We start from the raw sequence: 72,089 nt of genomic DNA, 5'->3' as shown, positions 1-72,089 counted from the left end.
TTTTTTTATATTTAAAGCATAAAATATTGCGTCATAATGTGTTCAGGCCTAAATGGGTTAAGAACACTAATTTATGTTTAGTTGTATACATTCTTGAACTATTGTAAGTATGTTTAGATGCCTATTCAAATGATTTCGCACTGGTTAACATAGGACCCCAATGGAAAAAAAGACCGCAAGGACTTTTCCGGTGTAATCCTTTTTGACAAAGTGTTTGACTGTAGTTGTGCTGTTTTGCATTTCTGTTTAATAAAGTGTTCAATCAATCAAAAAGAAGACACAGTCTGTCATAGCATTATGAGATGGACATTGTGTGGTAGTTGGTATACTTGTGTGAAATTCATTAGGGGTACAATATACTCTGTCAGGGACGTGCATAGAATGTTAGAGAGGCAGGGGCTGATATTTCTAAAAGGGCCTTTTGGTGAAAATATCAAAAACAGCACACTTCCAAGCTCACAACGCGTCGCAGCGCAACGCGTTGTGAAGAAGGCTATTTTCGATGCTTGATTTTACACTGAGAGGGCAATTATTTCAACATAAGATGCTGCTTTCAGGTTCAGGAGAGTTTGGACAAGGCAATTCTCTTGAATGTTGCCTTCAGGTATGGCATGGAAAGACCATTCACCATAGTAAAAACTCCATTCCTGGTCTGGACAGGGAAACTTCTTTAAATAAAAGGGCAGGGGCTCAAGCCCCCTTTGATGTCTATGTGTGCACATGCCTGTACTCCGTAGTCTCTCCAATACAATTACTTGTGTCCTTATGCATGAATGAGATGAAAAACACACACATGAACCTACTTGTACACACAATAAGTCCATCACCGTAATCACATTTACGTACATAATTTCATGATCGTTTGTTTGCTCACCCTTCCTTTTCTTGCTCATGCGTTTGATTTCAACCTGTGCATAGGTCACATCACTGGAGTCCGCTGCAGCCTCATCTGAAACAAAGACCCATAGACTTATTTACATTCAAATGACCTCCATAATTCAGTACAGTGAATTCTACTGTACTATTTACGTCAATTTAGAGCCTTTTATTGCTTCATTGATGTTGGCGCAACCTGCTGGTAGGGGAAAGCAGAGGTTTACTGTATAAGTTCAGTTCATGTCACTTTGACTGACTGACTGACTGGCTGGCTGGCTGGCTGGCTGGCTGGCTGGCTGGCTGGCTGGCTGGCTGGCTGGCTGGCTGGCTGGCTGGCTGGCTGGCTGACTGACTGACTGACTGACTGACTGACTGACTGACTGACTGACTGACTGACTGGCTGGCTGGCTGGCTGGCTGGCTGGCTGGCTGACTGACTGACTGACTGACTGACTGACTGACTGACTGACTGATTGATTGATTGAAAGGCTGACCATGCTGAATTGAGGCGTGGCCATCATCTGGACGTCCTCTCTGGTTGGTCCTCTGGTCGGCTGCTGAGTCCTGATTGGTTCCCTGGTTCTCGACAGATCTATTTCAAGATAAATATTTAGAATCATAAAGTAGTGAATGAGATCTACAGTGATCATGTTTTAATATGACACACAAAGATGAGCCCACATTGGTTAGTTGAATAATGAATCATTGGACTACAGTAGGCTATATCAGTGGTCCTCAACCTTTTCAAGCTGTGACCCCCAAAAGAATCATATTTTAACTGGGGACCCCCCACCTTGCACAAGCACTTGGAATTGTAGGAGTTTGCATTACATTTAGTTTGACTCGATCTACAAGCATGTAGATCTGCTATTTTCACAATTTCTGCCTCTAATATTTGACAAATTTGACTAATGTTTGACCAGAGGTACTAAAAAGGTTTTTGATCATGATGGTTTGTTTACTGTTGAGTGAGAAAATAATGTTAACATTTAGCTAAACATCTGGGGACCCCCCAAAATAATGTGGGGGTCCCGACCCACAGGTTGAGAACCACTGGCCTAGAGGGGCACTACAGCAGTGTTACAACACTGTTTAACACTTGAAATGGCCCTATAACCCTGTGACCATTGCTCTGCTCAACACAATAGAGCCTCTATTACAGAGGACTATAGATTTGAAGACCACGTAGCAGCCTGGAAATCTAGCTTGTCATAATTCCAGGTATAATACGAAAAGGAATAATTGATAACTGTCCATATTACTTTAATGAAAAGCAGTAGTCTATAAGGAAATAGTTCTAGAATGAGTCAGCTGTCTTTTCTGGAAGTGGTTGCGTGTGTACTAGTTGACTAAGGACATTGCTCACTGGTAACAGTCCTATAAACAAATATAAGTACCTACCTGACACAACATGGATCTGTAATAAAAAAAGTATAAAATGTGTTAAACAGTGTTTTACAATACAGCCTCTGTGTTCAGTGTGTGACAAAATACAGTAGGGAATTTAGGCCTATAGCATATTTAAATGAATAACCTTTGAGTGGTTCTCACCTTTAGATGTTGTGTATCGACACAGCAGCACCAGAAGGATGGTCAGTAGAATCACAGCAACAAGTCCTACAGTCAACCCCACTACCAGTTGGGAACTCTGTTCTTCGGGTACAGTCACTGGAGGTTGAGTAGATGCAGACACTGAAGGTTGAGACACTATGGAGGCAATGGAAGCATCATTTGAAACTAGACACATGCTCCTTGGAGCACAGGTCTCCGCCAGGCCGGGTTTGCATACCAAGAGCCTGCAAACTTTAGAAGTCAGTCATAGCAAATTTGTACGAAAATCTAGTCTGGCACAAATGTCCAGGGCCAGCCTTGGCCTGTTGGGAGTTTCACGACAAATCGGCCGATCAGGATGGCAGAGATTACATTAGCTGTTCACAGAAATTGACACACTGACACATTGACGGACAGCCAAAGGCCATAGTCTCTGGCCCTTGGCCATCCGGCCTGGCGTAGACAATCAATAGATTAGAGCAACTTATTTCTAGCATTTAGGCTTTAGGCTGTAATATAAACTTCTTTGCCTTATTTTGAAAAACATTTTTAAATTGATCAAATAGCTGATTGACAAGCTCACAATCTGTTCAAAATAGTAAAAAATGACAGAAGTTTATGGATAAGGGGTAAGGCATGGATGAAAATATAGCTGTTCGTCTCAACGTAGTGATTTAACCACTGTTTTACCTATGGTGAGTGCATCACTGTATTCAGTGTAGTAAACCGGCTCTCCTCTCCCTCCTCTGCACCTGTACGTTCCACCTTCTGACACTGTGATTGGTCCAGTAGAGAAGTGATCACCATCTATGATCAGTGATTGGGTGTCATGATGTTGGTACCAGTAGTATTTCCATCCAGATGAGCCCTCCACAGAGCAGGTCAGTGTAACATTGCCCCCTACAGATAGGTCTGTCTGGTCAGCTTCCAGTGTGGCCTTTGGTTTGTCTGTTCACAGTATAGGAAAGAAACACTTCAAACTTGAACAGACTCTTCCTGTGGACTCACTAGACGAGAGCTACAATATGAATCCACAGACTCCATAAAGAATATCATTTGAGTGGAATGAAGCTGTTTAAAGATGGGATGTAACCATACAAATTCAGACGATAACTAATTTGGCTATGTATAATACTGACAGTGATGAAAATAGTTAGTTGCTGATTAATAACAGTACTTAAAATAAGGAAGCCAAGGGGAGAATCTATTGTAAGCTATGACCAATGGTTCAAGATTCATAGGTCAAAACATGATGGCCTGCTTGTAGTGCCATGAAGGAGTGTGAATACAAAGTTGTCCCAGCGGTGTCTGCTGCTCACAGACTCACAAACTAGCCTGGGATCGGGCTTCTGATCCGGACGGGTGTGGAAACAGCCTACGTCATTTTGTCCTAGAGTAGACGGACTACACTTTGGCCGGGACTGTATACCAAACCGGATTCAGTTTTAACCCAAAACAATTCCCCGCTCTCAAGGACATCTTTTTAGGACCTACCCAATAAAACCCTTGATGTGGCGTAGTTTTGCTTATTTTAGTATATCTAGTATATCTATATTTAGTTTGGTATATTCATCTTTTAGTCCAACTCGCAGCGACTGGCAAGACTATACTTCTCCAGAATTTAAATAGGGATTGGGGAAACAAACACGGGGCCACCCTAACCCCTAACCCTACCCCTAACTGGATAAAACGCCCAGTTGTAAACCAATACCAGGCTTTCCTCCGAGGCAGAAAGACTGATGATGGAGTTACTCACAACCACACAGACAGACAGAGCAAAAACACTATATCCCCCGCCCAGGCCGATCCGGGCTGGCAGAGACAAAAAAGTAGCCTACAATAGAATCATGATTGCGTATTATCAAATCCTATTTCCCACGAATCCCACTCAAGTTCTTCATACAGGCTGTGGATCTTGAGCCATACTTAGAAGGCTAATATTCAGTTGTTATACTTGTTAATAAACATAATGTCGGTGATGAGAAAGTATGATGATGTGACTTACCTGATACAATCAAAGTTACTCCATTTGGTCTTGTTTGTTTGACAGCGTGTTGATTATCTTTAGGAACACCAATACAATTGTATTCACCACTGCGGTCTGGCTGTGCTTGAAATGTATGTTTATTCTGATCAGATTTGCTGACTAATGTATTACTATCTTTAACTATAGAGTACAACCAGTCAGTGTTATCTCCTTCTCTCATGTCACATGTGATTGTAAAGTTCTCTCCAGTAAATATGTGGGACCTGTTGGGTTCCAGGATCAGAACAGCAACTGGGTTCTCTACACAATAGAACACACGCACGCACGCACGCGCACACACACACACACACACACACACACACACACACACACACACACACACACACACACACACACACACACACACACACACACACACACACACACACACACACACACACACACACACACACACAGACAGAGAGAGAGAGAGAGAGAGTTTGGAGTTATTATTATAATGGTTTTGTGAAGGTGCTTGTCTGATAAATAAATAATAATAATATCAAAAGACTAAATACAGAATCAAGCAACTTAGAAACTGTCTGGGGTGTTCACAAAAGCCAGAGTAGACAATAAAATGAACATATTTGAAAGTGAAATATCCATTTAAACAACCCCTGAGACTGCTCTATATAGCAATGAGTACTATCAGAATATAGAACTATATAACAATTTTTAACAAAAGAAGTTATCTAAATCTTATAAAATTGCACATTAAAGCAACAGGATGGCAGCCACTGGCAAGGGCCACTCAAGATAAAAGACGCCCAAAACATTACTTAGTATAAAATGAGAGAAATATGTCATAATTGAGAGCATTAAGTATGTGACAGGTGTAATCAGTGTTGCATTGGTCATTGCATGCATTTGCACAATACAAACACAACGGGTCTTACACCTGCATTAGGTTACTGCATCACACTAACTCTAACAGTGTTGTAACAAGTTCTACATACTATAATAACAAAATTATGAATACAGATATTACAGTATTTTTTAAACTTTTGATTGGCAAGATGCACATCTGGGCGTGCTCTGCCCACCCCTGCTCCCCCTAGAACCGGCCCTGATGCACATGCATGGATGTGCACGGGAGAATGCATTCCGCTCGAATTCGTGCGCCAAGTACCCTTGGCTGCTTTGCACAACAGTAGCTCAGTCAGCTCCAAAAAAAAGCATGAATAGCATCCACAGGTAGCATCTTTGATATTCAAAAGATAAACGGGCCACCTCGAAGATTCCGGGATCCAACGACATATGTCATTGGTTCTCAACCAGTGGTCCGGGGACCACCAGTGGTCCTTGAGGGGGTTCCAGGTGGTCCCCAGCAAGTGCAAGTGATCTGATGACACAATCACTTACATTTTTTCAATGTCATTTGTTTCACAACTTGTACAATGTCAATATTGCTGATGCTCGTTTAGTTTTTTCTGCATCACGTCTCATGTATGCTCGTGCATGGCATGCATGTGACATTATTAAATTAGCGTCTGTCAAATCACCAATGCAACACTGGGTGTAAATATGATGTTGAATGAGTGAATAAAGATAATAAATTAAATTAATCTTCACCTTGACTGTGTCCATAGGAGAGGAAGATACTCAGCACTGAAACACAGTTGATGAGACAATATTGAACTAAGCATAAATATCATCAATTTGATTATTAACTTATTAACTAACACAACACCAACAAGCTACACTTGAATCCTGTTTAATAAGAAGGAACAGCAATTTGTCCATTCTTCAGTTGTGTTAATATAAACCGCTAACGCCTAATATAACCAAAATAGATTCATTTTATCGGAAAGCAGAAACCACTTTGTGTTTGGACAGTGGCTTTTAGGAAGCACAAAAGGCCTAGAAGCATGATGGCGATAACAAGCGTAGAATCTGAAGTACAATGATGTACTGTAGTGTACTGTACACTAAGAATAATGTTAATTACAGGCTTATTTTCAATAATATTGTGACGTGTGTAGGTATAAAACAATCATCATTTCTTAACTAAAAATAAATAAAGAACTACATTGTGGCATTCAGGAGCAGATGCTACAGTGTGCTGTATAGTTGCATCATCAATATTGTAGTTGCATCATCACTGTTGCACTTTGGGACAACCGACACCCTTCCTTTTAAACCATTTTAACCACGACAGATTCATGTAAAACACTTGTCCTTGGTTCTGGTGACTCATACTGCCCTCCTAATATGTGACAATATCAGTCTCCAGAACCAAGGAGGACGCATGACAAAACACCATAATAAATAACAATTTACTCACAGAGAACACAGAGAAGGGCATGAGCCGCCATCCTCCCCCGAATGGCTTTGAGAACCCGCCCCGCGTCCTCTTCACATGCAGACTGTAAGAACTTATCTTAGTGTACAAAAAAGGGGAAATAAGAGAGCAACAGAGTAAGACAGGAGGAGGAAGTATACTGTAGTGATGGAGGGAGGGAGGGTTGACCAACACTGTGGTTCACCTCTCTGTGAAACACATGAAACAGGGAACCGTCTTTCTGCTGACACATACCGACAGCCAAATGATAAGCATATAATGGTCTGTTTGTGTGAGCCTTATAGAGAATAGAGAATACTATAATAACCACTTGAACCCCAGCATCCCCATTCTGGCAGGAACATTTGCCAAGCGAAACACACCTGGGGTTGGACACACCGGCCATGTGGTTCTTGTTTTAAAAAAGATGCCTAAAACATGACTTAACCTCAGAGAATAAGTTTTAAACAAGCGCTCCTTTCCCTTGCATCTCCTACGGACACAATAATAGCATACCGTACGTACATACAGACAAAGACAGATGTTGGAGCGGTTAGCAACGCTAAAAAAAGAAAATACGTTCCTATCAGACTATATCAGATTTGTCTAAAAAACTAAAAGTGGTTTTGATGGTATACCAACCGCACAAGGACCCCTGGGGCTATAGTCCCCGGACGCCATTTTGAGAAGCACTGACATATACTGTACAATGGTCGCTGGGTCAGAAAAGCTCACAGGCTTATCAACCATGGCAATAGCAGGCGATGAGGCGATAGTCGAAAAGTGGGCGGAGGAACAAAAAAACATGGACAACATGTTATCTTTGGGCGACAAATACACTACTTCACATCCCTGGGTCATCTGACTGCGACACACACAAGTTTGAGGCCAATCGGTCCGAAGGTGCCTGAGTTAGAGCCTACCCGGGAGAGACATACATTACACTGTCAGGGACGTGGCCATTGGGAAAAGCTGGACAAAAAGCGGGACAACTCCCGAACGGCCCGTCCATTCCCGACCGGTCCAGGCCGGCCGTTTGGGGGCTGGGCGGCCCACAAGGTAAATATAACTCATGTAATTGGCCCCTGGCTTGTCTCTAATGATCTGAAATGGCCAATCTTTGAGTAGCAGCTAGCAGCAGCCCTACAGAGACATCACATTGGCCCCACTGAATGCAAAACATCGCTGCGCGGCCTGTGGCCGCATGCACTGAGGGCCTCTCCAGCTCCTTTTCCCAGGCTGAATCAGGGGCCCAGCATGTCCCTGCATACACTCTGATGTTTTGGAAATGTAGGTAACAGTCCACTAGATCTCAGATCTAAATATTGTACTTTTACTCCACTATATTTATTTGAACACTTTAGTTACTAGTTACTTTGTAGAATTGTATTACTTTACTTTGTAGATTAATATTATTACAAAACGCACATTAACCAATTCAATCATATATATTACGGCCATTTGAAAATAGCCAATCTACAACACATTGTGAGCTTGTAGATCTGCTATTTTCAAAAGATTTGTATACGTTTTGCATGTGGAAACTTGAAACTTGTGAAATGGCAAATGGGATTCTGCATAATGAGTACTTTCTACTTTTGGTACTTTAATGTTGATGCCGATATTTAGAATTCCAGACATTTAGTTTTACTAACAGAGTATTTCCACATTGCAGTATTGACACTTTTACTCAAATAAAATAATGTTTTACTTCTTTTCCACCAGGCTACACACTAATAAATAAATGACAAGATCCGCCACCAGAGAGTACTATTGTGTCAAATTTCAGTCTGCAAAAGCCACGCTGCCTTTTCAACAATATCACACTACACCTACTCACACATACATCTTCAGAATGTCTGAAGGAAAAACACCACAGCATTCTTTAAAATGATTTAAATATACATACCACCTTCACTATGTTTGAGTATTATGACACTAGTTTTCATTTAACTTTGTATGAAATGTGCTATATAGAAAAAATATTTTTCTTGTCTTGGCCATTGGTATTTTGTTTTAGTCTTGAGAACAAGTAGGCTAAATTCAGTTTACTAAATACTGTGCACACATGTATGCCTGGACACAATAATGCAATTATTCTGCTCGCTTGTGATTAAGTAGTTTTGTGTGGGAATCATTTTATGACAACACTCGGAGCATCTCGCTATGACAGTGTATGACTTCACTTACCTGGCCAAATAACACTAAACATCAGTTATAGGTTATAAAGGGACGGTTTTCCATGCATGTGGGTATGGTGTGTGTTCATTTAGACGTGGGAACAATGGGGATTCCCCCAAAGATAGCCCAACATTCATGGACATACATTTCCCCAAACTCTTCTGTTTTTTTTTTCCATGGCAAATTTGTATTAATGACTTTAATAGGCTATTATGCACATCAGCCAATCCAGCCATATTGAAGCAAAGTTGGGTGAATAACACAATAATTCCAAAGGTTATTGTTGGGGACTAGTTCCACGTTCTGTTTGAGTGCCAAGAATATTAGCATTATTTAGACAACAATACCTGCCAAAGTATTATATCATCACTGTCTGGCCGAAACCTCTTAACTCCATTTTTTATTTTTTTGACATAAATCAGGGCTATTGAACACCCTTTACGAGTGTTGGTTAAAATAAAGTGTTGGTTAAAATAATATTGAACCAATGGAAATTAGTAAAAAGTGCTTGGGACAAAACCTCCTAACTCCACACTTTCTGACAAACCAGCTAACTCCACCTGATTGGCCCTCTCCTTTTTTCATAAATATGTGCTATTGAACACCCTTTACGTCTGTGTGTTGGTTAAAATAATATTGAACCAATCAATAGTAGTAAAAAAAAGCCCTTCGGTCAAAACCTCCTAACTCCACTTGAGCTCATTTTCCCGAAAATGAACATTTTGGGGTTAGGAGGTTTCGGCCCGACAGCAGAGATATATTAAATTACTGCAATCTGAGCCAAAGGTTATTTGTAAATTGGGTGCTTTTCTGAGAAACTAAAACAAAACTAGCTCTGTCGAGGTGCCAACTTGCGTCTTATTCTATTTTTTTCTGACAGTGATGTGCTATTTTTAGATCATGTCCTGTGTGAAACCAGGTGTTTGTGGGCACCGTGTTGGCTACCACTGACGTCTACAATGCACACATATGAGTGTATTTAGACAAACATGGGCACAACACAATGACTTTCCACACTGAAGCTCTGATGGTGGCATTGAGTCAAAGGTCAGGGTGAGTGATGTCCTGTGGGGTTTCACCATGCAGTGGGGTTTGGGGAGGAGGGAAATATGATTTACAGGGAAAATTAAGCTGTTCCTATCATCAAACACTGCTGGAAGCCTCTATGAACTATACACAGATAGACACTCTCTGCTCTATTAGGAATACCTCTGTTCCATTTCATGTAGCACACTGGTTCTCAAACCTTTTATTTCAAGGACTCCCATAACTCTGAGAGTGTACAGATGGAACCAAATGGACCCGTTCCATTTGCACACTCTCAGAGTTACACACCTTTTAAGGGGTCACCCTAACCCTAACCCTAACGGGAGAGTGTTTTCTGAAGGTCTTTCAGTCCGAGTGTATCAAAGGGTGCGTTCGGAGATGCGCACCGGGTGAGTGCTCAGTGTAGTGAGTGCCTGGTCCTAAACCCAACCCTAATCCTAACCATAACCTCAGTAAAACTATGCCTAAATCCAAATCCAAGTGCCCGGGTAGCTCAGTCGGTAGAGCTCTCGCCTTTGTACCGCAAGGTCATGGGTTCGATTCCGGGCACCGCCAACTCAGCGTATGAGTAGCACGGCTTGGCAAGTCGTGCGGCAAGTACTGGGAGCTGATGGTAGGTGTGGCGCTCCACCTCAGCAGTCCATCTCCCAGGGGTCTAGCGCATTGTAACGGGGACAGACTCCCGCGTGTTACCGGCTGATACCGACAATAAGCCACTCCCGACCTACTTAAATCCAACCCTAACCTCAGTAAAACTATGCCTAAAACTAACCCTAACCCTAACCAGACCCGGTGTGCATTTCCGAACACACCCTTTGATACACTCGGACTGAAAGACCTGCAGAAAACACTCTCCCCATGTGCATCGATTTTAATGTAGCACTTTGAGATTTGCTTCAAATGTAAAGTGCGTTATAAATAAAATTTATTATTATTATTATTATTATTATCCACTAAAGCCTCTATCAGAGTCCAGGGTGAAGAGCTATTCACTCCACCGTGTTTCCTAGCGATCACCTAGGCTTTGTTATGTATTTTTAGGTGATAGTTAGAAAACTACACCGCGGTGAAGTGAATAGCTCTTCACCCTGGACTCTGATAGGGCCTTTTCCACCAAAAGAACCTTGGTTCCAGAACCAGTGCCGGTTCAACTTTCTCAGAACCTTGGTTGGTTCTTGCGAACCGGCTTGCGTTTCCACCAGATTGAACCAGAGCCATTGTCCCCCAGTTCAGATGGTGGTTCACTGGAAAAACCAAGGATTTTGTGGTTCCCGTTCCGAACCAACTTTTACAGTTCGGGAAACAACTCCGGTTCTCGGTGGAAAAGCACACCTCTGGTTCATCCCATAGCCGGGAGAAAGAACCGGAACCGGTTCTTTGCCGGTGGAAAAGGCCCCTGATAGAGGCTTAAGGAACCATGAGGGTGGTCCCTGGACCACGTACATTGTGAGACCCACTGGTGTGGGCGGCAGAGGGTTTCCCGTGAACTACTTGAGGATACAGATCCGGAGGATTTGTACTTTACTTGAGTATTATATTTCTTTGATACTTATTACTCTTACTCGAGTACATTTCCAAGACAAATATTTGTACTTTTACTCGAGTACTTTTAGGTTGTCTGTTTCTTTGGTTAGTTATTTTCCTAATATGCAATTGGCCACATGCTGTGTTCGTCAAAGAAGGAAACCTCACAGTATTGTGGTGCTGATGTACAGTACACGTACTCCACTGGGATCTACGTAAATGCGGAAATAGGTCATCCCCTACCCATATTAGTCGGGGGCCCCAGGGCAATACAAGGCACAGATGTTGTCCATAACATAGTTAATCATTTTAAGATGGGTGCCAAGATGGGCACCCCATGGTACTGCCATATTGCGCAATCCAATTGGTGTCCCATTAACTTTACATTACAGGGGAAAACTAGAAGCAGTGCTCTTCCGAGCACAGGTCTCCACCAGGCCGTGTGTCCTGGTGGTGTTACTGTATAATAGGCCAATGTAAAAAGGGTGGCATATGTTCTTCACCATAGATCTTTCATGGAAATCGGACGCTGCATGCATGATTTGAAGCATTGTGTTCCAAACATGTGTTTTGCTAAAGTCTACCTGCTGGTGGCGCTATAACAGGCCAATGTGAAAAAAGGTAGCATTTGTTACTTGACCTAGTGGGAATATGTGTGGCAAATTTCACGGTAATCACAAGCTGCGTTGATGATTTGAAGCATTTTTTTCAAAAACTGAGCAATCCTGCAAACTTTGGAAGCTAATATTAGCCAATCAGGATGGAATATGAAATATCAGACGCATCGGACTTGATCACATGACTATAGAGATACTGTGTACCGATTTGCGTGATTTTTGGATAAAATCTCAAGGAGTAATATCCAAAAATGTGTTTTACATAAGTCGGCCCAAAGGTGGCGCTATAAAAGGCTGATGTGAAAAATGCAGGGCAAAGGTTTATCCTTAGACTCTAGGGAGTGCGCTTACAAAGTTTGAAACTGATCGGTGGAGTTATAGGTAAAACCACAAATCGGCCTGTTATAGCGCCACCATGAGGCTGATTTAAAAAAAAAATAAGTGGCATTTCTTCCTCGGCCTAGTGGGAACGTGTGTGCGCGATTTCATGATAATTGCACTTTGCGTTTGGGATTTGAGGCATTTTGTTCAAAACGGCTCAATCCTACAAACTTTGGAAGCCAATCTTAGCCAATCAGGATGGAATATGCAAAATCGGACAGATCTGTGTCGATCACATGACTGTCGAGATACTGCCTGCCGATTTGTAGGATTTTTGGACAAAATCTGTAAGAGTAGTGCACAGAAATGTGTTTTGCGAACATCGGCCACTAGGTGGCGCTAGAAAAGGCCCATTTGAAAGATTTAGGGCAGAGGTTCTAGATTGGCATCCAGGGAATGTGTGTGCTCACTTTGGCAGCGACCGGGCCAACGGCGACTGAGATTAGCTGCACACAAACTGCGAGGACACACGGACGGACGGACACACGGACGGACGCACGGACGGACGCACGGACACGCGGACGGACGAAGGGGAAAAAATACTCTCCCCCAAGCCTTCGGCTGGTGGAGACAAAAAGCAAAAAAAGAATCTGCTTTAAGTAGCATATAACTGGTCAAACTAGGGGGTTTTCATGATTCTGAATCCATTGCAAGCATCCGTTTTGCATAAAAAAACATTCATTGGGCTAAAACGGCCACCACAAAAGTATGAAAAGTGATGATTCATCACTTTTCATCACTAAACCATAGTCTTGTAGGGCAGTTTTTTTAGCACAAGGAATGTTTTTTGTGCAAAACAGATGCTTGCAATGGATTCAGAATCATGACCAGTTATATGCTACTTAAAGCAGATTATTTTCTTGCTTTTTTTTCCTGTAATGTAAAGTTAATGGGACACCAATTGCATTGCGCAATATGGCAGTACCATGGGGTGCCCATCTTGGCACACATCTTAAAATGATTAAGTATGTTATGGACAACATCTGTGCCAAATTTGGTGAATTTGCGAGAATCTGAACCAAAATATCCCTGGGGCCCCCGACTAAGGATAATGCCAAGATAGCCACGCTCTCTCTTGTTTATCAACTCCAGACAAGACCGCTGCAAAGGCCTTATCTTAAGGCCATGTTTAAGTTTGCGGGAGTGAAAAAGAAAAACGCGGAAACAGACAAAACTGTGGATATTTTCAAACGCTTATTGTGTTTGCCGAAGAATAACTACATCTCTGCTTACAACTCCATGTCCAAGTAAAGGGGGTCCTATAAATGAATTGAGAAAAAGTACAGTAATTCATTAAGAAGGTACTCTTACGCTTCTCTTACTCAAGTAACATTTTGACCGAGCTATGTTTACCTGGGGTCGAGTACTCTGTCTCCTAATGAGTCAGCAGGCTGTGTTTTTTCGATCACTTTTTTCATTTATTTTTAATATTTTTTGTATTATTTATTTTCTATTTTCCCAAAGAATTATTACAAATAAATGAAAAAGGTTATCAAAAAAAGCACAGCATGACCACGTATTGGGAGGGTATTTTGAGTCACCAGAAAAAAAAAGTGTTTTTTGATGAATTTATCATAAAATGGAATTTGAAGTTACAATGGGTGTGTATGGGGAGGCACCATGCAGGAGGAGGGCCTGATAACATTTACATCAAATATCTAAATACTGAATCAAGCAAATTAAAAGCTGTTCAGGGTGTTCATAAAGGCCTGATTAAACAATAAAATTACCAAAAACAGAAATAATGATGATGATGATGATGATGGATAATTGTGACATGATCTGTATTTGCATGTATTTTTAGATCATGCCCTGTGTGAAACCAGGTGGTTGTGGCGCACCATGTTGGTTAGCACTGACGTAGACAATGCACACATATGCGTGTATTTAGACAAATATGGTCACAACACAACACTGCACTGGTGTTTGCGGAGGAGGGAAATATGATTTACGAGAAAGATGAAGCTGTTCATCAAACATTATTGGAAGCTTCTATGAACTAACCTATACACACGTGTACTCTCGGACTTATGGGCAGTCTGACTTATGTGCAGTCCCCCATTATGTGCCGCTTGCTTGTGATCGGGTAGTTTTGTGTGGGAATCATTTTATGACAACACTCGGAGCATCTCGGTATGACAGTGTGTGACTTGGATTACCTGGTCAAATAATACTTCAAACATCAGTTATAGGTTAAATAAAGGGACAGTTTTCCATGTGGGTAAGGTGTGTGCTCATTTAGATGTGGGAACAATGGGGATTCCCCCAAAGATAGCCCAACATTCATGGACATACATTTCCCCCACCCTCTTCTGTTGCCATGGCAAAATGGCATTAATGACTTTAATATATGCACAGTGTTACTGGAGAGAAGTTGGGTCTCGTTTCAATTCCTTTAAAGGTGTTACCATCCTCAAAACCTTTATTTCAAGGACCCTCATTACTCTGTTACCTGTCTTGCCGTACACAAGTGTACTCTCTTCTATTAGTATAGGAATACATTTTTGGTTGCCCCAAGGGTGTCCAATATTATCGTACAATAAATGCACAGAATCTCTGTACGCAAATACGTCTGTAGTTCACGTATCTCGATATCCGTTGGACCGGCCGACTTCAAACGCGGCACATGCGTCGCATGTGACCCGAAGGTCTTGAGAGCATCCAGTCGGTCGGATAGGCGATTGTCCAGAACTGCCAGAAAAGGCTCTGGCCGTGGTCCAAACAGCGGTTTCGAATGCTATCAACGCACTGAATGGGAATTTGTCAAGATACCAGTAGGTTTTTGTCATCATTCAGTGGGTTGACAAGAGTCGGGGAAATGGAAGATTTACAATTCTGGTCCTCTGGTTTACAACTTCTAAGGGCGCTGAGTCGGCTTATGCGACCTTCACAACGCTCGATACGGCGACTCGCACGGCAGTGCCTCACGTGGGTCAAGGTCGTCTGAGACGGCCTCCGTTATGGTCAAAAACTACCGATCATGACGGGCACAGCTAGTGAGCCCCGTCAGTAGGTCATTTATCTCCCAATCAATGCTCAGCATCTCGGCTACTGCACCATTCAAAGGTCAGAAAGGATGTGACACATTCCCATTCAGTGCGTTGATATCATACTGTATATGAATGGGGTGAGCCAAATGAGACAATTGATTGCCATGGCAACTCCAGCCTAAGCTTGATCGGATAAAATCCCCAATCAGTTCACACGCTTCAGACATAATCTGCATTTTCTCCACAGATGTTTACCAATGCACAAGGACTGCACAGATATATGGACATCCCATATACCGTATGGTCATACTCATAACATCAGGGATCTCTATATGGGCATCGAAGGGACAAGGACGGACAGATACAGTATACAGTAGATATCTCAATATGGCCATTAAAGGGACAGACAGACAGACAGACAGACAGACAGACAGACAGACAGACAGACAGACAGACAGACAGATGGTTGCAACAGGTATAATGGGTATTGCATAACAGGGTGGGGCATGAATTCCCTATTTGCATTGCTCCTGAGAAGGCCGGTACCCAACGGGCACCGGTCAGTGATTGTGAAATGGGTCATTCTCCATCATGAGCAGCTCTTTAGCATTTTGCACAGAACTGCAAGTATATTTTAATGCCAATAATGTTGTTTAATAGCCATATCTACCCTGGTTCAATAATGGCTTCATTTTGAATACAGGACTTAAATTTCTGTATTATGGCTTTTCTATTTCTCCTTAAGTAAAACATGCAGGTCCTTGTTCCACCACTAAGCAGGTGAGTTAGTGAAGCTGTAGGAGGGTGAATTTCCTCAACGACAAACCCATCCAACTGTCTGTTAGTGTAGCGTGGAAACTCACTGTTCACTCATAACTTCACCATCCAGCAAGGAAACACAGGATTCACAATTAATCACCAGCATTGCAAAGGAACTAAGTACATATTATGCTACTCAATTGCAGTGGTGGAAAAAGTGCTCTCATTTTTACTTAAGTAAAAGTATCAATACTGCAATGTAGAAATAATCTACTAGGGTACAGTCACACCAAAGTACCTGAGACTTAGTGGAGTTCAAAATTGTACTCGACTCGAGTATGGTACTTAAGTAAATGTACTTAGTTACTTTATACCACTGCTCAAATGTATATGTCTCAATAGAAGAGCAGGATACAATCATCCAAATTGTTTTGCATCCCAAGTTATATTGTATCAACATACTTACAGATTGGACCAAATTACATTTTGTGCTCACTTAAAAAAAGATGCTTAGCCTACACAGCTTCAGTCTGCTCAGCCTCACCACAGACGCTGCTTCTGCACTATGCAGAACAGACGATTGAAAGTGAAACCAACACTGGAGGAAAATGTGTGTTCAAATAATGCATCACTCCGGGCCTGAATTACGGTCGCCAAGCCCCGATCGCTTCTGCAATGTCTACGGAGAAAAGTGATTGTACTCTTATATATGCAGGATGTAACAATACACAAAACCTTAAATTTTTAGGCATCGATGCATCTTCCGTTTACGTTTAATTTAATTTGCATGTGTCTATGTTGTCAATTATGCACCTATGACAGTTTCAGCACAATACTACTACTACTACTACTACTACTACTACTACTACTACTACTACTAATACTACTAATACTACTACTACTACTACTACTAATAACACATCAGACTTATATAGCGCTTTTCATGGCACCCAAAGTCACTTTACAAAACAAATAACAATTCGGAGAGAAAAAAGTTAAAAGGCAAAAAGGTAAGCAAAGGCAAGACTAACATATAAAGAGGGAGATTTGCTTGGGTTTTTGAGGGAGGCTTTGAACACAGCAAGGGTGGTGGCGGCTTTGATAGTTTGGGAGTGAGTTCCAGAGGGTGGGGGCTGCTACTGAGAAAGCCCTGTCACCCCAGGTACGTTTGTTTGGGGAATCCCTAGAGGTTGGCATCACCACATCTGAGGGAGCGGGATGTCGAAGTATTTCCAGGTTTCAATCCTTTTACTTCTACCATCGTAGAGGCAAATACTGTACTTTTACTATTTGACTTAGTTACTAGTACTTTGCAGATTTAGATTATTAACACAAAGCATGCATTAACCACTTCAGCCCAATAGTACATTTCAGCCACTTAAAAATAGCAGATCTACAAGCTCAGAATGTGTCGCAACGCTGGACAGTAGATCTGTCGCGTTGCAAATAATATAAACAGTAGATCTGCTATTTTCAGATTTTAATACATGTTTAAAGAAATGGAACATTCTGCATAATGAGTACTTTGATACTTAAAGTACATTTTGAAACTAATACTTTGGTACTTTTAACAGAGTATTTCCACATTGCAGTATTGATGCTTTTACCCGCTGTACCGCTGCAAACAGGGAAATGTAGTTTCACAACTGACCAGTGAAAGTTGTGATGTGAGTGTTAGTTCAAAGGCCATGCAGGTGTGGGTTTTACCCATGTCACACACAGAAGAACACTGGAAAAAAGAGAAAGAAATCCCAAGAGTCACCTGAAGGAAAAACAATGACTGAATCAGATGATATCTACACGATCAATGCCCTCCTACACCTGCACATTGTGTATATAAGAAGTCCATCACAGGTTAGAAGGTACAGACTACAGACATCAACCACTGCACTCTTCAACAACACTGCTGAACATAAAGCTGACCAGGCCCTGACACCATGACAATGGAGCATCTCTTCACCATTCTGCTTGGGATTTTCACCCTCTCAGCTGGCCTTCAAGCTAGCCCTGTGCCTCCCATCGGTGACTTCACAACTGAATCAATGCCTGACATCAGTGACTTCAGACCTGAACTAATAGGGACACCCATATGTGATGTAAGTTATATAGTTTTTATTTTTAACTAAAAAAACATAACCACCCTTTTATGTTTTATTGTGTTTAGTTGTAACTAATAATCTGCTTTCTTACACACAAACAGAATGCATCAAAATTCTACACTCCCAGGACCTCCACTCCCGACAGCGACATGACGGTAAGAGTTATTATCTGCAATTAGGTTGATTTAATATAACATGACCACTGTATTGTAAATAAAGAAGAGTGTTATTATTGCCTCTTCATGATACTGGATATATACTGTAAATGTAGTTCTAGGCAGACATGAGTTAAGGAACACCGCAATTGTCTAATGTTCACGTTGCCCAAGGAATATGAAATGCTGCATAATGCTGATAAGTAATGTATCAGCAAGTTATTTGTTCATTATACTTTTACAAACCACATGCAAAAGGAAGTGTACAGGAAAAGACAGCTTAGCATGAGTCTCATACAGCAGCAACTCAGAGCAAATGTGTGAAAACCACAAGCTCACAGTACCACTGAACTGTCTCAACTGTCTGTTCTGTTCACATGCAGGAATCCTGTGTATACTGGTGCTTTGAAGCTGAACTGAACAACACACAGGACTGTAACATCACTGACAAACAACTTGTCGGGATTCGACAGACACAGGATTACTTGAACAAAATGCAAGATTTCTTGAACAAAAAGCAAAATGTAAGTATTTAATATAAACATTTACTGCCAAATAATTATGGATACAGAGTGACAACTGATAATGCTCTGTTCCAACTATAGAAACTCATGTACAGTAAGGTGAAGTGATGGCATGGTTGTTAGAGGCTTTAAACTATAATGATCCTAGTTTGAATTCCAAGTATAACACATTTTAAACAGTTAATGGGTACATTTCAGTATTAATGTTAGGTATAACGTTTGTGTATAATTACAGTGTTAATATTACATTTCTAAATGCGGTTAAACTACCGGTAGTTCTGTTTAGGCATTAGGATTACTTATTTAATTTGGTCACAGACAAAAAAAGCACAATAGCACTTATACCGACAGTGGATTCACAGATGATAAGAACACAATAAAGATTTTGATATGTGGTTAAAATAGTTTAGGCAGTAGCTTGGAGATGGTTTAGTTGAGGTATACAGTATGGAGGTTTGTCATTTAGGATGGGTTTAGCAGCCGAGATTGGTTAAACTCTGATGCCAGGAATCAGTGGTATGGTGCCATTCAGGAGAAGTGACCATATGTGTCTAGAATAAAATTAAAATAAAGAACTTAACCCATTTAGGGTTTTTTGTTGCTATGTTCATCAGTGGTTCCCAATTCTTTCAGGTCGAGACCCAGAAGAGAAATTTCCTTTTATTTTATTATTAAATGAAATTACTTGGAAAAATCATTGATTTTTCATTTATTCGTGAAAATCTTAGCTGTTTAGGAAAATATTTTGTAATGTAGGAAACAAACTTAAGGAACCCATAAAAAATGTCTCAGTGACCCACAAATGGGTCCCAACCCAGTGTTTGGGAACCAGTGATGTACAGTATATACCGGTAGTGAATAAATATTTGACGTTATCAGAAAACCTAGGTCAGGCTTTAGAAGGCGTTTTTAGAATGGGCTCCAGGCCTAAATGGGTTAAAGGAATGTGTTTAAGTAGTGATCAAGAGTTTATCACTTGCTGGACATAATGGAATGAATCTTCTTTACAGGGAACAACCAACTCTGAAGTCTGTGAATGCGGGAGCCTCTGGGAAGAAAGTTCTGTGGAAGACTTTCTTATCAAACTTAAAGAGGTTGTTGAAGCAATAAACTCACAGCGTAGCTAGAAGGAACCCCATGTGCTTTATTACAAGCTGGGGTCTTGGTCACTTGTTCCTTTAAAGGAGTAGTTCACCCCCAAAATGACTTTTTTTCTATTGATTACTCAGGCCATGCAGAGTAGAGTTCAATAATATTTTTTGTTTTTTGTCACATTCCTAAGACAAAAATGTGATAACAATAAATTTACCTCCATTGATTCCGGATGGTGACCCGTTTCGAAACGGGTCACTATCCGGAATCAATGGGGGTAAATTTACTCAAATCAAATTTTTGTCTTGGAATGTGACAAAAACGAAAAAATATTATTGAACTCTACTCTCCATGGCCTGAGTAATCAATAGAAAAAAAGTCATTTTGGGGGTGAACTACTCCTTTAAGTCACATTGTGAAGTATGACAGCACCCTCGTAGGCTCATACCTACTTCTCCACAAGTGACACCTGCAGCCACAACACTAGAGGGAGTGACCATGATCTGGTACCACCCACATTATAACACACATTCTCATTCTAATACTTTACCATCTCTGGAAAATGTAAATTAAGTATTTATTTATTTATTTATGTATTGTGTCTGTTAACTTATATTTGGGGGATTATGTGCTATGTTTAATATGTATACAATTTGGACAGTTGAATAATATTTATTGTCAATATATTTATTGTCTGTGTGCTATTTATTATGCCCAGAAACAACTTATAACTTGGTATAATAAAACAGTATTTTAAGCAGTGGAAATGGTGTGTATGTCTATGCTTGCATGGTCTTCAAACCTCTCTTCTTTCATGTACTCAGAGGTAATACAGCATAGTTTGATGACCAGCTATCATGGTTTAGTGCTAGGCTAATACATTACTCTGCCTAGCAGAAAGTCATTCAAATCAGCCATGACTTTACCAGATGCAACATTAAAATGATGAACACATGCATGCATTACTAATTACAATCCAATGTTATGATGGTGAAATGGAACAGTATGCATGATGACTACTTTAGGCTATGTTTGGCACTGTAAGCACACCTTGATGTCAATAACTGTAGTCACATAAAAAAAAAAAGAATTGAAAGCAGGACTATTATGATTATGTGTAAGAGAATGTCTGTGTTGTAGTGTTGCTACTTTTACTTAAGTCAAACAGGCGAGTCCTTGTTCCAGCACTAGTAGAAGGTGAATTGTTGAGCTGTAGGAGGGTGAATTTCCTCAACGACGAACACAGCAAACCTCATGTCAGTGTAGAGTGGAAAACAAACCCATTGTTCAGTCATAACTTCATCACCCACCAAGGAAACATGATCCAATAATCGTAAACATTGTCTACTGATGTCATGTTTACCTCAGCAAATGGAACATTATTTATCCAAAGCTGTTTACAAAGTGCATTACATTCACACGTTCACACACAAACCTACTATAATCGACTACACCACATCACTGTCACTGAGCGGAATGTGTGTCTTGAGAGGTGCATGGTGCCGCTGCCACCAAGTGTAGCTCGTATGCTGTGTCCCCGCCTCAGCTAGCTGGTTCTCTTTAATGTTTATGTTGCTTTTTAAATGTAGTTAGTTGGGCTCTTTTAGATTATAATGTAGGTATAGAAGCTGATGTATTAGGTACCATTTATTTACTGAACAGAGTGTTCACCTTTTTAACCTGGCTTGTTTTTATCTCTTTGCCAATTTGCTCAAAAGATGTGATTAAAACCTGTGTTAGCCTTGGTTTTTATAGTGAGGACTAGACCTCCCAAAGTTGTCATAGTCTGTGTTTTTATTGATTTTAAGTCTTGAGCACCCGACACAAATGATTTACTTTATCATAATGTATTGGTAAAGTGTAAATACATGTGGGTGTTTTAAGCACTAGGGGTTCAGTGTATTGCTCAAGGACACTTCACACTTACAGGGGGAGGCGGGCATCAAACCAGGAACCTTCTGTTTCTCATGCACCCGCTCTACCTCCTCAGCCATTGCCAGCCCATACCCACAATAAAACAACTCACAATTAACCTTGTGTCATCAGGCTTTCACAATTATTACATTTTACATGACGATTAATTGTCACTCAAATAATCCTTCCCGGATAAGCTCATTAAAAATGTACTCATCCGTTAGACAAGTGGCTCTTGGTTTCACTTTTTCTGTGACGCTCCTTGCAGCTTTGTGCTGTATGCAGACTATGGACTGGCCATAGGCTACTATGGAGTGGAGGGAGCAAGGGGGGTCGTTAGCAGTCCTTTTATTATACATTCTATTCCAATGTCTGACTCCTATGCATGCATTTAACCCATTTAGGCCTATACGTCCAATTTGAAAAAAGTCTTAATAAAAACCTATGATTTGAAAATCGATTTGAAAATGATCCCCCTTTTTTCTGGAAAACTATTACTCAGCTTCTGTAGCAGCTAGAAACAAAATTCCAAAACGATGTGATAGCTTACACATTTGGCTTTCATAGAACATTTTCAGAAAAAAACAAAATAAATAATAATTAATATTAAAAAAAAAGAAATGCTACATACTGTACATACTGTACAATTCACAGAAGAACATAAAAAAAAAGCTGGAGACTTGAGGTTTCTACCGCGGACGGCGACGATATTATCCAGATAAGTCACCTCAGTACTAGTCTGGCGTAGCCACACTTTCAGAGATCTCCGCCTAGACAGAGCTATCGAAACGCCTGGATATGCCAGACTACGCCTCAGTACAGGTTGTGTGGTTTGTGTGACCTACATCCAGCTACACACACGCACACACACACACACACACACACACACACACACACACACACACACACACACACACACACACACACACACACACACACACACACACACACACACACACACACACACACACACACACACGGTTAAACACATGCAACGTTTGTCTGTCTGTGTGTGTGTGTGTGTGTGTGTGTGTGTGTGTGTGTGTGTGTGTGTGTGTGTGTGTGTGTGTGTGTGTGTAACCACATCATAAAACAGTAGTTGTAGATCCTGATTAGCGTCACCAAAGTAGAGACAGTATATTGTTGCCGTCGCCGGGCAAAAACCTTATATTTCTTTGTCTTGTTTCTCTGTCATAAAATAAGCCATTCGTTTTGAAAAGTGCTGTGTAAACATGGCAAAAAACACTTGCAGATCTACAAGCCTAATCATGGCACCGACTCCTTGGCACTTTGATTGATTGATTAATTGATTGATTGAAGACTTTATTAGAAGTTTGCATAAGAAAAGGTAGTTTCATGACGGTACAGTTCACTGGTACAAGGTCTACTAAAAGGAGATCCATGAAAAGACTAAGCTTATTTCCACAGGAAACCATTTAAGTATCTCATATAACATTGAATGACAGACGAATAGAACACAGTACTATGCAGTAGATATGTAAAGAAAAGAAAAATGAGAGAACAAAAAAAAGAGTCTAAACAGTAAGTAAGTAAGTATATACAAAGAAGGGGCAGGGGAGGGTAGGGTTGGGCTAGGTTAGTTTTTTTTACCAGTTGCGAACGGCTGCTGCCTGTAAGTGGTTTTTCAGGGCAATTTTAAAGGATGCTAGTGATCCACACTCCTTTATGGCCTTCGGTAAGGCTTTCCACATTTTGGTGGTATAGCAGAAAAAAGAGTTTGACCCTTTGTTGGTTTTGACTCTGGGCTGAAAGTGATCTGTGGCGCTGCCTCTGGTGTTGTAATTATGGACATCCTTAATGTTTATAAAGTATTTTGACAGGTACTTGGGTATCATAGTGGTGTAGTGTATCTTGTACACCAGGCCCATTGCAAGTTGCTGTAAGGCTGTAAGGAACCAAATAACTCCAGTGGTGTAAATTAACATTTACATTTACTTAAGGGTTAGGCATTTGTACTTTACTTGAGCATTTCCAATTTCCAGTACTTTTACTTCTACTTCACTAACATCTGAGAGACACATACTGTACTTTTACTCCACGACATTTATTTGAAAACTTTGGTTAATAGTCACTTTGTAGGTTTTGATAATTATTCAAAAACCACTTCAGCCCTATATGTTGGCCATTTGAAAATAGCCGATCTATGTACAAGCTCACCATATTTCGCGATGCGATGCATTGTTTAAAATGCAATGTATTAACACATTTGGTGCATTACATTCTGCTTATGACACTGTATAGTTATAAGGAACCAAATATCCTTCATAAATTCATATATAAAGTATATAAGTTTAATTTCATTTCAAAATGTAATAACAGGATGCATGTTCCATCCAAATCCATGAAACAACAAGAAATAACAGATTGAGTTGCTATTTGGCATTAATGTAAAATAAACAACATCACAGTAAACATATTCATCCACAAGAGGGAGTTGGATGGTTACAGCACTAGCATAAAGGCACAGCTCAGACCACAGTCTGGAATGAAATCACAGGTCAAAATAAAGACACAACTTATCTTATTACAAGTAAAAGAAGGCACCTTGCGAGTGGGCGTGGTCACAAATCATTGTGTCACACGTTCTGCCTTGGGACGTTCTCTGGACGATAACCTGTCCTAGAGGACAAAATAACCACAATTAACAGTTACAAGTAACTCACAGACGGACCAGCAAACTAACACAATTACATCAGGGTTTAATTGTCCTTTAAATTTAGGCCTAGAATTATTGAATGCTTTAACCAGTGAAAAATAGCAGATATACAAGCTCACAGTGCGGCACCTGCGAGCTTGTAGATCTGCTATTTTTGAAAAAGTCGTGAAAATGTGTGCAAATCTTTGAATATATGTATTTTCAAAGCGAACGATTGTAACTCAAATGTTGCTTCTGGGTGGTCCCTGGAACTAAATATTTTGAGATGTGGGTCCGTGGCCAAATAAATATCAGTTTGGGGGTCCTTCACATGAAAAGGTTTGCGAACCACTGACATAGTAGTCTCTCAAGAAAAGACTAACTGAGCTCCAGTTAAGTGAAAAGGACCTTTTCTTTGACGATGGCCGGCCAGATTGCTGACATAGAAAACATTGGGTTTTTCAAAAAATCTTAGAAGGATTCAAAAGACACTTATAGAATTGGGTCAAAATGATAATTTTCACGATTAAAAATAAACAGCAGATCTACAAACTCGCAGGGCGGCACTCGGTGCCGCGCTGTGAGCTTATATATCTGCTATTTTTCAATAGTTAAAGCATAAAATAATGATACACAATAATGTGTACCCGTTCTGAATGGGTTAAAAGAATCCCTCACAGTCTTAGTAGGCCTTAAAGGAGTAGTTCACCACTAAAATGCATTATTTTCTCTTGATTACTCACGCCATGGAGACTTGAGTTCAAGAAGATATATATTTGTTTTGCATTTGTCGCATTCCTAAGATAAAACATTGATAATCGTAAATTTACCCCCACTGATTCCGGATGGAGACCCAAATGCATTTGTGTTCCCATCCGGAATCAACCCTGATACAGTATGTCCAAAACACAATTGTGAGGTAATTCAAAAAAAGAACACAGTGTTCCAGACAGTGACTTATTACAAGTAAAAGACGGCACCTTGCGAGTGGGCGTGGTCACAAATCATTGTGTCACATGTTCTGCCTTGGGACGTTCTCTGGAAGATAACCTAGAGGACAAAATAACCACAATTAACAGTTACAAGTAACTCACAGACGGACCGGCAGACTAACACAATTATGTTCGGCACTGTAAGCATACCTTGATGCCAATAACTTTAGTCATGTAACAAATTGAAAGCAGGACTATTATGATTATGTGTAAGAGAATATTTATGTGTTGTAGTGTTGCTACTTTTACTTAAAGGAGTAGTTCACCCCCAAAATGACTTTTTTTTCTATTGATTACTCATGCCATGGAGAGTAGAGTTCAATAATATTTTTAGTTTTTTGTCACATTCCTAAGACAAAAATGTGATAACAATAAATTTACCCCCATTCATTTCGGATGGTGACCCGTTTAGAAACGGGTCACCATCCGGAATCAATGGGGGTAAATTTACTCAAATCAAATTTTTGTCTTAGGAATGTGACAAAAATAGGGTGACCATATTTTCAGCCACTCAAACCGGGACGCAAAACTCTGTTGCCTAAAACTGGGACCCTAAAAGCAATGCGCACGTTACCGCGCACGCGCGTGCCCATTCTCTAACGTTCGTGCACGCGCACACACGCACCGCAGGGTTGCAAACAGGCAGTGAGTGATCGACAAACAGGCTCAGTGTTGAATTCAGACGCGCAATGAATTTGTTCCTTTTTTCTGATTGATTAGGTGAGCATGTTTTCATGAAAAGAACATGATAAATGTCTATGCAACCACTGAAAACAGCTACTATTATTTTAATTCTGGCGAAAACCGGGACAATTTTGTAGTGAATGTTGAAAACCGGGACATATTAGTGTTTTAGAGATATTTGTCGGGACAGCGGGACACGCAGCTTCAAAACGGGACTGTCCCGGGTAAAACGGGACGTCTGGTCAGCCTAGACAAAAACCAAAAAATATGATTGAACTCTACTCTCCATGGCATGAGTAATCATTAGAAAAAAAGTCATTTTGGGGGTGAACTACTCCTTTAAGTAAAACAGGCGAGTCCTTGTTCCAGCACTAGTAGAAGGTGAATTGTTGAGTGTACTTACTCAAAAAGTTAATGTCAAGCCCTAGCTTGTCCAAAACACAATTGTGAGGTAATTCAAAAAAGAACACAGAGTTCCAGTGACTCTGTTGTAGTTATTATTAGTCACAAGCTATTTTTAATGTTGTATTCACACGCACGAACGCACACACACTTTCATGTTTTCTCTACTTTTCAGCAAAACTCTAATCGTAAATTTACCCCCACTGATTCCGGATGGAGACCCAAATGCATTTGTGTTCCCTTCCGGAATCAATGGGGGTACATTTATTGTAATCAGATTATTGTCTCAGGAATGCAACAAATACAAAAAAATATTATTGAACTCAAGTCTCCATGGCGTGAGTAATCAATAGAAAAAAGGCATTTTAGCGGTGAACTATGAATAGTTCATCTTTTACTCAAGTCCTGTTGCAAGTTGATGATGCCACTGGACCACACATGGACAAATGGCATCATCAACTTGATGCACACACGCACAATCACTGACCAGCGCCCAACGGGCACTATAAATAGTTCATCTTTTACTCAAATCCGGTTGCAAGTTGATGATGCCACTGGACCACACATGGACAAATGGCATCATCAACTTGATGCACACACGCACAATCACTGACCAGCGCCCAACGGGCACTATAAATAGTTCATCTTTTACTCAAGTCCGGTTGCAAGTTGATGATGCCACTGGACCACACATGAACAAATTAATAATAATTAAAAATAAAATTAATATTAAGCTACTAATGCAGTGCTGGAAAAAGTACTCCATTCCCATTGAAATACATTGACGGACCGTAAAGTAAAGGTCCAGAATTAAAAAATGTACTTCAGTAAAAGTATGGAAGGGTTGGCGTCAAAATGTACTTCAAGTACCAGTAGTAAAATGTTTGAAAATAGCCGATCTACAAGCTCACAACTGTGACAGGGAAATGTAGTTTCACAACAGGCTAATGACCAGTTAAAGTCATGTAAGTGTTAGTTCAAAGGAAAGGTGTGGGTGTTACCCATGTGAAGAACACTGGAAAAAAGAGAAAGAAATCCCAAGTCACCTGAAGGAAAAAAACAATGACTGAATCAGATGATATCTACACGATCAATGCCCTCCTACACCTGCACATTTTGTATATAAGAAGTCCATCACAGGTTAGAAAGTACAGACATCAACCACTGCACTCTTCAACAACACTGCTGAACATAGAGCTGACCAGGCCCTGACACCATGACAATGGAGCATCTCTTCACCATTCTGCTTGGGATTTTCACCCTCTCAGCTGGCCTTCAAGCTAACCCTGTGCCTCCCATCGGTGACTTCACGCCTGAATTAATATGGACACCCAATATGCCCAAATGTGTACGTTTTATTGTTTATCTTTTTAACTAAAAAGTTTTTTACTTTTTTTTTTTCTAATATTCTGCTTTCTTACACACAAACAGAACGCATCAAAATTCTACACTCCCAGGACCTCCACTCCCGACAGCGACATGACGGTAAGAGTTATTATCTGCAATTAGGTTGATTTAATATAACATGACCACTGTATAGTAAAGAAAGAAGAGTGTTATTATTGCCTCTTCATGATACTGGATATATACTGTAAATGTAGTTCTAGGCAGACATGAGTTAAGGAACACTGCAATTGTCTAACGTTCACGTTGCCCAAGGAATATGAAATACTGCATAATGCTGATGAGTAATGTATTTTTGATCAGCAAGTTATTTGTTCATTATACTTTTACAAACCACATGCAAAAGGAAGTGTACAGGAAAAGACAGCTTTGGCATGTGTCTCAGAGCAAATGTGTGAAAACCACAAGCTCTTCTTCATTCAGTCACAGTACTGAACAACACAACTGTCTCTGTTCTGTTCACATGCAGGACTCCTGCGTATACTGGTGTTTTGAAGCTGAGCTGGGCAACATAAAGGATAGGTCTACATGCAAGACTGATGCAGGACAACGTCTCCAAATAGACCTGACAAAGGGTTACTTGCACGGCATGCAAAAGGTAAGTATTTAAAATAAACATTTACTGCCAAACAATTAAGAATACAGAGTGACTCCTGATAATGCTCAGTTCCACCTAGAGAAACTAACGTAAGGTGATGTGTTATGGTTGTTACAGGGATGAAACTAATAACCCTATTTTGAATTCCCAGTAGAACACATTTTAAACAGATAATGGGTACATTTCAGTATAACGCTTGTGTATAATTACAGTATTAATATTACATTTCAAAATACGGTTAGTTTCAAAAACTAGTTCTGTTTAGATATTAGAATTATTTATTTAATTTGGTTATGTAAAAAAAAAAAAAAAAAGCACAATAGCACTTACCCGACTCACAGATGATAAACACAATTACGATTTTTTAAGTTGTGATATGTGGTTAAAATAGTTTAGGCAGTAGCTTGGAGATGGTTTAGTTGAGGTATACAGTATTTGTAATTTAGGATGGGTTTAGCAGACGATATTAGTTGACCTCTGTTTCTATAAACTCTGACTCCAGGAATCAGTGGTATGGTGCCATTCAGGAGCCAAAAAAATTAAAAATAAATTAAGAAAGCACTTAAAGGAATGTATTTAAGTAGTGATCAAGAGTTTATCACTTGCTGGACATAATGGAATGAATCTTCTTTACAGGGAACAACCAACTCTGAAGACTGTAACTGCGGGAGATTCTGGGAAGAACGTCCTGTGGAAGAGTTTCTTATCAAACTTAAAGAGGTTGTTGAAGCAATAATACAGAAGAACAACTCATAGCGTAGCTAGAAGGAACCCCATGTGCTTTATTACAAGCTGGGGTTGGGGGGACTGGGGTCTTGGTCACTTGTTCCTTTAAGTCACTTTGTTAAGTATGACAGCACCCTCAGTAGGCTCATACCTACTTCTCCACAAGTGACACCTGCAGCCACAACACTAGAGGGAGTGACCATGATCTGGTACACCCACTTTATAACACACATTCTCATTCTAATACTTTACCATGTCTGGAAAATGTAAATTAAGTATTTATTTATTTATTTATTGTGTCATATTTATGCAATTTGTACACTTGAATAATAATATTTATTGTCAATATATGTATTGTTTGTGTGCTATTGATTATGCCTAGAAACTCAACTTATAACTTGGTATAATAAAACAGTATTTTAAGCAGTGGAAATGGTGTGTATGTCTATGCTTGCATGGTCTTCAAACCTCTCTTCTTTCATGTACTCGGAGGTAATACAGCGTAGTTTGATGACCAGCTATCATGGTTTAGTTTTGGGTCATTAAAAGCCGCCCTCGCTTTACCAGATGTCACATTAAAATGATGAACACATTAATTCATTTCTAATTACAATGCAATATTGTGATTGGGAAATGGAACATTTTGCATAATGGCTACTTTTATGTTCGGCACTGTAAGCATACCTTGATGCCAATAACTTGTTGAGCTGTAGGAGGGTGAATTTCCTCAACGACAAACACAGCAAACCTCATGTCAGTGTAGCGTGGGAAATAAACCCATTGTTCAGTCATATAACTTCATCACCCACCAAGGAAACATGATCCAATAATCGCAAACATTGTCTACTGATGTCATGTTTACCTCAGCAAATGGAACATTATTTATCCTGTTTACAAAGTGCATTACATTCTCACACCGACCTCCTATAATCGACAACAACACTTCACTGTCACTGAGCGGAATGTGTGTCTTGTACCTGTGATCCCTGGGGTGCTTCCTTGACCTCCGCAGGGACCTTGGGAGCCGCGACGTGGAGAGGTGGTGCCGTTGCCACCAAGTGTAGCTCGTATGCTGTGTCCCCGCCTCAGCTAGCTGGTTCCCTTTTATGTTTATGTTGCTTTTTAAATGTAGTTAGTTAGGCGCTTTTAGATTATAATGTAGGAATTCTGTTTGTTTAGCGTATAGAAGCCGTATTAGGTACCTTTTTAACCTAGCCTCGGTTTTCAGTTATTGTTTTGCTCGATTTGCTCCAAAGTTGTCATTCGAACCGGTGTTAGCCTTGGTTTTAAAATAGTGAGGATCAGACCTCCCAAAGTTGTTGCAGTCTGTGTTTTTATTGATTTCAAGAGCACTCGACACTCGAATAAATGATTTACTTTATCATAACGTATTGGTAAATGTGGGTGTTTTTTCTTAATTTTTATCCCACAATTTTGTAACCCATTTTTTCACCCAGTGCTAATTGCCTATGTAATCCTGGGCTCTGCTCTCCCTCTGCCGCGCCAAGGGAGACAACGGACTGACCTCATGCTTCCTTCTATGCATGAGGAGTCCAAGTTGCTCCTTTTCACCTGACAGTGGAGATTTCCCTGGTTTGGACGTAGCGCGTGGAAGGAACACGTTATTCCAACCAGTTCCTTTCCCCTCCATCAGGCGCCCCGGCTGGCCAGGGGGAGGCATTATTGAGACCAGGATTACGTGCATGTTTTTGTGAGGGTATCAACCCTAGGAGACACGGGGAGAACATGCAAACTCCACACAGAAAGGCCCTATCGCCAACCCCACCTAGGGTGTGGGCGCTGATGACGCGGAGGAGGAACACGCCGCCAGAGCCCACAGCGTCCCCCGGCGGGAATCGAACCCAGGAAAATGTGGGTGTTTTAAGCAGTGCCACATAGGGGTTCAGTGTATTGCTCAAGGGCACTTAAGCCTCTATCAGAGTCCAGGGTGAAGAGCCTATCACCGCAAATTTTAGGTGTAAAGCTATCCACCTAATATAACGTGAGAAAACAAGTGGAGGCCATCATAGTCAGTCACGGCGAAGTCCTGTCACTGTGACCGACTGGTCTAGATCGACCAATCAGTGAACGGGGTGATGGGTCGATCTGTCTGATAGAAAGATAGAAAAGAAAAATTACATCTTAGATTTCTCAAGTACATTCTAAAAGTAAAAACAACTACATGTAGTAATATGGTGTATGGAGAGCTGGGGAGATACCCAATTTGTATTTCAGTTAAAATGAGACTTATCGGATACTGGGCCAGGTTGATTGAAGGCAAAGAGAGTAAATTGAGTAGAATAATGTACAACTGTTTGCTTAACCTGTTTTACACAGGCGTATATGTATCACCATGGGTCTCCCAAGTTAAGAGAATACTGGACGACTGTGGTCTGTCATATATCTGGCTGACCCAGAAATGCAACATTAACTGGCTGAAACAAACTGTCGAACAAAGGCTGAAAGATCAGTTTTTGCAAAATTGAACAAGTGAACTTAGCAGTGTGACATCATGTGACATTTATGCAGAGTTTAAACAAGAGTTTAAACTAGAAAAATACTTACTGTGTGAAAACCTTAATTATAGAAGGGCAATCTGTAATTTCAGAGTAAATAAAACAAGAACTCCAAAGGTTAATGGCAGATATAAAGGGTTGGAAAGAAGCCAGAGATTTTGTAACCTATGCAATGACAACAGAGTCGGGGATGAGTACCATTTACTGTTTGAGAGTAAGAACCTTACTATTTTGAATCTCAGACAAAAATACTTGCCAAAGTACTATACAACCCATCCATCTATGTGGAAACTGATTTTATTACTACAAGCTGACAAGGCAAAAGTTATATGTAAATTGGGAGCTTTCCTAAAGAACACCTTGCCCTTGTTCAAATAATGTGTCATGCCCGCTTTTCCGCTACGTCTGTTTGAATATTATTGTAATGTTTGTAATGTTTTGTATACTATTTATGTATATAATATGAGCTGTGCTCCATACCATGTGATCATGGTTGTGAGCTAAATAAATGATGATGATGATGATGAGTAAAAACAGAGAGATGTGTCTGTAGCCGGGGAGCCACAGGCCCAAAAGCTCAAAGAATAGGATGTTACCTGTGATGTCATGACATACTTTTAATTTTTGTTTTTTCTATTAATTTGGTCATCAAGGTCCACAGAATGAGAGGCCTGCTCTGCCGGAAATCCTGCGAAAAAAGTTATGGCCATTTGTATATTCACTCCATCGACTTCAATATAAAGGAAAGAAACACACCAAAAAAAAATATGAGCATGTGAGGGGTCAAACTAGGGATTCTTGATGATTCTGAATCCATTGCAAGCACTTGTTTTGCATGAAAAACATTCCTTGGGCTAGAAAACGGACCAAAATAACGGTGAAAAGTGATGACTCATCACTTTTCACAGGTTTGAGAGGCTGAAATCTAGCCCAAGGAATGTTTTTCATGCAAAACAAATGCTTGCAATGGATTCAGAATCATGAAGAACCCTTATTTTGACCCCTCACATGCTACTTTTTTTGGTGTGTTTTTTCCAGTATAGTGAAGTCAATGGGAAACTTTTTTTCGCAGGATTTCCGGCAGAGCAGGCCTCTCATTCTGTGTACCTTATTGACCAAATTAATAGGACAAACAAAAATTTGGAGTATGTCATGACATCACAGGTCCTCTCTCATTTTGGCCCAGTGGCTGCCCGGCTACTGGATAGCTCTTCACCGCGAGTAATGACGCAATGTTGTAGTTTTATGACTTAAAAAGACTACACCGCGGTGGATAGCTTATCACCGCGGTGCCTACTATGATAGGGGCTTGACAGTACAGGGAGCCTTCTGTTTCCCATGCGCACCCTCTACCGATCATACATGGGCATCTGGCGGCCCGGGGGCCACATGCGGCCCTCACCTTCACTTAATGAGGCCTGCAGGTTAATATTGGAGTACTGATATATTATTGATTTCAGGAGTTACAATTCCAACCTTGGAAAAATGACCCGCTTTAATTACTTCAGTCTATTTTAGTAGCTAAATGACTAGTCCTAAAATGTTATTGTATTTTTTTATGTCCAATGTATTTGTATTTAAGTTCATAAAGTTAACATAAGAACATATAAATGCATTTGACATTTAAAAAAAGAACAAAAAAAATACTTTTCAGGATTCCAATACAAAAATAGCAAACAGCAGATCTACAAGCTCAAAACGTGTCACACTGCGACAGTACATGGATCTCCATATATGGGTAACTGGTCCGACCGATATACATCACTGGCCACATGGCCAAGAATTGGGCCTTTAGGGCAAGGTCGCATGTCGCCCTGAGGCGTCTTCTATTTACACTCACACAGACACTTCCACTTTCAATACGTTTTAAACATAGTGAAACTAGCTGAGCTCTTGCACAACAAAGTAGTGCCCTACATTCACAGAAGAACATCAAAAAAAAAGTTTAAATATGGAGACTTGAGGTTTCTGCCGCGGACGGCGACGATATTATCCAGATAAGTCACCTCAGTACTAGTCTGGCGTAGCCACACTTTCAGAGATCTCCGCCTAGACAGAGCTATCGAAACGCCTGGATATGCCAGACTACGCCTGTGACCTACATCCAGCTACACACACACACACGCACACACACACACACACACACACACACACACACACACACACACACACACACACACACACACACACACACACACACACACACACACACACACACACACACACACACACACAGCATGTGTTTAACCGTGTGTGTGTGTGTGTGTGTGTGTGTGTGTGTGTGTGTGTGTAACCACACCATATCCTGATTAGCGTCACCAAAGTAGAGACAGTATATTGTTGCCGTCGCCGGGCAAAAACCTTATATTTCTGTGTCTTGTTTCTCTGTAATACAATAAGCCATTCGTTTTGAAAAGTGCTGTGTAAACATGGCCAAAAGAAATGGCAGATCTACAAGCCTAATCATGGCACCGACTCCTTGGCACTCCAGTGCTGTAATTTTGAGGTATTTGTACTTTACTTGAGCATTTCCAATTTCCAGTACTTTTACTTCTACTCCACTAACATCTGAGAGACAAATACTGTACTTTTACTCAACTACATTTATTTGAAAGCTTTAGTTAATAGTTGCTTTGTAAGTTTTGATAATTATTCAAAAACCATTTCAGCCCTATATGTTGGCCATTTGAAAATAGCCGATCTACAAGCTCACAATGTGTCGCGATGCATTGTTTAAAATGCAATGTATTAACACATTTGATGCATTACATTCTGCTTATGACACTGTATAGTTATAAGGAACCAAATATCCGTCATAAATTCATAAATACAGAATATATGTTTTCTTTTATTTCAAAATGTAATAACAGGATGCATGTTCCATCCAAATCCATGAAACAACAAGAAATAACAGATTGAGTTGCTATTTGGCTTAATGTAAAATAACAACATCACAGTAAACATATTCATCCACAAGAGGGAGTTGGATGGTTACAGCACTAGCATAAAGGCACACAGGAAATCACAGGTCAAAATAAAGACACAACTTATCTTATTACAAGTAAAAGAAGGCACCTTGCGAGTGGGCGTGGTCACAAATCATTGTGTCACATGTCACACGTTCGGCCTTGGGACGTTCTCTGGTAGATAACCTAGAGGACAAAATAACCACAATTAACAGTTTTACTGCCAGCCCATTTCAGTGTTTTTTTACGACCACAAGAAAACGCTGTTTACACATCTATCCGTTCTGTCCATTCTTTTCAGTACCCTGGGTGACGCTAAATTCCACCATAGTTACACTCATACAACCATGCTAACAAAATGAGCAAATAGCTACTTTTGCGTTGGGCGCTCCACGCACACGCTCCGTGCAAAATCCGACTTACGGGTGAGGAGGAAAGTGTGTTTTTATGTATAATGCATTCTAACCAGAATCATAACAAAGCAGACCCAGAATGGATCGTGCACTTCCGCGTTTTCGTTCAGTCACATGATCTGCCACTGGAGGCAAGGCAAGTGTTTCGTATGAAACACCTGTTTGTTAAATCGGCAAAAAATAACCTATTCTCGTCAACCTTCGTCTGTGGGTTGGTTGCCTAATTAATAATTCTCGTCAATCTACCTCTGTGGCTTTGAAAGAGTTAACAGTTACAGGTAACTCACAGACGGTCACAGACCGACCGGCAGACTAACACAATTACATCACTGTATAATGGATGTATAATAACGTTTATTTTATTTTATTTTTATTAGCACTAGGGATGGGACGATAATCGTTATCGTTTATCGTGATTAAAAAACACAATAATCGTATCGTAGTCTCGCGAGGCCAGACTGTTGCCTCCGCGATTTGCAAAATGCTCCCAGCATACAGTCTGGTAAAGGGAAATAGAAACGATGAGTGCGAGATAAAGCGGAAGTGAAGCCCCCTCATCACTTCCGTTTCAGTCTCACATCGCACACATTTATCATTATATAAATAAAAATCATATAAGCATATTTAGCTTGCTGCTTAGCAGAAATGACATTTTAAAATATATTTTCTTGAACGGTAATGCCCGTTTCCATTACTCGCCGTTAGGGAGCTGCTGTTCCAGACTCTATATAGCATTCAGAGATTGTGGAATAGTTGTCTGGCTACGCGAGACTAATCGTATCGTGGAGGTTTAAATTTATCGTGAAAGTGTCCTCTGTCATGCACTGGGATCAATTCACCTCTTATTTGCCGAGCTGCCTATCTGGTACCACTTAAACACTTAAAAACTAACCTCGCGCTGCGAGGCGTTGTGAGCTTGTAGATCGGCTATTTTTGGCTAAAGTTCTCAGAATATATGGACGCTAGGGTTCAAGTGGTTAATATGAAAAAGGAGGAGGAAAAAAGCCTCTATCACACAAAGATTTGGAGGACCCCCTGTAGTAACTCTGAGGACCCCCTGTTGAAGACCCTTGCTTTAAAATAACTCCAGTGCTTACCTGAGATGTCGACGTCGTCCTGCTTCCAGATGGTGGTGCCGTCTTCTGCCAACACTTCAAACGACGGGTTCTCTTTTTGGGTGAACTCGATGTGCGCCTCGAACGTGGCATGGTAGTTTGGTCCGTAGTTCAGGAAAAAATGAGCACGCTGAAGAGAGAGAGAGAGAGAGAGAGAGAGAGGGAGAGGGAGAGGGAGAGAGAGAGGGAGAGAATTACTATGGGGCAGCAGTGGCCTAAAACAGTGCTTTTCAACCCTTTACACACGCACGTGCACACATAGACATCAAAGGGGGCTTGAGCCCCTGCCCTTTTATCTGTCTGTAAAAAGTGCCCTCTCCAGACCATGAAATCAGTTTTTACTATGGTGAAAGAAATGCAAATGCCCCCTCTTTCCATGCCATTCCTGAAGGCAGCATCAAAGACAATTGTCATCTCCAAACTCTCCTGAACTTGAGTGCAGCATCTTATGTTGAAAGAATTGCCCTCTCTGTGTAGAAACCCATGCCGTTACGCCACATCTCCAGTGTTGACTTGATTATTCTTAGCGTGGCGAAAATAGCCAACCTCCAAGCTCACAACGCGTCGCGCCGCATTGTGAGCATTTCCACAAAAAGACTTATGTCAGCCCCTGCCTCTCTCACCGAGTGCCGCGCTGCGAGCTTGTAGATCTGCAAATTTTTTTTAAGTCGTGAAAATGTGTGCAAATCTTTGAATATATGTATTTTCAAAGCGAACGTTTGTAACTCAAATTTTGCTTCTGGGGGTCCCTGGAACTAAATATTTTGAGATGGGGGTCCGTGGCCAAATAAATATCATTTTGGGGATCCTTCACATGAAAAGGTTTGAGAACCACTGACATAGTAGTCTCTCAAGAACAGACTGAGCTCCAGTTTTCTCTTTCTTTATATACCAGTAAATTAAGGGTGGGGGGGGGGGGAGAAAATACAAAAACCTATGTAAGCTGATTGATGTATTGATAAACATGCCATGCTCAATAAGTCATGTCCAAGCTTAATAAAAATAACATACAAAATATAATCGGGTCAAAATTCTAATTAGCACGATTAAAAAAAAATAGCAGATCTACAAGCTCGCAGCGTGGCACAGAGCTTGTATATCAGGTGTTTTTGAATCCAAGTACCCCCTTTACCCGACAACAACATTTTTCCCAACTGCAACGAAAACCATAACTAGCGGTACAAGTATATGATATTTATGATAACCCCCCTTTTCAAGAATATAACATCACAAAAAATAAAAAGGGAGTTTCAACACTGTGGCCGTAACAATTCAGTTCAGTTTTCTTGTCAATAACTAAAGCTGGCCGCACACTAGCCGATAATCGGGCTATTTAATTACCCCCCCGACAATCGGGCTTCCTCCGACTGAAACGTGCCCGACTATCGGGCATGAACGTCGTCTAGCGTGAGGTCTCACAGATCCACTCGGAGCCCAGCCGAGTGGCTCGGAGGACGATCGGGGGTAGCCCGACTCTTTTCAAACATGTTTGATATTTTCCTGGATCAGTACTGGTCTGGAAGACTGGAATAGCAGCAGGGGACTGATTGAAAATAGGTACAGCAGCTGCTGATAGACGCAAGTCTCTGAGCATACATATCTGAGTGACAGAGCTATCTCTTTTTCTCTCTCCCCACACACACACACACACACACACACACACACACACACACACACACACACACACACACACACACACACACACACACACACACACACACACACACACACACACACACACACACACACACACACACACACACACACACACACACACACACACACACACACACGAAATCAATCAATCAATCAACAAAGACGTAAAACTAGGCCAAACCAATTAGTGCAAGAGCCACAGCTGTCTGGACTCGCTAATAACTTTCCAGCTCTGCTCTCCTCCTCCAAGTTACATTAAATTTATGGTTCTCACTCTCAAATGTATGATAAACCTGTGCATTCGCATGTTTCCACCTCAAAATGCTGGATTACAGTTCTTCAAATGGACCAGACAGAACCGTCCTCTCTTTCTCTCTCTCTCTCTCTGGGACATTGGATCTTTTTTTAATGATTATATTTGATTGATCCATCCGCCCACACCGCGATAATTTGTTAAAAGACAGGGATTGAAAGCCTAGGCCATGGCCACTAAAGTAAAAGCAGACACTTGCCTGTCTTGAACTTGAACCTGTCTTGAACTTGAACCGTCCGTGGTGGAAGCAGCCTACAACAGCAGCTCACCCCACGTCAGTCACTTTCTCTGATGGTCCGTGCACGGTGCAGTTATGTAATCTCTACTCCTTTCAAGTTCCAATTGGCCATAGGTACAGCGTGTAGCTTAATTAATGGGCCATCATCAACTCGTTGTTTGATCTACCAGCTGGGTTAACAACTCCTGGCTACTCCGGGCACAGCGCGCCCCGCATAGCCAGGCGTTTCGCATGCACAAGTATTTTAACAGACAGCAGGTTTATAAAATATGCGCGCACGTTACCTTAACTATTATAAAATAAAATGACTTTATCAAAACTGACAATGATAAATATGGATATAGGCCTAATAGGCCTGTCCTTTTTAAAGCATTACAGTATATTTGGGACTAAAAACAAGTTCCCCCCCAAAAAAGCAATACACATAAATACACTGCTTATTATTTCAAATAATGATCCACATCCATCCTCCCAGGTTGTATCATGATTGCTTGCGATGGGAATTAAAACTCAATGGTCGCGAGTTTGTTTTATATCAGCAGAAATAGACCCTATAGTCAGTCACAGACTGAAGTGGGAACAGCACACGAGTGCAAGTAGCCTACGCGCCCACTGCCTGATCTACAAACCCTACAATGTGGCGCGGAGGGACGCAGTTTGATCTTGGAAATCTAATGTTCTGTGCGCCACACAGTCATACACCAACACGGAGCTAGAAAGGAACGCCCATAAACGTCACATCCGCTTTGAGCGTGGGGGAAAACAAACCGCCTTTCCCCATTGAGTTAATACAGCGTAAACAGTACACTATCGTTTTAATCACGTTCAGAGCGATTTTTTTGGACGATAAAACACTCGACAGCCAAGAAACATCCATCAGAAGGACTTCTGGAACGCAATCGTTCACTCGCCGTCGTAAAGTTCACTTATTATTAATATAACAAGCCTATTATGGATGACTGATTGATTGATTGAACGCACCGCTGTGCAGCACGGAGCTACTGTACCTCGCCACCTCGTCTAAACTACTACTCCTGCCTCATCAAAACCTCTGGAATAAAACGGGACCCAATTTTACTCTTTATACGTTGACCACATATTCAGTCTACTACACCAAATCTATTTTTGCCAATCTATGCCGTGCCAAAAATCAACAAGCTCGCACATAGTTTGGACCCCGTTATCTTCTCCCTGGCATATAGGATATAGAAGTCGGAGTTCAAGTGGTTTGTAATCAGAGTCAGATTAATATATTCCCCGCAAATTACACAAGCACTGACTGAGATGGAGATCTGTCGTTTCTGTAGGCTATCCAAGTTACACAACCATGAGATGAGATCGGAGATCTGTTTTTCTCTCCATCTACTCTACTCCCTGTGTTACAAAAAAAACATGTTTGCACATGCAGTGTTCATTTCAATCCTGGTAGAGACACTAATATTAATATGAGATGTGATCAATTAAACGTGCCACAATATAAATCCAACAGCCAGGCCCATTAGTCGTCAATAGATTTGAAACGTGAATATGGTCTAAATCCATTCCCATTGCCTAATACACTTACAATGGCATCCTCCTCCTGTGTCCTTCCCGTACGTGTTCCATGAACATCATTGCTGAATTAATGGCCTTTGTTTTTTGATATTGTGATTAGTGTAATTGATCATGTTCATGAAAATGTGAAAGTGTGTCTCTTACCAGGTGATTAAATCAGTCAGATAATAACCATGGCATTGATCCGACCAGTCCTATAAGGACAACAATTAATCCCGATGCTATTGCAGATAGTTTTTTGTCCAGGCATTTGCAGTAAGGAATCAATGTAATTAAGTGGTTTATAATCAGACTCAGATTATCCCCCGTGCATGTGTCAGAGTTGCACAATATAAGCACCCGTGGTCCCCCTCTTCCCTCTATGCTACAAAACCTGTTTACATTATGTCTTTCACCTGGTAGAGACACAATTACAATATATGATCAATTAAACTTACTCTAATATCAAAAAACAACAGTCGTTAAGTCGTCAATGTTGTTTATAGAACACATCGTAGTGAGTTCAAGTAGGATAGAGACCTGATCTTTGAATATATGGCAGGATCGACGCCAGTTTAAAAGTATTTTCTGCAGGTTTGAAACTATTCAGGATAGGATTGTGTTGTGTTGTGTTGTGTCAGTGTGTAAATCCTTGCATGATAACAAGCTGTTAATGGCTGTAGACAACTGGAATTCATTTAATGTGCTCTATAACCATCATTGATTAATTAATGCTTTTCGTTTTTTGATACGATACGTTTAATTTATCATAAAAAAAATGTAACAGTGTCTAATACCAGACGGATAGTCTAGATAACCCATGGTCTTTGATGATGCGACCTGTCCTTAATAATATCAGACAATATTTAATCCCAAAGCTGTTTAATTTTAAATGCATCATTTTTTGTCCATTGGCAACCAAGGAATCAATGTATGAATGAATGAATGAAACTTTATTTGTATAGCACCCTTCATACAAAAATGCAGCTCAGAGTGCTTCACACAACAAGATATAAAAACAAAGCAGCAATAATGACAATACAGCAAGACAAAGTAAATAAAACATTAACTCAGCAAATAACAGCAATAACAATAAAGTAGTAAAAGGCAAAACAGTTAAGCTAGGGTAGGATTATTTAAAAGCAATAGAAAATAAATAAGTCTTGAGTTGAGACTTAAAGTTGTCCACCGAGGTTGACTGCCTTAAATATAATGGGAGGCGGTTCCAGGCCGTCGGCCCATAGAAACAAAAAGCAGCCTCACCGTGTTTTCTAATTTTCATTTGTAAGCTAGGGATTTCAAGTAGGTCAGCACTAGCGGACCTAAGGGGACGGCCAGGAACATATCTATTCAGACAGTCATCGAGATAGGAGGGTGCCAGGCCATTAAGGGCTTTAAAAACCAGTAGAAGAATTTTAAAGTCTATTCTAAAGGCAACCGGAAGCCAATGCAGCGAAGCCAAAACTGGAGTGATATGCTCCCTCATCTTAGTTCTTGTTAAAACTCTGGCAGCCGCATTCTGGATGACTTGTAGTCTGTCAGTAGTTTTTTTAGGCAAGCCAGAGAAAAGTGCGTTGCAATAATCGAGTCTAGAAAAGACAAATGCATGAATTAACGTTTTTGCATCATCCAGTGACAGATAGGCTCTAATTCGAGCAATATTCCTAAGATGGAAAAAGGCAGTCTTGGCTATGTGACTGATGTGTGTATTAAAGCTTAGTTCAGAGTCAATGAGAACACCAAGGTTCTTTACTGTATTTTTACTGTTTACAGCCAGGCTGGTGAGTCTACCTGTCATTGATTCCCTCTGCTCACTAGAGCCAACAATGAGAACCTCAGTCTTGTCCTCATTTAGTTTGAGGAAGTTGGCAGACATCCAGCGTGTGATGCTGGACAGACAGGACAGCAAAGGTTCAAGGGCATTAGGGTCATCTGGGGATACAGAGATGTACATCTGAGTGTCGTCAGCATAAAAATGGTAATTAACGCCATGATTGGCAATAATTTCACCCAGTGGCAATATGTATAAAGAAAACAATAAGGGGCCGAGAATTGAGCCCTGCGGAATACCGGAAGAGATGGACTGTTTGTCAGAGACAAATTCATCTAATTTAACAAAGTAAGATCTGTCTCGAATGTAGGATTGGAACCAGGACAGGGCAGTACCTGACAGACCTATAGAGTGTTCCAGACGTTTTAATAAAATAAGATGATCTAGAGTGTCAAATGCAGCTGACTGATCCAGCAATAAAAGCACTGACACATTTTTCTTGGCAGAGGCCAGCCTGAGGTCATTAACCACTTTCACAAGCGCTGTTTCGGTGCTGTGGCCCTTCCTGAAACCAGACTGAAATTTATTGTGAGTCTTGTTTTGCTGAAGATAGACTTCCAGTTGATGGCAAATAACCTTTTCTATGATTTTGCCCAGAAAGGGCAAATTCGATATGGGTCGATAGTTGCTTAGCACAGAGGGATCAAGGTTGTGTTTCTTAATCAGGGGCCTGACTTCCGCTGTTTTTAATGAGATTGGGAAGGCGCCTGAATCTAGGGAACTGTTGACAATTTCCAAGATGTCACTGATGACACTATCCAGAACGTCTTTAAGGAAGGGGGTGGGAATGACGTCCAGTGAACAGGACGAAGACTTCATTTTTGATATAATATTTCTGAGCTCTTGTTCATTTATAGCGGAGAAGGAGTTGAGGCTTCCTCTAGAGTGAGCTACATTTGCCACAGTGGCTGTCGGAGTGATTGAGGTGGCATTGTCACCTATAATACCAGCACGTATATTGTAGATTTTGTCGTCAAAAAACAAGGCAAATTCGTTGCATCTAGCTGTGGAGGCCGGGAGTGACAGCCTATGGGACTGGGGGGGGTTCAAGAGACGATCAACAGTGGAAAATAACACCCTGGGATTGCACTTGTTCTCATTAATAATCTTTGAGAAGTAGGATTGTCTAGCCAAACGTAGGGCTCTGTTGTAGTCATAAGTTGACTTCCTAAGGCTCTCTTGGTGGATAGTGAGGTTACTCTTTCTAAATAATCGCTCATTTCTACGACATTCTCTCTTTAGTGAGCGCACATGCTCATTAATCCAAGGTGTGTTTTTTGAGGTGTTTTTCATTTTAACCTTTATAGGGGCTACTTTATCTAAGGCTGATTCTAGATTGTCATTAAAAAGTTGGACCCGGTCATTGACTGATAGAGCAGTGGGTAGGGAGGGTGCATTAGGCAAGTGAAGAGGAAAATCATTAGCAGCGGATGGAGAGAAAAAACGTTTTCTAATGATGCATTCTGTGTTGCATTTCTCCATCCCTGTGACGGTCATAGTAAAAAACAATACAAAATGGTCTGAGAGCTCGGGTCTATCGACAACCCTGTTCAAAGAGATGTTTATACCTTTGGTGATTACTAGATCAAGGGTGTGGCCAAGTTTGTGAGTAGGGCCGGTGACATGTTGATTGAGATCAAAAGAGTGTAGGATCTCTAAAAAGTCCATGGCTACAGTGTCTGAGCTATTATCAATATGCAAATTTATATCTCCTGAGATCACAATCATGTTGTAGTTGATGGAGCAGATGGACAAAAGTTCAGAGATTTCTGTTAAAAACAATATTTTGCTATTCCTCGGAGGGCGATAAACAGTAACCATTATTAAAGATGGGAGATTCTCCAGAAGAGCGGCCTGATATTCAAAGGATACAAATGTTCCCAGAGAGAGAGGCTTGAAATTTAAAGTGTCTTTAAAAATCATCGCTAGACCACCTCCTGTCATACCCTCACGCCCTGAGCAAATATATTTATAATTTGGGGGGCAAGCTGGAGCCATGAGCACCAGCTTGTAAGACATTGCAATTAATTAAAACATCGCTATACTATTAAAAAATCGGATTTGAAAACACGGAAAACCCCATTCTACTAATGGGGGTTGTTAAATATTTCCCCCACGCTTGACTCCGCCCACAGCTATGACGCGCTGATGACAAAGCTCCGTGTTGGTGTATACGACTAATCATAAATCAGGCACCATGAGAAGCAGACAGCACGCAGCACGCAGCAGTGATAGAGACAGAGAGGGTAAAAGTCAGAGAGTTGAACAGAGGCATGGATTGACATGAAACGTGTCAAAGTGAACTCATATGATCATCAAAATGGGACACAATTGAAGCGTTTTTTTTTTCTCCATTGCGCGAAGCGATGGTGTGTTGTGTGGATAACGTTTATGTGTTGTTGTGTGCGTGTGCGTGTGTGTGTCAGAGATTCCGTTAGCCGGTATTTACCGGCCATTGACCGGTAAAATGTTTAATTGGCCGGTAATTATAAAGTCCACCGGCCACCGTGGCCGGCTGGGAAAATGCCTCTTAGGCTATTTTATCATGTAATCTTATTATTCACATAATTATTTGTCTAAAGTAGTAAAGCTACAACCATTAAAACCTATCATCTATCTATAAATGCGACAAATCTCTGTCTGTTTGTTTGTTTGTAATCCACGTATCTCGAGAACCGTTCGTCCCACCGGCTTCAGATTCGGCACGCGCGTTCCCCGCCGCCGCGCGGAGTGCAGTGCAGGGCCTCGACCCGACCCGACTCGCGGTTTTCCAAAACCGGCGCGAAACGTTCGGAATCTCCTTATGCGGAGCTGATTGTTGACATCAGGCTGTTCCGGAGGAAATCGACGCAAGCGCTGACTCATTGTGACATCACTTCATAAAAGGCTGTGACATCACGTACGCCACATGAGTCAACAAAAAATCTCTGTGAATGTGTATGTATGTATGTGAATCTCGAGAACCGTTCTTCCCACCGGCACACGCTTTCTCCAGATATAGGCATAAAATGAATCTCCGAATGCGGAGCTGATGTCTGACATCAGAGTTTTCCGCAACCGGTACTGTGTGTGCAGAGATCTCCATATATGGGCATAAGGGGACAAAGGCAAACAGATGGTCAAAACGGGTCCTATGACAACAGGTATATTGGGGTTTGCATTAAAGGGTGGGGACAAAGGCTAACAGATGGTCAAAACGGGTCCTATGACAACAGGTATATTGGGGTTTGCATTAAAGGATGGGGCATTCATGGGGTCCGCTCCAAAAAAGAAAATAAAAGAGACAAAAACAAACATAAGACAAGCGACAAAGCGTGGGACTGGGAGGATGACTTGAATGATGCAGATTTAAGCAGGCTGTGTATTCTGCTTAAAGAAGAAACAAACAAAAAGCGACAGAGATCTCATATATGGGCATAAAATGGACGCAGATAAACAGATATCTCCATATACGGGCATAAAGGGACACAGACGGAGAGATACAGAGATCTCCATATATGGGCATAAAATGGACACAAATAGACAGATATCTCCATATATGGGCATATGGGCATAAAATGGACCCAGAACTATATCTGCAGTGATCTCCATATATGGACATAAAATGGACGCCGACAGACAGACAGATACAGATATCTCCATATATGGGCATAAATGGACACAGGCAAACAGATGGTCAAAACGGGTTCTATGACAACAGGTATAATGGGGTTTGCATTAAAGGGCGGGGGATTCATTCCCTATTTACATCGTTCCCGAGTTGGCCAGGTCGCCGACTAGACGCTGGGCCGCCCAAGCTTCTAGTAATTTTAAATTTGTATCATGTTCTGTAAGTCTGTCTGACGACAGCGGAGCTCACCGCCACTGCTGCTGCTTCATGCTGCGCTGTAGAGGTGGGACGTTCGCGAACGAATCAAGTCTTTTGATCGGCTCTTTGAAATGAACGATATGATTCGGTTCAAAGTAGGGAGCAGTTACTGAACAGTGGTGGGAAAAGTACGCCAGTCTTTTGAACGGCTCTTTGAAAGGAACGGATCCCACAGATCCAGCTTACTTCAAAGAGCCATAAATCCCATCTCTATGCGCTGTGCGCACGCATTGGAAATATCAGAGCTTCAAGCTCACAACAAGTCGAAACGCACAGCGCTGTGAGCTTGTATGTCTGCTATTTTAGACGCACACAGCCTTACGGAGAAGCATCACGTTTCACAGCTGACAGTTCCAGCACCTTGTAGTCTAACAATCAGCGCTATACAGCGTGGTTTTAGTGTTATAATCAGAACAGAACTGGGGTTCTTCCAAGGTAATCTAGACCAAGCTGGACCCAGTATAGACGATAATAAAAAAGGGACCCGAACTCTGTGGAATCATGGATATTATATAAGCACGCACATGACTTTCTGATCGCATGGATGTGATCCCATCGTGGTCAAAGCAACAGAGGCATGTCAAGTTAGTAACCTTCCTTGCGCCAACATAACATTAACAAAACAAAACAAATGTTGTGTGTTTGCATAATTAAGGTTTAATGAGACGTGAAGCCAAAATCATATACTATTAACTTATTAATTTGTAGGCCACTGCATGTGTCTGGCAGGGCGCGCAAACGGTTCGCTTGAGTTGCGCGCCCACTTTAACCTATTCACTTCTTTTTTGGCAAGCGATACTACTACATAAGTAGGATATTATTTTGTTAACTCAGGAACATTTTGCAATTGCATCTGTGATAAAGAGGAAGGAAATAAAATGGTGTAATTATCAGTTGGGTGCACGGTGCACCATGCACATACAGTATCTCATCTGCAAACACGTATGTGACGTTCATTATAATATGGCCGATAAATTAATTGATTGGCCGGTAAAATATAATCCTGCCGGCCAAGGTGGCCGGCCCCAAAAATGCCTAGCGGAAACCCTGGTGTGTGTGTGTGTGTGTGTGTGTTGCAAGGCGAAGAACAGCCCCGTGACATTTTGTATTTTATATTATGTAGGCTATTATTGCTTTGTTCAGGCCCGACTCAATCTGAATAGAATCCTGTAGCGTGCGGAGCGCCCGACTGTTCAAAACGGCTAGTCTGAGCCCGTTTAGATTATCTGGTAAAATAATCTGAAAAAATGATCCTGTAGTGTTTAATTCTACCCGATTCAGTCGGGCCCGATTATCGGCTAGTGTATGGCCAGCATTCAAACAACATTCAAACACATACCAGTTTCCTGGTACCATGTAATTTGCGTTGGCAACTATCAGGCTCGCAACAAGTTTCTCCAAGTGTCATCATTAAACATAACAGTAAATGTTGTTTCTCCTTCCAATTCAAATGTAGTTAATTATTTAACAATGAATAAGAGTATAATAAGAGTAAGATTTATACTTCTATTTTTCTTTTTGGGGGGGCATTATCTTGAGTACCCCCTGCAGTACCTCCGCGTACCCCTAGGGGTACACGTACCCCCATTTGAGAAACACTGGGTTAGAGGAGCCAGTTTGTAACCCAAAAGGTTCTGGGTTCCACTCCCCGGAGGGGAATAAAACATGATTAAAATAGCAGATCTACAAGCTTGCAGTGCGGCACTTGGTGCCACACTGTGAGCTTGTATATCTGCCAGGGCATTCACCAAACATTCGAATATTCGACTATTCGAATATCAAAGTCACTATTCGATGTTGTTCACCAAAGTCGAATATTCGCTTATTTGAATATATATATTTTTTTTTATTGTTTTCTCTTTAAAAAATATATAGTTTTTAAAGCTTGGCTAGATAGGAAGTCATAAGAATGAGTTGTCAATGCCCCTGGTGGATGAATTTGTTAATGCTCTATACCAGGGGTTCTCAAACCTTTTTAGGCCGTGACCCCCAAAATAAACATATTAGAACTGGGGACCCCCACCCTGACAAGCACTTGGAACTGTAGGTATTACATTTAATGTGACTCGGTTCCGTAGATAAATATTGTGAAAATAGCAGATCTACATGTTCACAACGCCTCGCGTTGCGAGGCGTTGTGAGCATGTAGATCTGCTATTTTCACAATGTTCGCCTCTTGCTTACTAAATATTTGAACGGTTTGGCCAGTTTGGCGAGTCCTGTCGAATATTCGACTATTCGAATATTTTTAGGTTGAATAATTCGAATACTAAAAATCACTATTCGTGAATGCCCTAATATCTGCTATATTTTAAAAGTTAAAGTGGTTAAAATATAGAGTGACACAGGTCTAAAGGGGTCCAGTAAACTAGCCGTACCTCAGGCTGAGACCTCCGACAGGGAGAACACTTCAGCTGGTACTTGCGGTCTCTGGTGAAGAGAATGTGGGTGTTGGGTCTCTTGATCTGGACGTCCTTCGTGTGCTGGGACTCCAACTGAAATAAAAAACCACAACGTCGACGTTTCACCTTTAACATGTTTTCAAGTTTAGATCATCACCGTCTTGTTAACACTTTTCAAAAGGGATATTTCACTTTCAAACATGTTTTTTGGTCTTTTACACATTATTGGATGCCATCTAACTCAAATTATTTAGATATTCAGTGCCACCATTCACTTACGCTTTATTTTGAAGGAGCCCAAGAAGCTTTGTGCGTGTGCAGGTGTGTGTACTCGGACGATAAGTTTGTTTACAAACAGTCGCGAAACTAAAATCCTAACCGCGGCCGACCATCAAAGCCCAGTGTAGCGTTGTAGAAGAGCGGGTCTCGGCCTCCTCGGCATTATTTTCACCTTATTCAGAGATACAGCCGTTTTTATGTTATGTTATATGCATTCCTAAGACAGAAATTGGAGGCTATCGCGTGGGTGGCATATCAACCTGTCGGTCTCCTATCACTCGATTATCACCGCTGAGCGAGATGTTATCCCTTACACAGGCATCCATTGTGTTAAATATCTACTACTCACAAAAAGGACTAATGCATATCAAACTGGGAACACTGTAAAAAATAAAAGTTGGGAAAACTCAAAATTTTAAGGCAACAAACTTCAAGTGATCCCTGACCAATACGACAAATATGTCTTAATACATTATAATTGTCCTCTATAACTACAATGTAAAATTAAAAACACCTTAAATATTTTATTTATTCTAGAAATAGCTAATCTTTCACTCAGTAGGGGAAATGCCTGTCGCAAGTTGATGATGTCATAAATGTCGTGTCATTTTTATGGCATGCATGTGCAAAAAAACAAAACACAAACACATTTGAAATATTGATTTGATGCTCATATTAACCATAGGAAGTATTAAGTTTGTTTTTATTTTCACATGCATGCCATAAATTCCATAGGGATAGATCACACTTGACATTTATGACATCATCAACTTGCGACGGGCATTTCCCCTATTGAGTGAAAGATTAGCTATTTCTAGAATAAATAAAATAATTGAGGTGTTTTTAATTTTACATTGTAGTTATAGAGGACAATTATAATGTATTAAGGCATATTTGTCGTATTAGTCAGGGATCACTTTCAGAAAACTTTAAAGTTAGACAATCAAACATAAAACTTTAAGTTTTGCTTAAATTGGTTTAGTTGGTTTATCTTAACATTTTCAGTTCCTCAGCTTTTATACTTTTAGCTTAACTTAAAATTCTAAGTTGCCCTAAAGTTTTTTGAAGTTTGTTGCCTTAAAATCTTGTGTTTTCCCAACTTTTAATTTTTTTTACAGTGAAGCTCCTTGATATCCTCAGGGTTGAAAAAGAAGCATTGATGCATTGTGCAACCGGCATCACGGATGAAGCGCCTCACCTCCGTGATGGGGATGTTGGCCGGCAGGGCAAAGAGACTCAGGATGATGAGGCTCCGGGGCGGGCGGAGGTACAGCTGGATCTGCCCGTGGATGGGCTTGGGGAAGAAGGGAAGGTTGGACACCAGGCCGAACATCATCTGGCCGCCCACGGGAACGTCCACCACCGCGTGGGTCGCCGTCACCTTGACCGGCTTCAGGATGTTGATGCCGTCCTCCGTGATCTGGGCCACGGACAGGTCCAGGTCACCTGAGCCCAAAGGTTGTAGAAAGGTTGTTTTTTTTACCCATTAATAATACTTGGAGTGGAACGCATTATTACGCGTTATTACTGTAACCATTATTTTATGCTTTAACTATTAACCCATTCAGGCCGGGAACACATTTTGCTGTTTGGGAGGGGCTTACAGTACATGTACAGTATGTAGCAACATATTTGTTTTGTAGGCTAATTTCTGATTTAGCCCTATTCTATAGGTTAGGCCTAAATGGGTAGAAATAGCAGATACACAAGCTCACAGCTCACTGTGAGCTTGTAGATCTGCTATTTTTTTTTTTAAATTGTGGAAAATTCTTTCAATACTTTCACCCGATTCTATAAATGTCTTCTAAATTCTTCTAAGGTTTTTGAAAAAATGCATGTTTCTGTCAGAGGTTTGGTGTAGAGGGTTTCTATGTCAGAGGTTTGGTGTAGAGGGGAAAAAGAGCAGACTAAGTACACATGTTTCTATGTCAGAGGTTTGGTGTAGAGGGGAAAAAGAGCAGACTAAGTACACATGTTTCTATGTCAGAGGTTTGGTGTAGAGGGGAAAAAGAGCAGACTAAGTACACATGTTTCTATGTCAGAGGTTTGGTGTAGAGGGTAAAAAGAGCAGACTAAGTACACATGTTTCTATGTCAGAGGTTTGGTGTAGAGGGGAAAAAGAGCAGACTAAGTACACATGTTTCTATGTCAGAGGTTTGGTGTAGAGGGGAAAAAGAGCAGACTAAGTACACATGTTTCTATGTCAGAGGTTTGGTGTAGAGGGGAAAAAGAGCAGACTAAGTACACATGTTTCTATGTCAGAGGTTTGGTGTAGAGGGGAAAAAGAGCAGACTAAGTACACATGTTTCTATGTCAGAGGTTTGGTGTAGAGGGGAAAAAGAGCAGACTAAGTACACATGTTTCTATGTCAGAGGTTTGGTGTAGAGGGTAAAAAGAGCAGACTAAGTACACATGTTTCTATGTCAGAGTTTTGGTGTAGAGGAGAAAAGGAGCAGACTAAGTACACATGTTTCTATGTCAGAGGTTTGGTGTAGAGGGTAAAAAGAGCAGACTAAGTACACATGTTTCTATGTCAGAGGTTTGGTGTAGAGGGGAAAAAGAGCAGACTAAGTACACATGTTTCTATGTCAGAGGTTTGGTGTAGAGGGTAAAAAGAGCAGACTAAGTACACATGTTTCTATGTCAGAGGTTTGGTGTAGAGGGGAAAAAGAGCAGACTAAGTACACATGTTTCTATGTCAGAGGTTTGGTGTAGAGGGGAAAAAGAGCAGACTAAGTACACATGTTTCTATGTCAGAGGTTTGGTGTAGAGGGGAAAAAGAGCAGACTAAGTACACATGTTTCTATGTCAGAGGTTTGGTGTAGAGGGGAAAAAGAGCAGACTAAGTACACATGTTTCTATGTCAGAGGTTTGGTGTAGAGGGGAAAAAGAGCAGACTAAGTACACATGTTTCTATGTCAGAGGTTTGGTGTAGAGGGGAAAAAGAGCAGACTAAGTACACATGTTTCTATGTCAGAGGTTTGGTGTAGAGGGTAAAAAGAGCAGACTAAGTACACATGTTTCTATGTCAGAGTTTTGGTGTAGAGGAGAAAAAGAGCAGACTAAGTACACATGTTTCTATGTCAGAGGTTTGGTGTAGAGGGTAAAAAGAGCAGACTAAGTACACATGTTTCTATGTCAGAGGTTTGGTGTAGAGGGTAAAAAGAGCAGACTAAGTACACATGTTTCTATGTCAGAGGTTTGGTGTAGAGGGTAAAAAGAGCAGACTAAGTACACATGTTTCTATGTCAGAGTTTTGGTGTAGAGGAGAAAAAGAGCAGACTAAGTACACATGTTTCTATGTCAGAGTTTTGGTGTAGAGGGTAAAAAGAGCAGACTAAGTACACATGTTTCTATGTCAGAGTTTTGGTGTAGAGGGTAAAAAGAGCAGACTAAGTACACATGTTTCTATGTCAGAGGTTTGGTGTAGAGGGTAAAAAGAGCAGACTAAGTACACATGTTTCTATGTCAGAGGTTTGGTGTAGAGGGTAAAAAGAGCAGACTGAGTACACATGTTTCTATGTCAGAGGTTTGGTGTAGAGGGGAAAAAGAGCAGACTAAGTACACATGTTTCTATGTCAGAGGTTTGGTGTAGAGGGGAAAAAGAGCAGACTGAGTACACATGTTTCTATGTCAGAGGTTTGGTGTAGAGGGGAAAAAGAGCAGACTAAGTACACATGTTTCTATGTCAGAGGTTTGGTGTAGAGGGGAAAAAGAGCAGACTAAGTACACATGTTTCTATGTCAGAGGTTTGGTGTAGAGGGGAAAAAGAGCAGACTAAGTACACATGTTTCTATGTCAGAGGTTTGGTGTAGAGGGGAAAAAGAGCAGACTAAGTACACATGTTTCTATGTCAGAGGTTTGGTGTAGAGGGGAAAAAGAGCAGACTAAGTACACATGTTTCTATGTCAGAGGTTTGGTGTAGAGGGGAAAAAGAGCAGACTAAGTACACATGTTTCTATGTCAGAGGTTTGGTGTAGAGGGGAAAAAGAGCAGACTGAGTACACATGTTTCTATGTCAGAGGTTTGGTGTAGAGGGGAAAAAGAGCAGACTAAGTACACATGTTTCTATGTCAGAGGTTTGGTGTAGAGGGGAAAAAGAGCAGACTAAGTACACATGTTTCTATGTCAGAGGTTTGGTGTAGAGGGTAAAAAGAGCAGACTAAGTACACATGTTTCTATGTCAGAGGTTTGGTGTAGAGGGGAAAAAGAGCAGACTAAGTACACATGTTTCTATGTCAGAGGTTTGGTGTAGAGGGTAAAAAGAGCAGACTAAGTACACATGTTTCTATGTCAGAGGTTTGGTGTAGAGGGGAAAAAGAGCAGACTAAGTACACATGTTTCTATGTCAGAGGTTTGGTGTAGAGGGGAAAAAGAGCAGACTAAGTACACATGTTTCTATGTCAGAGGTTTGGTGTAGAGGGGAAAAAGAGCAGACTAAGTACACATGTTTCTATGTCAGAGGTTTGGTGTAGAGGGGAAAAAGAGCAGACTAAGTACACATGTTTCTATGTCAGAGGTTTGGTGTAGAGGGGAAAAAGAGCAGACTAAGTACACATGTTTCTATGTCAGAGGTTTGGTGTAGAGGGGAAAAAGAGCAGACTGAGTACACATGTTTCTATGTCAGAGGTTTGGTGTAGAGGGGAAAAAGAGCAGACTGAGTACACATGTTTCTATGTCAGAGGTTTGGTGTAGAGGGGAAAAAGAGCAGACTAAGTACACATGTTTCTATGTCAGAGGTTTGGTGTAGAGGGGAAAAAGAGCAGACTAAGTACACATGTTTCTATGTCAGAGGTTTGGTGTAGAGGGGAAAAAGAGCAGACTGAGTACACATGTTTCTATGTCAGAGGTTTGGTGTAGAGGGGAAAAAGAGCAGACTGAGTACACATGTTTCTATGTCAGAGGTTTGGTGTAGAGGGGAAAAGGAGCAGACTAAGTACACATGTTTCTATGTCAGAGGTTTGGTGTAGAGGGGAAAAAGAGCAGACTAAGTACACATGTTTCTATGTCAGAGGTTTGGTGTAGAGGGGAAAAAGAGCAGACTAAGTACACATGTTTCTATGTCAGAGGTTTGGTGTAGAGGGGAAAAAGAGCAGACTAAGTACACATGTTTCTATGTCAGAGGTTTGGTGTAGAGGGGAAAAAGAGCAGACTAAGTACACATGTTTCTATGTCAGAGGTTTGGTGTAGAGGGGAAAAAGAGCAGACTAAGTACACGTTTCTATGTCAGAGGTTTGGTGTAGAGGGGAAAAAGAGCAGACTAAGTACACATGTTTCTATGTCAGAGGTTTGGTGTAGAGGGGAAAAAGAGCAGACTGAGTACACATGTTTCTATGTCAGAGGTTTGGTGTAGAGGGGAAAAAGAGCAGACTGAGTACACATGTTTCTATGTCAGAGGTTTGGTGTAGAGGGGAAAAAGAGCAGACTGAGTACACATGTTTCTATGTCAGAGGTTTGGTGTAGAGGGGAAAAAGAGCAGACTAAGTACACATGTTTCTATGTCAGAGGTTTGGTGTAGAGGGGAAAAAGAGCAGACTGAGTACACATGTTTCTATGTCAGAGGTTTGGTGTAGAGGGGAAAAAGAGCAGACTGAGTACACATGTTTCTATGTCAGAGGTTTGGTGTAGAGGGGAAAAAGAGCAGACTGAGTACACATGTTTCTATGTCAGAGGTTTGGTGTAGAGGGGAAAAAGAGCAGACTGAGTACACATGTTTCTATGTCAGAGGTTTGGTGTAGAGGGGAAAAAGAGCAGACTGAGTACACATGTTTCTATGTCAGAGGTTTGGTGTAGAGGGGAAAAAGAGCAGACTGAGTACACATGTTTCTATGTCAGAGGTTTGGTGTAGAGGGGAAAAAGAGCAGACTAAGTACACATGTTTCTATGTCAGAGGTTTGGTGTAGAGGGGAAAAAGAGCAGACTAAGTACACATGTTTCTATGTCAGAGGTTTGGTGTAGAGGGGAAAAAGAGCAGACTAAGTACACATGTTTCTATGTCAGAGGTTTGGTGTAGAGGGGAAAAAGAGCAGACTAAGTACACATGTTTCTATGTCAGAGGTTTGGTGTAGAGGGGAAAAAGAGCAGACTAAGTACACATGTTTCTATGTCAGAGGTTTGGTGTAGAGGGGAAAAAGAGCAGACTAAGTACACATGTTTCTATGTCAGAGGTTTGGTGTAGAGGGGAAAAAGAGCAGACTAAGTACACATGTTTCTATGTCAGAGGTTTGGTGTAGAGGGTAAAAAGAGCAGACTAAGTACACATGTTTCTATGTCAGAGGTTTGGTGTAGAGGGTAAAAAGAGCAGACTAAGTACACATGTTTCTATGTCAGAGGTTTGGTGTAGAGGGGAAAAAGAGCAGACTAAGTACACAGTGGGGCCTTTTCCACCAAAGGAACCTTGGTTCAAGAAGCAGCGCCGTTCAACTTTCTTGGAACCTTAGTTTCTTTCTTGGGAACCGGAATTTTATTTCATGACAAAAATAATGTATTTTACAGAGTGGGTGGGGTGCTGAGAGGTTTCCCCCCACGGAGAATAGACTTTCAACAACGCAAAACCACCTTTGGTTTGGTGAGTAGTGAAGAAGTTTAGTTTATTTTGACTCAGGTTGAGCGTTCGCCGCTCGTAGGGGCTGAGAAATCCCGGTCTAGTCATTTAGCGACGGGTCTGTCAGAGCGTCAGTGCAGCTGACGCTCTGGACCAGAGCTAATATGGAGCGTGACATGAGGCGTGACGCACGGACAGACAGACGGACATGATCTGCAGGTTTGTGGCCTCACCAATGTTGACCAGGGCGTGGGCCAGGTGCAGCTGGCTGATGACCCCCTCCTCACACTCGATCTTAAACAGCAGGCCGGCGGGCGTCTTCCCCGTGGACTGCACCAGACGATCATCCCAGTACTTCGTCCTGGAGATCGCATGGGAAATAAAGCAACAAAAAACAACATCTCAACATCAGTATTCATTATGACGGTGTCATATTTTAGCAGTGGTGGAAAAAGTACTCATATTCCTTCACCACTTTTCAACCTGTGTTCATATAATAGGTCCTCACTAATGTTCATGATAAAATAGCACAATTCTTTTTCCCCACTCAGTCTGGGTCTCATAGGAGAGCTGTGGGCGGGTCAAATCCTTCCACCAGTGACATCATCAATGGGGAATCCAAGCTAATAGAAAATGCAGGCTTTCTATTCCTGAAAAAAAAAAAAAAAAAATCAAAAATATTGTTTAAAAAGAAAATCGGTCAAACGATGATGTCACTGATTGAACATTAGTGAGGACCTATTATATGAAGACAGGTGAAAAGTGGTGCAATCCTCCTTTAAGTAAAAGTATCAATACTCCACGTTACTGGGAGACAGAAGCTATGGGAAATCACAGTGGTTGAAAGAGGCTAGTAGGAAGCACTTGGCGACTTCTCAGACGCAAGTTCTGCCAGACCTGCAGTACATCTTAATTTGGTGAGAACCGATTGGTTTTGACTATCTCTTTCTCCTCTTTGCTCTGCTATTTAGTGTGACATCACAGTGAAGCCAGAGCGTGATGTCAGAGCGGCAAACCCATTCTGTTAAGAGTGGTTCCCCTGACATCACAGTGACATCAGAGCATGATGTCAGAGCGACAAACCCATTCTGTTAAGAGTGGTTCCCCTGACATCACAGTGACATCAGAGCGGCAAACCCATAGAGCGTAAACAAGTGTACACGTCTACACGTCCAGACAGACGGACACGGACAAGCTGTGACGTAGGGCTGTCACGATATGACATTTTACATGACGATTAATTGTCACTCAAATAATTGGCGATTAACGATTTAATTGTGTTTTTGTCGTTGACAATTACATTTCTGTTTGGCTTGTAGGCTTTGAAGTTGCACATGGTAGATATGACACATAACCTAAATATACAAATACATTACTGACATATTTGACAACTTACTATTGCGACGCGTTGTGAGCTTGTAGATCTGCTATTTCCACTATTTCTGACATTTTTCAACATTCACGATTATGACGATTATGACAAAATAATTGCGATAATGTCAAATCATCACGATTAGACGATTATGTAACAATTGTGACAGCCCTACTGTGACGTTTCTCATAGTAAACTGCGACCAAAAGCTTTTGCCAGGCTTACCGGTAGTAGATGTCGGCTTCCTTGGTGGTTTGAAACAGCAGGTTGGTCTTACTGCAGTGGAACAGGCCCGCTCCTTCCAACCCGTAGCTGTCACACAAACACTGAACGTTACAACAGCAGGTTGGTCTTACTGCAGTGGAACAGGCCCGCTCCTTCCAACCCGTAACTGTCACACAAACACTGAACGTTACAACAGCAGGTTGGTCTTACTGCAGTGGAACAGGCCCGCTCCTTCCAACCCGTAGCTGTCACACAAACACTGAACATTACAACAGCAGGTTGGTCTTAGTGCAGTGGAACAGGCCCGCTCCTTCCAACCCGTAGCTGTCACACAAACACTGAACGTTACAACAGCAGGTTGGTCTTACTGCAGTGGAACAGGCCCGCTCCTTCCAACCCGTAGCTGTCACACAAACACTGAACGTTACAACAGCAGGTTGGTCTTACTGCAGTGGAACAGGCCCGCTCCTTCCAACCCGTAGCTGTCACACAAACACTGAACGTTACTCCTTTGAACAACTTCCCTTTTCTCACCAATTCCATCTAGGGGTGGGCGATATGGTGATAATTATCGTTGAGACGATACAATGTCTCCACGATATGCCTTTTCAGAGGTATCGTATATATCGTGATACAATTGAGGGAGCCTTGTAAAAAACCCTGTTTAATCGTTAATACAGAGATTCATTGCAGAATTCAATTTAAACCTGCATTTTGGTCTATATCAGTAGTTCTCAAACTTTAAAATGTCAAGGTCTCCACTCGGCTACATACTTGTAAAGTTCAATTTAGACCTCCCAAAAGGAACCCAGAGAGTCTAGTTTTTGTCAAGTAACTTCCATAAAAATCAACTTGAAAAAAGAATCGTGATAAAATCGTGTATCATGATACAGCTTGGGAAAATATCGTGATATTGTATTTTTCCATATCGCCCACCCCTAATTCCATCCTTCAGTGCCCAGGTTGAAGGCACGTGCAGAGAATGTTAGAGAGGCAGGGGCTGACATTTCTAAAAGGGCCTTTTGGTGGAAATATGGAAAATAGCAGACCTCCAAGCTCACACAGCGTTGCAGCGCGACATATTGTGAGCTTGGAGGTCGGCTATTTTCGGTACTTGATAACACACTAAACTTAAGCATAAAAAAAGGCAATACTGGAGATGTGGTGTACGGCATGGATTTCTACACAGAGAGGGCAATTCTTTCAGCATAAGATACAGCATTCAAGTTCAGGAGAGTTTGGACAAGACAATTCTCTAGAATGCTGCCTTCAGGTATGGCATGTAAAGATGGCTTTTGCATTTCTTTCACCATAGTAAAAAACTGCATTCATGGTCTGGAGAGGGCACTTTTTACAGACGGATAAAAGGGCAGGGGCTCAAACCCCCTTTGATGTCCATGTGTGCATGTGCGTGCCAGGTAGGATCCCAAAGGGAATTGGATCTCAACAGTGGGGTTCAGGGACCCCCAGGTCAGGACCAGGGGTGGTGGGGGTCCCCAGCACAATGTGTTAATAAAGGGTCACTTGACCCAGTTACGTTGGATATTTTGCCTATTCAAAGATAGCAGTTCTACAAGCTCACAAGCTACTATATCTCCTCTCTTTGAAGGCGAGGAAGGCCTTTAAGCCTAAACGCGTCCATTTCTCTAAATAGACTGCTGCTGCTGCTGTGCTTATGAAATAAATAAATACATTTTAAAGTCATTATTCAAGAGAGTGCGGACTGCGGATATCCCCTTCATTTTGAGTTCTACTTGAATCTGCACCCAAAGAAACTACAGACCTCTCCACAAGACTCCTGCAGAGAGCGCGCCTTTCTCCTAATGGTACTGAAGACCCCAAAACATTTTATATTTTGTTAGCGTCGGATAATATTTTGTCCACAGTTCCATTCCTGTTGAATGCTGTGGAATCACGGCACCCCATGCATCTTTAAACATCTATAAGGGTCCATTTGGTAACAAACTCTCCACAATTTATCTGGGGACCACCTGGAACCCTCTCATGGTCCGCAGACCACTGGTTGAGAAACACTGGGTTAGGACTTTTTGTATTATTATTTTCAAGTAGGTCCTGGTCCAGAAAAGGCTTGAGAGCCAACTGGCTGGTAGGATGACTTGCCTGTAATGGGTGGTGTAATTCTCATGGTAATACATGGGCTCAAACTGTTGCTCCTGTAAGACACAAAGCAGTCGGGTCAAAGATGGATGGAGAACCTCCCTGCTGTGGTTCTGTAGACAAGCTGCTTGTACTCACACAGTCCCTGGCTTACCTCTTCAGACGCTGCACTGTGGAGGGAAACAAAAGAAAAGGGTTTCATAGGCCTGAACACATTATGACGCAATATTTTATGCTTTAAATATTAAAAAAATAGCAGATATACAAGCTCACAGCACGGCACCGAGTGCCGCGCTGCGAGCTTGTAGATCTGCTATTTTTTGAAAAATCGTGAAAATTAGAATTTTCACCCAATTCTATAAGTGTCTTTTGAATCCTTCTAAGATTTTTGGAAAAAAAACTATGTTTCTATGTCAGCAATCTGGCCAGCCATCGTCAAAGAAAAGGTCCTTTTCACTTAACTGGAGCTCAGTTAGTCTGTTCTTGAGAGACTACTATGTCAGTGGTTCTCAAACTTTTTCATGTGAAGGACCCCCAAAATGATATTTATTTGGCCACGGACCCCCATTTCAAAATATCTAGTTCCAGGGACCACCCAGAAGCAAAATTGAGTTACAACCGTTCGCTTTGAAAATACATATATTGAAAGATTTGCACACATTTTCACGACTTTTTCAAAAATAGCAGATCTACAAGCTCGCAGCGCGGCACTCGGTGCCGCGCTGTGAGCTTGTATATCTGCTATTTTTCACTGGTTAAAGCATTCAATAATTCTAGGCCTAAATTGTAAAAATGCGATATAGTCAATACAATAGAAATGCAGTACAGTACAAGTACAGTTAAACACCGCTGCATAAAAGGAACATCCCAAACAAGACCTTTTACGATCTTTTTTTTTACGTTGGAAGTCCTCTGTATTTAATTCATGGACATAATAAATAGCAAGCAAAGAAAACATTCAATAATATTGCAGTTATAAAAACACTATATGTGTACAGGATAGGGGAAACAAGGGGGTGGGGCAAAGTAAGGGGGGGGGGGGGGGGGGGTGCGCTCACTTCTCGCCTGTCTACGGGAGAAGTGATAACTACCTCTTTCTCTGGCCTCCTGAAAGGTGAGTTTTCAGGGCAGTTTTGAAGCATCAAGATTTGTGAACTGTTGCGATAAAAGAAGGCAAGAGAATGGAATACAACCAACCACCCTAAGGACTACAGACCACTGAGTGACCACTAGATGGACTGCACAAATAAACAGAGCTGCAACCTTTAAACAAATTTTAAATATGAGTATTTAATTTGTACAGTATACTATTTCAACCGTGTTGAGAAAAAAAAGAAACGCTATTTGTTCCAAAGCGACTGCAAAAGATTGATTCTATAGTTTTTTTATGGGGGGGGGGGGTGAGCTACTCCTTTAAGACAGTGGTTCTCACTCAAAGTGGGTTCCGGGGACCCCCAGGGGTCCTTGAGGCAATTCCAGAGGGTCCCCAGCTAAATGATAGTTAGGAACCCCTTATGGGTATGCAACTCAGAGAGTGTACAAATGGAACCAAATGGACGCGTACGCCGTACGGGTCCATTTGGTTCCATTTGTACACCCTCATAGTTAAATTAACATTGATTTTACAATATAAATAAAAAATACCACTAAATGGGGGTCGATAGTCTAATGCAGTGGTTCTCAAAGTGGATTCCAGGGACTCTGTGGGTTCCTTTATGGAGGTCTAAATTGACACATACAAGTCTGTAACTCTGACAGCATACAAATGGAACCAAATGGATCCTGGTGGGTCCATTTGGTTCCATTTGTATACTGTCAGAGTTAAAGGGAAACCTTGACAATTGAAAGTTTGAGAAACACTGGCCTAAATTAATGCATGTCAAAAATTAAAATGGTTGGGACATGAACATGTTTGAGAACCACTACTTTAGGAGACTGTAGAACATTAATGAGGCTTTCTTTCAACATAGTGAGCATATAATTAAGCAGTGATCTTACTTGTTGTCTGCTGATGGCTCCATCTTCTCCACAGAATGACTCTCAGCTTCTGGACCTTACGGACAGGGAGAAGAAATAAATAAAAAAAGTTTTAAAGGGACATTTCACTTTAAAAAAAAAACTTGTTGGTAATTGTATTGTCTAATCAGGCTTTTATGAACCCTGAACAGATTTAAATGTGCTTGATTCAATATTTAGATATTTGATGTAAATGTTATCAGGCCCTCCTCCTGCAGGGGGCCTCCCCATACACACCCATTGTAACTTCAAACTCCATTTTAACCATGATTAATTAATGATAATAAAGAATTCTGGTGACTCATACTAACCTCCCAATACGTGAGCAGGCCGTGTTTTTACGATAACTTTTTTCATTTATTTCTTAATTTTGTTTATTGCATTATTATTGTTTTCTTCCATTTTCCCAAAGAATTGTTAAAAGTGAGTGAAAAATCAAATGTGTCCTGTTCTATGTCTGTGTCTTTGTGCAAAGTTATGTTTATAATGAGGTTTGACAAAACACATCAGTCATGACCAGTTATATATTATAGGTTGTAGTTTCACCCGAGTCCAGTAGATGGTGCGCATTAATACAACATGCTGTGAAGTGAAAGTGAAAATATATAGGCTACAGTGTTGCCTCCAAATAAAAATGTAGACATATTTCATCCCAGTCAGAGATCAAATAATGATAAAACTTTATATCATGGCACCACTGCGTCCAACACACAGTCAACAGTAGTAGGCACATTAAAGCACATTATTCCACAAAGTAATAGGCTACTTCCTATTGCATTCTTCTTACCTGCTGAACTCAATTCGACTGTTTTAAAGTCAAGTTACTTCGTGTTGCTCCTTGCCTGCAATGTTGCTTTCAGTGATTTGAAGAGGCGTCGACGTTGTCTTGTTGTTTGTAAAGTAAAAGTCCTTTTTAAAACGTTATTACTTCGTTAACAATACATTTGCTTCCGCAAACAGAGAGAGACGCTCCTGCAGCAGAGATGAGAGAATCGCTTGCATTCTAAAGGTGGGACGTTCGCGAACGAATCGAGTCTTTTGAACGGCTCTTTGAAATGAACGACGGGATCTGGTTCGCAGTATAGGGAGCCGTTCCTTTCTAAATAAACAGTTGTGGGAAAAGTACAAACATATTCTTTACTAATGCAAAAGTATCGATACTGCAATGTAGAAATACTCTGCCTCGAGTAGAAGTTGGAATTAGAATAGACTTGAGTAGCCTAAAAGAAGCCTACAAGTGTATTGGTATCAAAATGTACTTGGGCTAAAAAAAAGTACCAATAATAGAACGTCCCATTTGACAAGTTTTCCGATGAATAAAATGTAGAAAAATCTTTTGAAAATAGCAGATAAGCTCACAATGCGTCGCAACGCAACACATTGTGAGCTTATAGATCGGCTATTTTCAAATGGAGTAAATGTATATAGCCTATGGCCAAATTGTATATAGGGTTGAAGTGATTTGTAATTATACATTTATAATCAAAATCTACAAAGTAACTAAGTAAGTCAAATGAGCCAGTCTTTTGAACGGCTCTTTGAAAGGAACGGATACCAGAGATCCGGCTCACTTCAAATAACCATAAATCCCATCTCTACCCGGTTCGCCCCTTTTAAAACTACTGTCAACGCAGCTGAAAATAGCCGATCTACAAGCTCACAACGCCTCACACCGCGAGGCCTTGTGAGCTTGTAGATCTGAGCTATACAAATAGGCTCACGAGGAGGCGGAGCCAGGCTTGGAGCCATAGCGTGAATCTATTCTGCATCTAGCATGAGGCAAGAAGAACCCACATTCAGATTGATTGATTGAAGATCTATGTTGAAGAGTTTATTAGCAGTTTGCAATAGAGAAAGGTAGCCTACAGTTTCATGACAGTATATTCACTGGTACAAGGCGGGAGGGTGTTTTTTGTGCGTCTTGCCGCATCACCCTTTCTTGTTTATTTTTATTCTTTTTTGCTAGTTGTTTTTATCGCTCTGACCTTTGGACACTGCACTATTAGGTTGTGTTAGTCATTTTCATTTAGTATTTCTGCTTGTGTTTGACATGATGTAGAGATACTTGTTGCACTAACTAGCATTGACTGTATGGTCACTTTGATTTGGGCACTGTATTATTTTTTGATAGTCGTGCTTTAAGACACTTTATGTATATATATTATTCGTTCCCTTTCCTGTTGTACCTTGCTCTTACTGTACTTACTGTACTCTGTACTCTGTTCTTGTTTTTTCTTTTTATCTTTTTCATACTTCTCTGTAACTTTGTAAATAACCTTATACTGCTGTGCTGCCTCTGGGCAACAAATTTTCCCCCTTGGGATAATAAAGGTATCTATCTATCTAAGGCCAACAAGGAGATCCTAGAAAACCTTGCTGCTTTTTTTTACACAGGAATCACTTATGGTATCTCTATCCACAACTTTCCAACATCCCATCATGCATTGCGCAGAAGTTGCGCGGAGCTTCCGGTGCCACAGCCGAGAGTGATCTACAAGCTCACAACGGTTGCATCTGCGATGCGAGCTTGTATGTCTGCTGTTAACCGGAAGTGTGGTGAAAACAATTCTCCAGTAAATTCCAGCGGAAAGAGGTGGATAGAATACAGGCCAAAAATCCAAGTCGCCAAATAAACTTTCTAGGACACCTCGCCAACTAGCGTGGACATGTCCAAAGTCATGTCGCCAACCAGCTTGGACGACTCGCCCCTAAACCGCGGACTGTGATAATTATAATTAAACAATCAGGCCACAGACGACTGAATATCTGCTCAGGGACAGCAGCATTATTATAACCATTAGCCTAGCATACTATACCACATCTCTAACTACATGTCTGTCCCAAATGATGGACTTTATCCACCTCTTTCCGCGGGAATTTATTGGAGAATCTTTTGCACCACACTTCTGGTTAACAGCAGACATACAAGCTCACGTCGCGTCGCAGATGCAACCGCTGTGAGCTTGTAGATCACATTCGGCTGCGGCGCCGGAAGCTCCGTGCAACTTCTGCGCAATGCACGATGGGATGTTAGAAAGTTGTGGATATGGATCAAAGTTATACCAAACATTCAAAGATGGATACAGTTAAAGCCTACTTTGCATCATAGAATAACTTCGAGACATAATTAATGTAGCTGCAATTTGCACGCTCAAACAGCTTTTTTTTTTTTTTTTTTTTCAAGCGGTGGCCATAAAATGATATATAAAATTCTGATTGGCAAAATAGCTCTGCACAGTTGCATTGCCAATCTTCTGCATGACTACATCCTAATTAGATCAATTTAAAAGAGCAGATTATTTCTTTCTTTCTTTCTTTCTTTCTTTCTTTCTTTCTTTCTTTCTTTCCCCCCAAGCGGTGGTGCTGGGGGAAAATAAAAAAAGTTACTTTGCCTATCTGCAAAGTAACTAGTAACTGTATACAATGACTCACAAAAGGTCCTGTTTATTCCCATTTTTTAAAGGTGTTTATTCTATTTTATTTTTAGATTTGTATTGACCTGAAACACACAGACTTGAACACTGGACCAAAATATTTTAAGATGGGGGTCCACGGCCAAATACATGTCATGTTGGGGGTCCTTGACATGACAAAGTTTGACAACCATGTGTCTTTTAACAGTTTTCTGAAAACAAAAACTCATGTTGCTAATTGCTATAGTGGTTCTCAAACTTTGACATGTCAAGTCAAGGACCCCCAAAATGATACGTACTTGGCCGCGGACCCCCATCTCAAAATATTTTGTTCCAGGGATCCCCAGGCCCATAGGCATTAGGCAAAGATTTGAGTTAAAGAGATCAATATATCAAAAACAAAGGAACTGGTCATTTATGTAAATAACCCTGTGCAGCCCCTTACAATTAAGGGACACAATGTAGAGATAGTAAACAACTTTAAATATCTAGGCACTATAATTGACAGCAACCTTAACTTCAGTGACACTGACTATATGTTTAAATCCTGTAACCAACGTCTCCACCTTTTACGCAAGCTCAACTCCTTCAGGGTGAGCAAGCACATTATGGAAACGTTTTTTAAGAACCTCATAGAGGGAATCCTAACCTTCAACATGGCAATGTGGCACAGTAATCTTAACATGCAATGTAGAGGCAAGCTGCAGAGAATAGTAAATCTGACATAAAAAATCATAGGGAAAAAACAAAAACAATTAAGTTGTATCTACAATGAAGTGCTTAGGAAAAAAGCTGTCAAGATAATAAATGATCCCTCTCACCCACTCCATAGGGAGTTCGATTTACTTCCCTCTGGTAGACGCTATAGAACAGCACACCGTAGCCATAATATTTTTAAAAATTAATTCATTCCAAATGCCATTAAGGCATTGAATGATGTCATGTCTCGTTGATCTGCCTGTTTTTTCACCGTATATACCACTGTTGTCCTTCTTGTTGCCTTAAAGACCCAATGAAATGACTATTTTGGGTATTTTATTTTGAAGTTTCAGTTTGAAAAGGTAGCCTGTGTGTTTCTGAACCATTCCAAGGGGACCAGAGTAATGGGAGTAATGGGAGCCAGCAATGGGAAACAAACAGGTGAATGTAATCAAAGGTTCATTTATATTCAAAAACTCTATCTATATGTCATCACTTTTTGAAGTAATTAAGAATGGCCTATTTAGGGACCTTTGATATAAATATTATTATTATATTATTATTATTATTATTATTTTGGCATCTAGTGTTAGGTATGGCCTTATTATCACTACAGATATGCTCTAAAAGTGTGAAAAACATGTATTTGATTTCACCCTGTCTTTAAGATGTTTTGTGTGTAAGTGTTTGTTGCTGTTTATCTGTCTTTTTAATGTTGTCTAAATGTATAAACAAAAGACAAATTTCCACATTGTGGAACTAACTAACTAACTAACTAACTAACTAACTAAACATGTTCACTCTGAATCTGGGTCTTTCCTCATGCTATAGTAGATGCAGAATAGATAAGCGTGAGCCGAGTCTGAAATCAGGCTATGACGACATCATGATTTGATACAATGGAAATCAAATATAGGACGGATATATCACGACATATATGACGACATCAGTATTTGATGGAAAAAACACATATACAGTATATGACGACATCAGCGCGGTCCTTGGGCAATGGACACTGTACTGGCATAGGCCTACACTAAAAGCTATATTTGAAAGAAGCTTTACTGAGAAAGAAAGACGCATTGTGAGCTTGTAGATCTGCTATTTTCAAGAGAACATTTTTTTACACATTTTAGACGGGACATTCCGCACATAATACTTTGATGCCAATACTGTTGTACATTTTCAAATCTGGACTTTCGCTTACTTGTAACAGAGTATTGCATGGCAGTATTGTTACTTTCACTTAAAGCAAAACATTTGAGTACTTTTCCACCCCTGCAACCAGAAGCAACTGGACTACGAAAGTGAAAGTAGAGGATGGGAGCCAAACCGAGGTGGAATCACCTTGTCACATAAGTATGGAAAACTCATACGTAAGAAGACTTCGCTGATAACAATCAACCCACCCTTTTGCCCCCTCACCCGCCCTACTACATACTGTATATAAGACGTCCATTGCATCATGTTAGAAGTTATAGAAATCAACAATCGACAGCCGCTCTCTCCAACAACACTGCTGAACATGAAACTGACACTGGAGCATCTTTTTTTCACCATTCTGCTTGGGATTTTGAGCCTCTCGGGTCGCCTTCAAGCTAAACCTGTTGACAGGGACTTCTCACCTGAATTAATCGGAACGCCCAAATGTGTACGTTAAATTGTATTTCCTTTTGTTTTTTCCCATCAGCATTTTAAACTACACTCTTAGAACAAAAACTAGGCTCTACTCAATTTTATTGGTGAAACATTTTTACACTCAAAAATATTGAGTAAATATTACTGATATGAAATCAGGTAAATGAAACTCAATTAATTTGAGTAAAAGTAACCAAAACTTTTACGTACTTATTAACAACTAAAATTGAGTACAATGACCTAAAGAAATTGAGTAGATTTAATTAAATGATTCAGTCAATGCCACAAAAGACTACAAGTAAATACATTGAAATATTAAGTAGATCTAATTGAATATTAGAGTATGATTTAACAAAACAAATATGTCACATTTACTCTATTCATTTACTTTTATTGATTTAATTCATATAGTACCATTTTACCCCTTTCATTTACTTTACCTTTTACTCCAGGAGTACATGATGTCAAATTAATACACATGAAATAATTATGCAGATAATTATGTTTTTAATCAACTCATTTTGACCATTGTAACACCACATCAAGTATGAACATTCAACATACTTTAGTATGTAAATGACATGCAACAATGCCTGCAAAAACAATATGTTTAAAGCCATACTGTGTAAGATGCCCAACTAGTGGTCATTAGCCCTATAGCAAACCGCGGTCGCGTCCGCGTCTTTCGGACGTTTTTCGTACCTTCAGACCCCCGCGTCTGCCTCCACCTCGCTGAGATCTATCTTTTAAGGGGTCCCTTGTTCCTGTGCGTTCAGTAATTCCAGAGATACGGACTCCTTCACCCTGCCTGGTAGGCGAAATTACCTAGAGAAGGGATGGTACAAACGGGCGACAACAAATATGGCTGCCATAGCGACCCCACTTCAAGATGCGCTGTGATTGGCCGGCAGTTGTATAACCCTCGCTGTGATTGGCCGGTAGTGTGATGACGCAATTTTGGCGCGAGATCCGGTCCACGGCAAGGATCTCAGTTTACATACAGAGAAGGCTTTACAGGCTGAAATTCACGGCGCGGATCTTCTAAAACTTTTGTGATTTAATAGTTAGGAGAATTTTAAGATTTGTTTTATAAAAAAAGTTACATAGTACAACTTTAAAGATAATGATCAGGAAAGGGGTATCCCTGACACTTTTAAAAATTTTAGAGTTTACTAAAGAGCAGTGTGTGTTCACAATACTGTATATAAGTACCTCTAATTGAACTCTGCATACTGTAAGTAAGCAGTCTGTCAAACATTATGCACCATAAGAACAATGAGCCCATCAAATAAAAAGTAAGTCATAACCACAAAATACATTAAAGAAGACAGTCAGAGGCCATTTGGCATGAAAGGAAATCACAACTTGGAATATGAAATAATAAATAAGCATTTACAGTAGCTCAACATTTAAACATATTGACTATGCACACGTGTAATGTCTATATGCTAAACTGACCTGTTTGCATTATGACCCGAATGCACCAGAAACAAACACTTTACATGAACTAATTACTATCAGCAACAAATACCATTGCAAAAATGCTGTTTTGACAATACATCCACTTTCAGTTGGTTATACCCACGTTCTGAGAGCATCTTGCTGAACAGTAGTCGGCAAGCAGACATTTTTTCAGTCTCTGAACTTTGGCTGAAAGGTGTCCGGGATCCAACTCAACTAGTACTTTTTGGAACATCTCAAGACCATATCTGAGGTTCTTGGGGTATCTCAGATTAAAGGCATAGAACAGTCCCAACAGATAGCAGCAGATCCCCAAGATTGTTGAGGGCAGTGATGCCCTTAATCACAATACCTACATCAGTAGGTTCATTCATTGAGTCCTCTTGGTTCTGCAGCAGGTAGATCTTCATCTTCTTCATCATCACCTCCTCTGTCAACTTCTCTTCTACTCTGACAGGTGCACCAGCAGCTTGCTTCCTGCAAACATTGTGAAGATAATTGTTTAGAGCTCACTTTCAGGCTAAATGTTACAAGACACACAGACACACATTGAGCAATCCTAGCTGTCTCCACACATGCAGCCCTGGGCATAATCTTGAATAAGTTGGACCAGACATGCAACGGATGCAACAGCCATTCAGCCAATTTCACAACCTTCTCTGGACATCACTATGCTGTTCCTTTGCATGTGATGGTCTCATCCACGATCACATTAAAATGTCAAAAAAAATATTTTACTAACTTGAAAGTCCTTGATCTTGACACTCTCTTCTTCCAGATGGTCGACGAGACATCAGATGATGACCTCTCGTGTTTGTTGATTGGGGATTCCTCTCTGTAGAATAGAAATATAATTATTTGAACAATAAAGAAAAAGTATGACTGCACTTTCATAAACTAACATAAACTTTGGCAATACAATTGTTTCCACAACCCAGTTTTAGCAACGGAAGCTGGGAGACTGTCCTTAGTAGCTATTAAGACATACATTTAGAAATGAATAATCAGGAGAGAGAGTTGCAGGGGATAAAGATGAGTTTAGCATAAATTAATGTAGTAATTATTGTCATTAGCCAGGTGAAATATAATTAAAGCAGTTAGAGTAAATGAAAGTTTCATACCTGAAGTAGAATATTCATTTGTGCCCAAACTGCCCTTCTTGGACTGGAACATGGACAGTAGTTTGGGGGTATAGAAGTCCAACATTGCCATACATTTTGGCTCAAGATTCAGTGTGGTGATCATCCTGAACTTTGCACTAACCTGGAAGACAGAGATGAGGGGAAGAGAGTAAAAAAGAAGACGTGAGATTATAGATCTGGTATTTTCCCCCAGGATAGGGATGCTAGGGTATACAAGTGGTTAACTACAATGACAAGATGTCTGTCACATTCAGGTCTAATTCCTGTAACCATTTCTGTAAACATCTAACAAGGCAGGCCAACTATCCTTGATGTCTGCTGGCTGACAACATCATGTCATCTAATGCTTAATATCTGCAACCCAATTTTACAGGGATATAGTTAATAATAATAATTGTATACTTCAAAAAATAGTGGATATAGCTGATCTACAGCTCACAATCTTGAGCTTGTAAATTGGTCATTTGAGCATTTCTGAAGAAAAGAAAGATAATAATTCAAATAACTGACACCATGTGAGGCTTAGTCAATTTATGATTCCAATAATTACCTGGCCAAATCAAAATCAAGGAATACCATATAATCATGTTGCTTATTTACTTCATACTTTTTCCAAGTCTTTTACACATGTAATCCTCATTGAACACCATAATAGATACATGCAGATAATATGTAGGCCTACCTGTGCATTTTATCTTCATTGTACACATTGTATGCAGCTGTGCATAGCTTGTAATAAATGCAAAAAGTCATGACTAGAGGGCTTGCACATTACCCTCACTGTGACCTTAACTAGCTGCAAACATTTGAAAAGAACACAAGTTATACCCAATACATTTATGTAGCCTATATGCACAAAGATACAGTAAATCTACTTACCAATATTTGCAAACACTCTCCAGGTCTCTTGTTGAAAAAGATGTGTGCTGCTGCTGCTGCTGCTGTTTGTTGACAGAATGTTCCAGTAGAATTTTCCCATGAACCCTTTTTTTCCCATGAACCCTTGTGTACAATTTTGAATCTTAGTCATATCTACTCAATTGTTTAGGTTGTTGTGAGAGATGAAAGATTATTTAGTTGGAATGAATAATAATTAAGGGTCTTTTTAAATTGATCCATATAAGTACTCCATACTCAAATATTATGAAGGAAAATTACCAAAACAAATTGAGTATAATTCATGAATAAAATCAGTTGGTCAAATACTAATTTATTCTCACGAAATTAACTCAAATAATATATGTACATCTAACTCAAAACGAACAGTTGGATTTTTACTCATTTCGTTTGGTGTGACCTACTCAAACAATCACATACATGATATTCAGTGATTTTATTGAGTAAATATAACTTTTTCTAATAGTGCCATATACTCGGCCGCAGAATCATTTCTCAGAGTGTAGTTTATTATAAATTGTGACTAATATAATCGTCTCTTTACCACACTAACAGGACTCAAATTCATTGTTCTACACTCCCGAAGTGAAGGTAAGAGTATGTTCTTTATTTTATATATCTTTTATTTTACTACTGTATTGTAAATGATAATAAATAATAAGCCAGTGACACACACACACACACACACACACACACACACACACACACACACACACACACACACACACACACACACACACACACACACACACACACAGAAGAGATTATTGCCTGTTCCTTGGGCAAAATAATGCCCAAGGAAACAGCAAAGATATACATCATCTAATGTATTGAGAATTTGGTAATATACTTCTTGTTAAATTGTTGTGTTGCTGTAACCCCTATACATTATTCTTTTCATCCGAGGTACATTATATTCCTAATTTTCACTCCCAGCACCATATAGTTATAGCATATTTTAGCGATTATGTTGCGAGGAAAACATTGAGATAATAGCCATTTTCGTTAGAACTGACTGAAAATAACTTTTGTACTTCAAGTTTAAAATGATACTAAATATATATAATATTCAAATAAATGTCAAATATTATCAAATTATCTTGCGGAAGCCCTGGACTGCCGTCGCGGCACCCCAGGGTGCTCCGTCACCCACCTTGAAAACCCCTGGACTAGAGAACAGAGAAGTGTAAAAGCTCATATTAAGTGCTGAACAACACGGCTATCTCTGTTCTGTTCACAGGAATCCTGCTTCAATGATGTGTGCAAGTGTTTTGAAGCTGAACTGGACAACGTAAAGCATGAATGTAACATCACTGAGAGACAACAGTTCCACATAGACCAGACAAAGGATTACTTGAACAATGCAACGGATGTAAGTATTTATAAACATTAAGAATACAGAGTAGCTCCTGAACAGGCAGGCTCTTATAGTGTTAATTTTCAGCCTCATCCTGTTTTTATTTAGTCGACTAAAAGTAGAGCATTTCAGTCTTTATCTTAGTCCAAGATAACATAATTTTAGTTAGTCTAGACACGTTTTAGTCGACAAAAAAACGTTACCCTTTTACATTTTTTGATAGCAGATAACATAGAACATATCCATCACATCTAAAATTATTAACATTTTGCTCTCATCCTTTTGATGAAAAACTAAATTTTAAGGAATAACCGTACAATACTACAGTAGGTCAGGACACCCAGTTGGGGTCAGGGAAGGAGGGACCGCGAATACACTTTCCGGCACCTGCCGCGGCATTGCCAGAAGAGCCGACAACAGCCGTGGCAATTATACCTGCTGCGGCATAGGAATCATTGCCGCGGCATATGAATCATTGTCGCGGCTGTTGCTGGCACTTCTGGCGGCGCCGCGGCAGGTGCCGGTGCCGGAAAGTGTATTGGCTCTTTCTGCAGGGAAGGTCGAGTACAAGAAGACCACACCTGGTTATAGAACCAAAT

At 40.7% G+C, this 72,089-nt stretch overlaps 1 protein-coding gene and 1 long non-coding RNA gene across 2 annotated transcripts; both read right to left on the bottom strand.

Annotated features, from left to right (window-relative positions):
* Positions 1-34,978: 34,978 nt before the first annotated feature.
* LOC308304931 (uncharacterized protein) lies at positions 34,979-57,292 on the bottom strand (the record flags this gene model as incomplete). Its single annotated transcript, XM_080749555.1, has 8 exons — positions 34,979-35,146; positions 36,471-36,618; positions 48,306-48,422; positions 49,807-50,054; positions 55,386-55,513; positions 56,750-56,836; positions 56,941-56,994; positions 57,099-57,292. The coding sequence occupies 8 exons, from the start codon at positions 57,290-57,292 to the stop codon at positions 35,109-35,111; spliced, it is 1,014 nt and encodes a 337-aa protein (XP_080605681.1). The 3' UTR covers positions 34,979-35,108.
* A 1,578-nt stretch (positions 57,293-58,870) lies between these two features.
* Positions 58,871-61,815, bottom strand: LOC308304485. Its single transcript, XR_013963066.1, has 4 exons — positions 61,671-61,815; positions 60,866-60,920; positions 59,022-59,037; positions 58,871-58,923 (listed from the first exon to the last, which is right to left on the bottom strand). It is a non-coding gene; the product is annotated as an uncharacterized lncRNA (long non-coding RNA).
* Between the last annotated feature and the right edge of the window lie 10,274 nt (positions 61,816-72,089).

Source organism: Nannobrachium achirus (assembly GCF_963921795.1).
Source record: "Nannobrachium achirus genome assembly, chromosome: 19".
Classification (NCBI taxonomy): domain Eukaryota; kingdom Metazoa; phylum Chordata; class Actinopteri; order Myctophiformes; family Myctophidae; genus Nannobrachium; species Nannobrachium achirus.
Note: the sequence above shows the minus strand (reverse complement) of the source record. Positions and strands in the feature narration are given on the sequence as shown.